Source organism: Durio zibethinus, chromosome 14 (genome assembly GCF_047325235.1).
Source record: "Durio zibethinus cultivar Kanyao isolate XHJ-2024 chromosome 14, ASM4732523v1, whole genome shotgun sequence".
Taxonomy (NCBI): domain Eukaryota; kingdom Viridiplantae; phylum Streptophyta; class Magnoliopsida; order Malvales; family Malvaceae; genus Durio; species Durio zibethinus.
The window spans coordinates 21695929-21768017 of NC_143175.1; the positions used below are offsets into that span (position 1 = coordinate 21695929).

The 72089-nt window shown below is 30.7% G+C and overlaps 6 protein-coding genes and 1 long non-coding RNA gene across 13 annotated transcripts; 3 read left to right on the top strand and 4 right to left on the bottom strand.

The window, feature by feature from the left end:
* The first annotated feature begins 15175 nt into the window (after positions 1-15175).
* On the top strand, positions 15176-18864 carry LOC111295574 (leucine-rich repeat receptor-like tyrosine-protein kinase PXC3). Its single transcript, XM_022889111.2, has 2 exons — positions 15176-18014; positions 18142-18864. Exons 1-2 carry the CDS (start codon positions 15674-15676, stop codon positions 18465-18467), a joined length of 2667 nt encoding a protein of 888 aa, XP_022744846.2. The 5' UTR covers positions 15176-15673; the 3' UTR covers positions 18468-18864.
* Positions 18865-20018: 1154 nt separating this feature from the next.
* On the bottom strand, positions 20019-22833 carry LOC111294408 (uncharacterized). 2 transcript variants are annotated; one of them, XM_022887702.2, is made up of 3 exons: positions 22683-22833; positions 20583-20683; positions 20019-20498 (listed from the first exon to the last, which is right to left on the bottom strand). In XM_022887702.2, exons 2-3 carry the CDS (start codon positions 20674-20676, stop codon positions 20350-20352), a joined length of 243 nt encoding a protein of 80 aa, XP_022743437.1. In that variant the 5' UTR covers positions 20677-20683; positions 22683-22833; the 3' UTR covers positions 20019-20349. The 2 variants fall into 2 exon arrangements, with proteins under 2 accessions (XP_022743437.1, XP_022743436.2); XM_022887701.2 differs by having other exon boundaries at positions 22679-22745.
* A 901-nt stretch (positions 22834-23734) lies between these two features.
* Positions 23735-25710, top strand: LOC111295643 (uncharacterized). Its single transcript, XM_022889222.2, has one exon. It carries the CDS (start codon positions 25204-25206, stop codon positions 25528-25530), a length of 327 nt encoding a protein of 108 aa, XP_022744957.2. The 5' UTR covers positions 23735-25203; the 3' UTR covers positions 25531-25710.
* Positions 25711-26288: 578 nt separating this feature from the next.
* On the bottom strand, positions 26289-33422 carry LOC111293564 (putative cellulose synthase A catalytic subunit 8 [UDP-forming]). The gene is made up of 14 exons (XM_022886302.2): positions 33240-33422; positions 32496-32688; positions 32183-32403; positions 32009-32084; positions 31715-31916; positions 30740-31006; positions 30305-30650; positions 30081-30218; positions 29591-29716; positions 29298-29510; positions 28908-29172; positions 28195-28397; positions 27421-27771; positions 26289-27081 (listed from the first exon to the last, which is right to left on the bottom strand). The coding sequence occupies exons 1-14, from the start codon at positions 33261-33263 to the stop codon at positions 26497-26499; spliced, it is 3210 nt and encodes a 1069-aa protein (XP_022742037.2). The 5' UTR covers positions 33264-33422; the 3' UTR covers positions 26289-26496.
* A 2864-nt stretch (positions 33423-36286) lies between these two features.
* Positions 36287-37094, top strand: LOC149515127 (uncharacterized). The gene is made up of 2 exons (XR_016327702.1): positions 36287-36422; positions 36505-37094. It is a non-coding gene; the product is annotated as an uncharacterized LOC149515127 (long non-coding RNA).
* LOC111293565 (polygalacturonase-like) lies at positions 36588-40221 on the bottom strand. 3 transcript variants are annotated; one of them, XM_089743806.1, is made up of 9 exons: positions 39765-40221; positions 39242-39373; positions 38996-39163; positions 38878-38898; positions 37752-37959; positions 37571-37652; positions 37326-37434; positions 37107-37223; positions 36588-37003 (listed from the first exon to the last, which is right to left on the bottom strand). In XM_089743806.1, the coding sequence occupies exons 1-9, from the start codon at positions 40086-40088 to the stop codon at positions 36797-36799; spliced, it is 1368 nt and encodes a 455-aa protein (XP_089599932.1). In that variant the 5' UTR covers positions 40089-40221; the 3' UTR covers positions 36588-36796. The 3 variants fall into 3 exon arrangements, with proteins under 3 accessions (XP_089599932.1, XP_022742038.2, XP_089599931.1); XM_022886303.2 differs by having other exon boundaries at positions 36588-37018; XM_089743805.1 differs by having other exon boundaries at positions 36588-37018; positions 37107-37219; positions 37322-37434.
* A 16801-nt stretch (positions 40222-57022) lies between these two features.
* On the bottom strand, positions 57023-64955 carry LOC111293659 (putative galactinol--sucrose galactosyltransferase 2). Of its 4 annotated transcripts, none has more exons than XM_089743808.1 (16): positions 64740-64955; positions 64344-64505; positions 63413-63481; positions 63018-63231; positions 62045-62280; positions 61644-61734; positions 61376-61424; positions 61140-61231; positions 60926-61033; positions 59854-59976; positions 58711-59263; positions 58413-58480; positions 58184-58318; positions 57891-58108; positions 57650-57738; positions 57023-57565 (listed from the first exon to the last, which is right to left on the bottom strand). In XM_089743808.1, exons 4-16 carry the CDS (start codon positions 63206-63208, stop codon positions 57203-57205), a joined length of 2316 nt encoding a protein of 771 aa, XP_089599934.1. In that variant the 5' UTR covers positions 63209-63231; positions 63413-63481; positions 64344-64505; positions 64740-64955; the 3' UTR covers positions 57023-57202. The 4 variants fall into 4 exon arrangements, with proteins under 4 accessions (XP_089599934.1, XP_089599933.1, XP_089599935.1 ...); XM_089743807.1 differs by having other exon boundaries at positions 63413-63603; XM_089743809.1 differs by lacking the exon at positions 63413-63481.
* Positions 64956-72089: the final 7134 nt, after the last annotated feature.

Genomic DNA, 72089 nt, shown 5'->3' on the forward strand with positions numbered 1-72089 from the left:
TTATAAGATGAGACAAATCATCTCTATCCATCTTAACTAATATTAATGCTCCACCTAAGAAAGCTCGTTTCACGACATATGGCCATTCTCAATTTAGAGTCCACTTTTCTTTATTATCGTGCTGACTTGGAAGAATTCTTTTCAAGATCAACTCTCCTTCTCAGAAGCAATGAAGTCGAACCTTTTTATAATAAGCCTTCATCATTCTTCTTTGATATAGTTGACCATGGCACAATGCTATCAATCTCTTTTTTTCAATGAGATTTAACTGTTCATAGCGCTCTCAAATCCATTCAGCCTCTTTCAGTTCAATTTTCTTTAGAACCCTTAAGGATGAGATTTTCACTTTCACTAGTAATACAGCTTGCATCCTATAAACCAAAGAAAATGACGTTACTCTAGTAGAGGTACGCATTGATGTTCGATAAGCATGTAACGCAAATGGTAACTTCTCATGCCAATCTTTATAGGTTTCGATCATCTTTTTAAAAATTCTTTTTATATTCTTATTCGTCGCCTTAATTGCCCCATTCATTTTTTAACGGTATAGTGCTAAATTATGATGCTTGATCTTATATTAGGCACATATTTAATGCATCATCTTACTATTTAGATTTTTGGTATTATCTGAAATAATTTTTTTAAAAAATTCATATCTGTAAATGATCTCTCTTTTTATGAACTTACAGACCACAGATCGTGTTACATTTCTAAATAATGCAGCCTCTACCTATTTCATGAAGTAATCTATCATCACGAAAATGAACCTATGCTCATTAGAAGTCTTTGGGGTAATAGGACCAATAACATCTATGCCCAACATAGAGAATGGCCAGGATGGTATCAAAACATGTAAAGTAGACGACGAAGCATGAATCTTATCAACATAGATCTGGCACTTATGACATTTTCGAGCATAGTAAATACAATCACTCTTCATTGTCAACCAATAGTGCCTTGCTCTCATGATTTGGCTTACCATCATATGTCCATTGGCATGTGCCTCATATATCCCATCATGTATTTCTTCTATAATTTTTTTTGCCTCAACCTTATTTACACATCTCAACAATACTTGATCATGATTTTTTTTGTACAAAATATCTTCATCCAAGAAGAAACTCATAGCTAGTCTTCGGATAACCCTTTTATCATTTTTAGTTACTTGGATAGGGTATTGTTAATTCTTAATGTATTGTAAAATATCATAATACCAAGGTTTTCCATCATTTTCCTTTTTTACATTAGAGCAGTGAGCTGACATATCTTTGACATCTAGCCGGATGGGTTAAATGTCAGCACTATCATTGATTCAAACCATTGTTGCAAAAGTAGCCAAGGATCAGCAATCAAATTCTTTTCACAAGACAAATGATCAAATTGAATATCTTCAAACTACTTGATCAACTCTATGATAAATTTGTAATATAGAATGAGTTTCAAATCTCTCGTCTCTCACTCTTTCTTCAACTAATATATGACTAGAGCTGAGTTTTCAAATACTTTTAATACTTTAACTTTTCTGTATATAGCAGCTTACAAACCCATGACACATGCCTCATATTCAGTAATGTTATTTGTGCAATTAAAATTCAACCTGGCTGTTATAGGATAATATTGTTCTTCTGGAGAAATCAAAATTACGCCAATTTCATGTCCCAAGGCATTGGTAGCTCTATCAAAATACATTTTTCAATGGTTCTCTTGATGCCCTTCCTTTTCCAGTTGGGAAACAATCATCAAATCTTCATCAAGGAATTTTAATCTCATTGGCTCATAATCTTAAATAGCACGGTCTACAAAAAACTTGACTATGGCACTCCTTTTTATTAACTTCTGGCTTACATATATGATATCATACTCTGAGAGCATTACTTACCATCTAGCAATTATTTCAGACAAAAAAAGCTTCTCAAAGATGTCTTTAATTGGCTCTAATTTTACTATAAGTCAAGTGGTATGATAGAGCATGTATTGCCTAAGTCTTTTGATAGTCTATGCTAATGCACAACATATTTTCTCCAAAGGAAAATATTTGGACTCGTATTCTGTAAATTTTTTACTCAAATAGTAAATAGCTCTTTCTTTTCTGCTAGACTCATCTTGCTCCCCTAACACACATCCCATCAAATTCTCGTACACCTCAGATATAAAATTAAGAGTCTCTCTAGCACAGACGGCACCAACACTGAAAGATTTTGACAAGTATTGCTTAATTTTATCAAAAGTCATTTAACACTCCTCATTCCATTCTCTAAGATTATCCTTACGAAAAAGCCTAAATATGGGATCACACTTGTAGGTAAGCTGAGAGATGAATCAAGAAATGTAGTTTAATCTACCCAAAAAATGTCAAACTGCTTTAGGTGTGCTTAGAGGTGAAAAATTTTGAATGGCCTATATTTTGTCTAGAACGATTTTAATCCCTCTTTCACTGACCACAAAGCCTAGCTATTTCCTTAACCTTGCACCAAATGTCCACTTAGCTGAGTTCAACTTGAGTTGAAATTTTTTTCAACCTCTCAAATAGCTTTCTGAGGTTGGTGACATGATCTTCACCTTATCGAGATTTTACAATCATATCATCTACATACACTTTAATCTTTTTATGCATCATGTCATGAAAGAGCGCCATCATAGCTCTTTGGTATGTTGTCCCAGCATTCTTTAAACCAAAAGGCATGACTTTATAGCAAAAGGCTCCCCACATAGTTATGAAAATGGTTTTCTCCATGTCATTTTCAGCCATCTTTATTTGGTTATACCCTGAAAACCCGTCCATAAAAGAGAACATTAAATGTTTAGTCGTGTTGTCCACCAGTGTGTCGATATGAGGCAAAGAAACGTTATCATTTAGGCTAGCCTTATTCAAATCACAATAATCTAGTACATTTGTACTTTTTTATCTTTCTTAGAAACTGGTACACTGTTAGCTAACCATTCTGGATATTTGGCTACTTGTAAGAAACCTTCATCAAACTACTTGTATACTAATATTTGCCACATCACCATTATTGATAAAAGAAATCTCCATTTGAAACTTTATTTAATAAAATTTCAAAACTACATCCTAATAAAGTCAAAGTAATATTCTAAAGTCCTAAACATCATCTTTTATTTATAATGTTTCTTTATAAATTTTCTAGCTTGTTGGTAATGGTTTTTTGCCTCATCTAGGAAATCAAGCAATTGTCGCCTATAAGCTCCCACTGGTTGCACCACCGTCTTTAAATTTTCTACTTTTTTTTTCATTTTTGACACTTTATCTGCAGCATAGCATAGCTAATCGAACAAATGCCTTAGATGCTTTTGTTTTTTCATGCACATGTATTTCCATAGCTCACTCTATTTAGCTTGTTTCCTGTATTCATCTAACAAGGCTTTTACTTATGCTGTGCGTTGATCCACTATTTCTTGTAGCATCCAACTATGTCTATGTGCCCTAGTAGTAGCCTTTTGTTCTTCCTCTACCATTATTTTTAGTAATTCATTTTTCTTTTAAGAGTTAGGCAAGCTCGGGTGTAACTGACGAATGTGTCATGTCTAGATTATTGAATAAAGCTCTCTACTGATCTTTTTGCTCTATGAGGCTTTGGATTTTTAATTCTTGAAGCCTTAAACTATCTTTCATTTCTAACTTCAATCACTTATTTTCATGTTACAGCTCATCTTTCTCGACTTTGAATTTCCTTTTAGCTGTCTTTATCTTAAGCAAGAGATCTTGAAAAATTAGCTTTAGGGAATGACCTATTTATTCACTAGGAAGTACAATGTCTTTACCCCTTCTTGCACGCCACACACTATATTCTAGGGTGATGTTATAAGTAAACCTCCCTTGGTTAACCGTAATGGTTTGTTTCCATGCCTTTTTAATCTTTTCAATCATTTCATATGCCTCTTTATCAGTGAAAGAGAATTCCCACTGGTTAAATCCATAGGTTTCTAAAATGAATTATTCACATCCAGATTGTCTTCTCACCAAAGTTGGGGTGTAAGTAACAGCACCCCATAGGCCTAATAGAAACACCCACGGTTGATTTCCACAATTGTATAACACTATGTCATAATGCATCTAAGGTGTTCTTGAAACTATCCCTTGACTATCAAGAGCTCGAAAGTAGGAAACCCATTCTTCTTTTGACTTTGTTTGAGGCCATGTGTTGTAACAAAACTCCTTGGTTAGGACACTAGAGTGAAGGTATGGTTTGCAGAATTGACTTTGTTCACACCCAATTTGACTCTTCATCCATACATAGAGCAATTTTAAGCACTCATTAAACTGCCTTTTACCATTTCTGTTACAAAAGTTTAGAGAACAAATGGTTTCTGCCAAAATGGTTGGTGCTGCATTGACCTGGTATGCTAACTGATCAACGAAGTCTATCACTGCAACATCGGCATACCCGATTACTTTTGAAAAAATCACCAATCCATATAAAGTTATTGCCATAGCCACTAACCCCTGATCATCATTCAGATGCCCCTGGATGAGGTCTCGTAAAAAACTTGATGAGATAACCTTACTGTCACCTTTTGTCTTGACACATGCATCAACTTGAGGTAAACTAAGTCGAAATATTTGCACTAACATTTTATGATAGCCTACCTTATTCGACCAATAGATCTTGTCTAGGTTTGGCAAATCGAAGTGAAGTAGGACCATATATTCTCTAATTATGGACACCATGTTTACTTTATTGAAGATGAAACATCTATAAGAAAGATCCCAAAGCTGAATGATGCCTCTCATCAGATTATTGTCCACATCCACTTGAAGCAGTGAAGCTATGTCCCATATCTATTCTTAAATGCCTCCTACGTTGTTCTACTTATGCATCCCTAGACACTACTTAGGTTGGCTAGATCATTTTGTTGAAGATCGAGATGAACCCTTTCAGGCAATAAGGAGATAAAACCTTCAGGCAAGCAATTTTCTTATTTTCTTTGACTTTCTTCTGACTTGATTTTCAATTGATGAGCAAACTTATAATGGACTAATGTAGATTTTGGTTGCATTTGGCTTTCTATGGATGTAAGTGTGAGATCTGATTTATCAATAACTGATACGTGTCAAATATTTCCTATATGAGAATGATGCAAATGATAATGTTAAAACATGATCGTGAAAATGATGCATAGAATGAAATGATATGATAATGTTAAAACCTAAGCATAAAAGTGATGCATAGAATGAAATGATATGGAAATGATGCAGATGCACAAAACCAAACAAACGAAATGGTTAGATAAGCAATATACAAGCCGTTCCTTCTTGTGTCCTTATTTTGGGTGATATTTATTGATGAGTAGAAAGGGCTCTATCCTAAGGTTGGCCTCTTAGGACTGAACTATATGCAGGGTTAGGAGATTTTGACCACTAAAGGTTCCCAAATTGTTCTTTACATCATAGTCTATCATAGACTAATAAGGCAGTCCAATCATCACCCATCACTGGCTATAAATAGAAAGAATTCAATTTAAATGAGAGTATTTCGCTAGCCATTACGAAAATTATCATCTCACGAGAGTATATGTACTTTACTCCCTCCTAAGAGGAACGAAGCTGGGATATATAGCTCATGTAATGTAAATGCATGTGATAGTATATGTGAAAGAACATATAATTATCAGCCTCATAAATCAAACAAGAAACAAAAAAGAAAAATGTTAGTGAACAAATAATTACAATTTTAAACCATTAGACCAAATAATTGGATAAATTTAAAAGTTTATAGCTTGATTCTTTGTGGCTTTCCCTAGTGGAGTCACCAAACTGTTATAACATATAGATCTGTAAATCTATAGCTAGACTTAACAAATGAATGAAGTCGCCACTAATCTTTTTTACTTTATGTGTGATTGGCCACCTAAGGAATCTATCTTTTTAAGAAACTCTTAAGCGTAACTAACGATCCCTAACAGAATAGGTTCAGGTCTACTAACCAAAACAAGATTCGAGAGTTCGGTTACATAGGAAAAAAATTATAGCACCCCTACATGGGATGGTACCATATTATTTTAAATTTATCATAAGGTCTTGGTTCTAATGGTTTTAAAATTTAATGTTTAAATATTAAAAATAATTCTTAAGACTCTCCATCAATCTTGTAGAATTGTTAAAAATATTTTCTCACCTCAAGAGTATTCAGGAATTCCATTTGATTTCTTAAAAAGAGTTCGTCGTCAGAAGGATTTTTTGTTATTTTGTCAAAAATATATCTAATTATTTCACAATTTGGGCCAAATTAAAATTATTTTCTTATTTTGAATCTTTAACTATTTAGAAATTCTCTTTATTTATTATTATTTTTTTGAATTTCTAAATTTTTCACCATTTGGATCAATTTAAAAATTCTTTTTCTTTTTTCTTCTTCTTTTTTTTAGAGGGGGAAGAAAATAATATAACAATTATTTTTTATTAAAATCTCATTTAAGTTCTTTCATCATTTGAGACAACTTTAAAGGAATTTCTCATATAGAGATTTTTTAAAAAATTTACCATTTAAACTTGTTAAGAATCATATCATTGGATAATTGTCAAATATTTTCAACCACAATTTTTTATTTTTTTTATTTTTATGTTTTGAAAATAAATATTAATTATTGTTATTAGAACTTTATCTAAATTATTTTATCATTTGGAACAAATTTAAACAAAATTTCTCACTTAAGAATTTTATAGAAATTTACCATTTAAAATTTTTATAAATTTCATCATTGGATAATTAATATTTAATCTCAAATTTTATTATTTTTTTATTTCATTTTTATTAAACTAAATCATGCAAAAATACTAAAAACAACCTAAACCATAAATAAAAGAAAAAAATTAAAAAAAATACCAAAATAACGAAATGGCTCAGCTGGGGGGTTCGACGCGGCTCGACTACAGGCACAGGAAATGGTCGGCAGGCACGGCTCAAGGATGTGGCTCGACTCGGCTCAGTAGCGAGATTCGGCTTAGACACGAGTCAATAGACCAGGTTGCGATCGAGTTAGGTCACCTACTGACAAAACGCGCGGATCTTGGATTTTTTTAAACGAAAAACAACATCGTTTTGGGGTGATATAAAAGGCAAAAGCTTTCATTTTTTTTCAGATGTCTTTCTTCTTTCTCTCTCTCTTCCCCTCTTTTCTCTCCTCATCTCTTTAAAAACTCAAGATTTCGATTAAAGCTTCACCGAAAACTGAGAAAAACACATTGGAAACTAAAAAATTACGTCAAAAAATTCAAGTTTCACCAAAAAAATCGTCAAAATCTGAAATTTTTCTAGAAATTCTTCAAAAAAAATCACCAAAAATTTTGAAAAAATTCCTAAAAATCCTAAAACCACTTCTGCTCTTCTAAACACCTTTTTTTTGCTTTTGTTTTTTTGTTTTTCACGTATGTATTTTTTATGTGTTCAAGCATGTATTTATAAGCATTGATCAAAAGAGTTTTTGATCAATACTAATTCATTCTTTGACTGAGATTCAGGATTATCAATCCTTGAGTCCAATTCCAATCCTACCAACCCTCAAATTCACAGCAAAACTTTTTCTCTTTTTTTTTTTTTCATTATCTTCTAAAATAAGAAGATAAATAATTAAAATAAAATTCAGAATAATATAATAAGAAATAAACCAAATAAAAAATTGGGTCAATTTGCCTCCTTGGTTCAAGCCCAATTGATCTTGGCTTAGACCAAATTAGGTATCTATAAATATAATAATATTATTTTTTTAATATGAATATTTTTAATAATTTTTTATTATTTTTTAGTTTAGAAAATATAATTTTATATTTTATTTATTAAGGTATTTATATTACTATTATAATAATAAATATAAATAAAAAGATTTTTGTTATGATTTAATAACATATACTTTCAATATAAAATATAAATATTTTAATAGCATAATAATTTAATAATAAATATTACTATCTTAATATTAATAAAAATATTAATTTAAGAATAGTAATATTATTTTAAATATTTTTAAATATTAATATAAAAATAATAAATAGTTTTATTTTAAATATTTTTATATTAATATAATATTTTAATATTTTAATATTAAATATTATTATTAAAATGTAATTTTTCTTAAATATTAATAATTTTAATAATAAATAAATTTAATGTACTTTAATAATAAATAATTTTAATATACTTTAATAATAAATATTTTTTAATATTTTAATAATTATATTACTATTATTTGAAAAAAAATTTTCAAAAAATAATCAAATAACAGAAAATATTTTTTATTAATTTATACAAATAATAATTATTTTTTATTTTTTAAAAAATAAATTTTAAAAATCAATTTCAACAAAACAGAGTCTAATCTTAAAATTGATACTCTTCTTTTTTGTTTCATCTTTTAAATGGGCTTATGATGATACAATAACAACGCCCTTGCGGCTTTCAACTCAATGAATATTAGAGCTCAACTTGTTTAGTTTAGATCAAGCTTAAATAAAAATTATGTCCTGTAATAAATTCAATTGAGTTTGAATCATTCATAGTTGATTGCCTCTTTCGCGCGTTTATAATCCTAATAGAAACACTCGAGCCTACGCAACTGATTCGCATAAATTCCGGTAGCAGAGCAGTACATTTGTTCTCTACAGTATTAAAATTTATATATTCGTTTCATTTTTATATAAAAATTATATATTATAATTTTTATAAATATAAATATATGTTTTAAATTTTATTAAATTTATTTATAATTATTATTAAAATTTTAATTTATATTTTTATATTTTATTTATATTACTATATTATATTTTTAATTTTTAATTTTATTATTTTCAAATAAAATTAAAGCATACCTTCTCAACTCCCAAAAACAAACAAATTAGTAAGAAAGAAAAAGTAAAAGTAAAATTCAACACTACTATTCATTCATGATTCATGTCGTTGATTGCTCGGAGGCTTACCTTGAAAGCAAAGTGCTGAAAGCAGCAAGCAAGTACGAATAGAATATAGTAATAAACATTTTGTATAATTAATAATTTATTGCTTAAAAAGAAATTTTTTTTCTTGATTAAAAGCTTTGCTTAGTTGGAGACATCCCCTTTACAAGCGGGCATTTCAAAGGGCCTTTGTTTCATGAGTAGTCAAATATAATAGAAACGATGCCATCATTACTCTCTATTGATTCTTCTTGACTTTATAGCTACTCTAATAATCACACCATTATACCAAAAAAATAATTTTTATCTTGTCATAAATCTTGCCAAATTTTTTTAATTTAAAAAAATATTAAAGTTTAGATTTTTTAACAAAAAATTAGGATACATTCTCTCCAATCATAAATCATATCCATTTCAAATTTAATTAAATAAATAATAATCGTGAACTATGATTTCACTCAATCATATGATTTACATGTGTGATGGAAGGATTATCATTGTGTTATTAATGTCATTTTTATAAAAAGCAAACCTAAATTAAAGAAACTTTTTTCATCTTAAATTTATCAAAATGTATTAATCTTGAAGTTAGTAGTCCAGAGATTAAAAAAAAAAAAAAGAGAAAAAATTGGTAAAGCTAATTTATTGTTAAAGAAAATCATTGAACTAGTTAATTATGGTGTGGTAGCACCATGGCATTGCCCCTACATAATTGCATTCCACGTGTTAATTAAAAACCCCTTGAATCATGCACAATTTCCGGCCGAAAATGTGTTTTATGATTACTTAATTTTGATAAATCTTGTGATTATGTGGAAAAGTAAGTAAAAAAGGAACTCATAAAGTTACTAATAATCATAGTTATGCATTTGAAAATTGGTATTAAATTGCAACGGATGGCTCTTTGTTTTCACATTTGAACTAATATTTAGATAGTTATTGAACACATCTCAATAAATAGAGGAAAAAGATTTCAAGGAGTATATGATGTTGTCTTTGGCTTTGCTAGACTTGTGGAATAAGATTTTTTTAGAAATAATTTTTAATGTTTGTGACATTCTTTTCTCTACGTAATAATATATCTATGATCTTTATATTAGGTGGTGGGTCAACTTGTTGTCAAATAGACAAAATCATGTCCCTGCTTGTCTAGAGATGCCACAACTAAGAACCCATTTTTGGGAATACGAAACAATTCATCTAGGCTTTACTTTTTAAAATTTATTTTGGGAGGAGAAGGGGAAGAGGGTTTCAAGCTCTAGGAGACATTAGCTCATCAATAATTCACAAAGCAACAAACAAGGAGCCAAGTGGAGTATTGAATTTCATTGTATATTTTAGTGTGGTGAATTTAATTATATTATCAATTAAATTTAAATATTAATTTTATTTAAAATTATTTAATATTATTTTTTGCAAATTTTTTTAATCATAATTATAATATTTTTTTAATTATTATAATTTTATTATTAATTTTAATTTTATCAAAATCAATATTATCACTCGTTCGAATAAACACTTTGACTGAAAACAGCTTCCAAGCAAGCTACCTATCTACCTATTGCTATTAATTTGACTGTTTTTGTAGTGGTTTTAATATTCTAGACATCTATAACTATTAATATTAAACATGATTTTTTTTAACTAGTGAAAGGGGGTAGGTTTTGAGCAATGGGATGAATATGGTTCTGCTTATTGGTTCAATCTTCGTTGAGAATTAAGTTTTTAATGTTGTCAGTCACGTATTGATCTGTGTGGCATTTTCTTTTGACTAAATGCAACTCAAAACTGTAATATCGAGTTTTGGAATTTTGGATAAAGTTTTTGGATTTAATGTGAAAATGATGAAATCAATGGAGAGAATAGCTAAAACTTAACTCAATTCTATTTTACTTAATTTGTTAAATGAAAAATAAAATTAAAAATTTTTTCAAATAAAAAAAATTAAAGTTAAAAGAATAAAAAAAAATCATGAAGTAACCACTAATACCACTTTGAATTTGATTGGACTAAGATCTCCATTAATCTTATTTATGTTTCCTATACAAACAATAGAATAAATCATTTAGCAATACACTAAAAATAATTTTTATTGCATTGTGATATTATTTTATAATTATATTTTTAAAATATAATTATAATATAATGAGAATTTGTTTTATTTCGCCGTTAAATATACTTTACTTTCTTTTAAAATAAAATAAAACTTAAAAGCTGTTAAATGAAGTGGCTTAAGTTGCAAATCCCACTATTCCTCAGCACCAAATCCAGTCACTAATAAATAAATTTGTGTGTGCATGTTTTTTTTTTTTTTTTTGGTTTCCTTTGGTAATTAAATAGAAAATAAACCACTCATGATCACAATTTTGATTAAGAATGTAAATGATATATTAATATTCATAAGTTATTTTAGTTTCATTTGAATAAAATTTAATTCGATTCGATTATTATCGAATTAAATTTGAACTCAAGTAATTTGATTTATCAATTGAATCGAGTTCGAGTATTTTTATATTTGATTTAAGTAACTCAAGAGCGTAATTGAATTTTTATATTTTAATATCTTTTTATTATTTTAATTAATAAAATATTTTGAACTCAAACTTAAATTTAAATATAAATAATCAATTTTTTATCAAATATAATAATTAAATTTATTTTATATATTAATTAAATAAATTTAAGTAATTAAATTTTTATTTTAAATAAATTTAAATTAAAAAATTAAATTTAATTCAAATTTTAAAATTTAAAATTTAAACTTCAAATGATATTGAAACTTGAGTTTAATATTATAACAATTCGAACGCTTTCGAACACGATGGATTTTTTCTTTATATTTGACTATGATTGGTTTTAGTGAACAAATGTGTTAGAAAAACATACTGTTAAATGCTAACATAGGAATGTTTAATTAATGGAGAGGGTGGGTGATTGAAAGAGCAATTAAAGGACAAAGTGTGCTTTCCCAAAGGTGCTTTGAAAATATTAGAAACACCAGACATAAAATATTGTACTAATAGCTTTTATAGAGTTACAGGACTAAGAGATTTAAAATTTTAACTACCAGTTTTGGACAAGTGGGTTGTCCAACCTTTTTAGTTTGACAGCCCTGTCATCTTCACATCATTTTCTCACAGCACAATTTATACAGCAATTTACTTGAAAGTAGAAATTCTATGAAATTTTTCTCATAAAAAAAAAGGCTGAGTTCTTCTCTACCGAACGACAATTGATGAGCTTACAGATAAGCAAGGGAGACAGATTTAGACTAATAAACAGTAGATTTGGTCCGATGTCTATAATAAAATGAAACCAACATGTCTGTAATCATTTCATGTTACTTTGGTGATTAGGACCCTTTTTAGGCCCTTCAACGACACAAACCAATGCTCAGAAAAAGCAGATCCCAGAAGTTCTGTAACAATCTTTGCATTTTTTACACATTTTGCCGTTGTGATTTTAATCAGGGCAATCTAAGCAGAAATTTCCATTTTTCTTAACTTAAAAGAGAATATTTTAGCTGTTAAAATTTGATAATCCAATTTAAAATATCGAGTTTAAATCTTGAAATACAATAGATAACACTAGTCGTACATACCGAAAGTGTCTGTTAAAATTAATTCAAAAAAATTTTCCCCAAATTAACTATAGTTCTTTTTTTTTTTTAAGTGAAAGTTGAGCCCTAATTTATGATATAATAGGTCTTGACAGAAAATTTAAACGTAATATAATGTCCACTTGGAGTTACGCATATCATAAGAGAATATGTAATGGACTATTTATGAAGTGGGGAATCTTAGGTTATGTACAATTTTTTTTATATAATTAAAGTTGTTAGAATTTAAATTATGATAATTAAAATTAAAAATATAATATTTTATTAGTAAATTATGTAATTGTTAATTTATGTACAACTTTGTTTCTTTTTAAATGAATAATAATTTTTTAAAACCTTTTGGTTTTAACTTGTTCAATTATTTTATTAATAAAAATTATTTTTATTTAATTTTATATTATCTTTAAAATATTAATATAAAATATTTTATATTTTAATTATATTAAAAAAAATAAAATAAATAAAATATAAAATAAGTTAATGGAGGTCAAATTTACAGTATGAACTTGATATTTAAAAAATCTTTTTTATTTTTCACTTTTTGTTTGCTTATAAAATTTTTTGTTATAAAGTATATATAATAAAATAACAAAAAATCAAACTCATCACATTTTGTTGAAAATAATGTTAAAAGAAAGCAATACCAATTCAAATATTATAAATTTATAATTCTATAATAAATATTTATTATACTTATTATAATTCTAATTTCTAATTGTTTTCTTTTTTTGTTACTTGTTAATTAGTTTTTTTTATAAACGGTTATTTTTAAATTGTTACTTAATTAATCTTATTTTAAAAAATCATTTAATTGTTTTATTTGTAACATCCATATATATTAAAGGGACGTTTAGTTCAGATAAATCTATGTATTTTTTCTTAGAATTTTATTAGTGGGTATTTGAATTTAACGTTTTGTTCAAGCTAATTCGGTTTCAGGAAAAAATGACAAATTATCAATAGTACCAAAAATCTCATAATTAAAAACTCACATCTTATTGTGGTATTCTATGATTCTAGAGAAAAAAGTTATATTATTTCTAAATTTGACTTAATTAAAAAAATTATAAAATAATTATTACCATTTTAAAAAGTATGTTTAGAAGTTACTATAAGTCAGTTGTAGGTTTTTATTATTAAAAAAATTATTTTATATTGTAATTAATAACGTTTGACATAAAAAACATCTCAAATAATCTTGTTCAAATCTTTTTGGATATTATTTAAGGCATTTTCTAGTTAGAAATGCTTTAAGTAATCTGTTTATTTTTTTATTATTAAGGTATTTTTTGCTAGAAAATATCTTAAATAATCTTATTTAATAGTATTATTCAATTTTTTATAAAAAATTATTTAAGACGTTTTCTAACCAAAAGCAATTTAAATAATCCCTAAAAAAATTGATCACCATTATTTAAAATGTTTTTGACTAGAAAATATCTTAAATAATCTAAAAAAAATTTATAAATAATATCAAAAAATAAACGTTAGAGAGAAAAGTCAAACATATATCTTTATGGTTAATAACCATATACTCTAACGAATTAATTACTCTATTTTTTATATTTTATTTTTTAAATCTTATAAGTAATGAAATTGATTATTTAAAGTATTTTTTTATCAAAAACACCTTAAATAATTTGAAAAGTATTATTTAAAGTGTTTTTGATAAAAAAATATCTTAAATAATTCTTTTAAAAACATTAAAAAAATAAAATGAAAGATTGAACCTATAACTTTATAATTAAAAGTCATATGCTCTAATTAGCTGAACTATTATAATTTTTTAATATTTTATCTCTTAAATCTTATAAGTAATGAAAATGATTATTTAAGATATTTTTAGTCATAAATATCTTAAATAATCTCTTTTAAAAAATATTAGAGATTATTAAAGGTATTTTTGATAAAAAAATACCTTAAATAATCTTTTTATATTTTTTAAATATCATTTATTTAAGACATTTTTTATTAAAAATACTTTAAATAATTTTTAAAAAAAAATTAAAGAGATTATTTAAGGTGTTTTCCAATAAAAAAACACCTTAAATAATTTTTAATATTTTTTTATTGATGATATTTCATAAATAAAAATAACAATCAAATAAAATATGTCTTTATTTATTATTAATGGCATTGTTTGTTGTTTGAGTATTTATTATTAATTAAAAATTAATAAAAAATTTTTATTATATATATATATCAAAGAAATTATGATAATTATTTAAAAATTAATATATGTGTATTTTTTTAACTAAATAAGTAAATTTAAATATAAAATAATTTTAAAATAAAAGTTTTTTGAATTATTTTAAAGATGACCTTTTCAAGATTCCGTGACCAAATATTCAATTTACTTTTTTTCTGTCGTTCAAATTCACAATTGTGATGCTTCCGTAAAAAGAAGAAAAAAAATTATTACTTGCCCTAATAAATATCCTTGACAGTATCATGTCATGTCCCCTGACACTTTTCAGCTTTCAGTCTCCCACACTCAGAGAGACAGAGTTTGATGCATTGCAGCCTTCAATCACTCGTCGCTGCCCATTTCTCATGAAAAAGAGGGTTTCGTGACAAAGAATTCTTTTCTTTTTCAGACCCACAAATCTCTCTCCAAAAACACCTGTCCCCAAACATTGTACATCGTCTGCCCTGTTGCTGCTCTCCATTCCCTTCACTTTGCTTTTGCCATGTTATGTTTCTGAAAAAAAAAAAAAACCTGATCATCATCTTTGATCTAAGCAGCATGCCCTGCAACACTTCGTCTCCTCTTTCACCGCATGTTCTATGATACTAACTCTTAACTCTTTTGTTTCTTTTTTCTTGTTTTTGCTTTCTCTCTCACTGAAATCATTCTCGGGATTCCTTCCTTTTCCTCAAACTATGGTGTTGCTTGCTTCTTCACTGCTAAGTTCTGACAATATCTCTAATGGGATATCTTGTGAAGGTTTGTCCTTCTTTGGGTTTTCAATCTCTGGGTATTCTCCATTTTTTGTAAACTGTGATGCTTAGATCAATAACAAAGTTGCTGTCTTCAGCTCCAATAAAGGAATCATTGAAAAGTAAAGTGGGATTTAATCAGGAAGTGATGTTATTGAGTTTTCGTATTAAAGAAGAGTTGGCTGTGAAATAAAAGATAAGCCCAAATAATGGCATTTTTGTACTTGTCATTTTTGCTAGTTGGGTTTCTATCAAAATCATTTCTTGTGGATGCTCAGCTCAATGACCAAGCTACATTGTTAGCCATTAACAAAGAGCTGGGAGGTGTAGCAGGTTGGGGTGACAACAAAACAGGCTACTGCAACTGGGAAGGCATTCGTTGTGGCTTGAACCATTCCTTTGTTGAAAGACTTGATCTTTCTAGGCGTATGCTTAGAGGTAATGTTACTCTAATCTCTAATCTTAAATCATTGAAGCAGCTTGACCTTTCTTATAATAACTTCAATGGACCAATTCCTTCAGCTTTTGGGAATTTATCTGAGCTTGAATATCTGGATTTGTCATTGAACAAGTTTGAAAGTTCTATTCCAGTGGAGTTGGGTGGTCTTAGAAGCCTTAGATCATTAAACTTGTCAAACAACTTACTTGTAGGAGAGATACCTCAAGAATTTCAGGGGCTAGAAAAGTTGCAGGATTTTCAGATTTCTAGCAATAGATTGAGTGGTTCTATTCCACGTTGGCTGGGCCATTTGACCAATTTGAGAGTTTTCACAGCCTATGAGAACCAATTAGGTGGTAAGATTCCTGATAATCTAGGCTTGGTTTCTGAACTTAAATTGCTGAACCTTCATTCAAACCAGTTAGATGGGCCAATACCGAAGAGTATCTTTTCCATGGGGAAGCTGGAAGTTTTGGTTCTCACCCAGAACGGACTCACTGGTGATCTTCCTGAAGCAATTGGTAATTGCAGAGGCCTTTCTAGCATTCGAATTGGGAATAACAAACTTGTTGGTGTCATTCCCAGGACAATTGGAAACGTTAGTAGCCTCACATACTTTGAAGCTGATAGTAACAATCTATCAGGTGAAATTGTTTCGGAGTTTGCTCAGTGTACTAATCTTACACTCCTTAATTTGGCCTATAATGGATTTACTGGAATAATTCCTCCCGAGATGGGACAACTTATGAATCTTCAAGAGTTGATACTTTCTGGAAACAGTCTGTTTGGAGATATTCCAAGATCCATTCTTGGGTGCAAGAATCTTAACAAGCTTGATTTAAGCAACAATAGATTTAATGGTACTATACCAAATGAAATTTGCAATATGACAAGAATGCAGTACTTGCTCTTGGGTGAGAATTCAATCAAAGGGGAAATACCTCATGAGATTGGAAACTGTGTGAAACTGCTTGAATTGCAAATTGGCAGCAACTATTTGACTGGAAGTATCCCTCCGGAGATTGGTCATATTCGTAACTTGCAGATAGCTTTAAATTTGAGCTTCAATCATCTTCATGGTCAATTGCCCTCAGAATTAGGGAAACTAGACAAGTTGGTTTCTCTGGATGTCTCCAGTAACCAGCTTACTGGTAATATTCCACCAGCGTTTAAGGGCATGTTGAGCTTGATAGAGGTCAATTTCTCAAATAATCTGCTCGCTGGGCCAATACCCACATATGTGCCATTCCAGAAGAGTCCAAATTCAAGCTTTCAAGGGAACAAAAGGCTCTGTGGGGAGCCATTGAGCTTCTTATGTTCAAACTCTATCGCTTCTGACCAGGCAAACTACCACCATAGGGTTTCTTACAGGATTATAGTAGCTGTTATTGGTTCAGGACTTGCGGTTTTTGTATCAGTCTCTGTAGTGGTTCTGCTCTTTATGGTGAGGGAGAGGCAAGAAAAGGCAGCAAAAACTATAGGCATTGTAGATGAACGAACCAGTAGCCTACCAACAATAATAGCAGGGAATGTGTTTGTCGAGAATCTCAGGCAGGCTGTGGATCTCGATGCTGTAATCAAAGCCACTTTAAAGGATTCAAATAAAATCAACAATGGGACTTTCAGCACCATTTACAAGGCAGTCATGCCTTCTGGATTGGTTTTGTCAGTGAAGAGACTGAAGTCAATGGACAGAACCATAATTCTTCATCAAAACAAGATGATTAGGGAGCTTGAACGACTAAGCAAGCTCTATCATGAAAATCTTTTACGACCTATTGGTTTTGTCATCTATGAAGATGTTGCTCTTCTGTTGCATCAATATTTGCCCAATGGCACACTAGCTCAACTTCTTCATGAGTCCTCAAAGCAGTCAGAATATCAGCCTGACTGGCCCACAAGACTATCAATTGCCATTGGAGTAGCAGAAGGATTGGCTTTCCTTCATCATGTGGCAGTTATCCATCTTGATATCTCTTCGGTTAATGTACTTTTAGATGCAGACTTTAAGCCATTGGTTGGGGAGATAGAAATATCAAAACTCTTAGATCCATCCAAAGGTACTGCAAGTATCAGTGCTGTTGCTGGCTCCTTTGGCTATATCCCCCCAGGTAATTAACATTACTCACCATATTATATGGTTTAAGATTTACCTAATCTGTTGATGTTCTTCCTTGTCACCATATTGCTTAATCCTTTTAATTTTTATTTATTTGGTTTTCTCTGGCTTTCATCCAGAATATGCATATACAATGCAAGTCACTGCACCAGGAAATGTCTATAGCTACGGGGTTGTGTTGCTTGAGATCCTCACCACCCGATTTCCAGTTGATGAGGATTTTGGTGAAGGAGTAGACTTGGTGAAATGGGTTCATGGTGCACCAGCGAGAGGGGAAACGCCTGAGCAGATACTTGATGCAAGGCTTAGCACTGTTTCCTTTGGTTGGAGGAGAGAAATGCTTGCAGCTTTGAAGGTGGCTTTACTCTGCACCGACAACACACCTGCCAAACGACCAAAGATGAAGAAGGTATTGGAAATGCTTCAAGAAATAAGGCAAAATTGATCGACAATTATTAAATGAGATCTTTGCTTTCTGAACCATTTAGCAAGGTTCTGTTGGATGCGAAATCTTTATGGGGGCTTGAATTTTTATGTTCAACTCCATTTTGAGAAATTGTTTTAAAAACTGTAGTGGGAGTCAGTGAGGTAAGTGTTCTTGGATCAAAGCTCTGCTTGGTTTGGGTAGGCATCTTTAAGGGTAAAAACACTTTGTAATCTAAGTCTGAAGCAGACAGGATCCTTGGTTATTGCGAGGGGCTCAATCAAAAAGAAGGTAGAGTTAAATTGCATAAGATGCCTACAAATGTAATATCAAAGCTTTTTCTTTCCAAACTTGTGTTAGATATGGTTATATGGTTTTCTTCTTTAATGAATTTTCGTTGGTATACTAAAATATCAAATCTAATTCCTCATTAACATCTCCTATCACGTCTATTATGGTTTTCTCCCATCTTTAGTATGCAATGCATGCCGAACTGTTCTTTTCGGCATATTGAATATTGCATTGCGCAAAATTTTGATTGCTTTTCTCCGCCGGATCAGATGAGAAATGGAAAATGGGAAACGCATATTTAGGTCGGATTATGGTGGCCCAGGATATGATCTTTTTCAATTTCCTTTCGCAAAACCTCACATCTGCATCTGTGCTATTTGCGCATCGTAAATATCATTTGTAATATTCAAATGGTAAGTGGCAATTTAATCAGCTGATGCCCATGAAAGTCAATGTGAAGTTCAACAAACCAATTCATCAAATATCATATAAATAGTAAATGACAATAAACAGGTCAGCTGTCCGATTGTCCAGGTTACTATGAAGCAAAGAGGGTCGATACTCATCTTTCCAACAAAATCGATCTGTGTCCATGAGGGGTATCAGACTAATCACAAGAAAAAGGAAGGAATTTGAAGCATACAGTGCAACTGCAGTAGATCGTGCACGAGGAAAAAGACGGGTGCCGAGAAACAGAAAACAAAGTATGCAATGCCAGAATTAAGTTTGACTCCTCTACTAATGTCCCGGAGCTAGCTCGCCGAAGTTCAAAAGCAACAGTGTTATTTGTTGGTTTGTTTTAGAATCAAAGATAACTGTTGTACTGTTGATGCACTGATCAACGGGCATTGTCTTCCCGGACTTCAATCACAAAAGTTGAACTTGAGAAGCCATACCGACCAACCTTGGAAAGCTATAAACATAATACCATAATTAATATGTTGGGCCTTCAGCATCTTGACCCAGTGACCGAGAACATTGAGGAGGGCATGTGAACGTGATTCTAACCCGCCAAAAAAAAAAAGTTTGTTGGTGCATACATATATAATATATTATATTCAGATAATTTCAGCTTAATTTATTGTTGTTAATTTTACTACCAATATTTTACTACCAATCAGAAATTTCATTTTCTTAGTTCCTTGATAATTATTAACTAGTACTCATATTCCAGGATCTCTCAGGGTTCTTTTTTCACTCTTAATTTTTTACTTCTTATACTATCACACTTGTATCTTTTTTATTATATATATATATATATATATATATATATATATATGATACATGAGAATAATGAGCCCTTCACTATTGGCTAGCAATTCACATCATACGTAAAATTTATCAGGTGTCAATACTTGATGAATCCTGGAATATACAAAAGAGCAGTTTGGTATTGCTTCACAAAAATTCATTGAGATCTAGTAAGAGTGATATCATCCTCTAACACTCCTTTGGCCAAATTGAGTTTGGAATGAAAAAAAGGAACAAAAACAGTTTTCTGAACTAAGAATGACTCTGAATGCAAAGCCAGACTAAATAAAGTCTAGCACCACAATTTTTTCACAGGGAATAGCAATTCAAACTGAAACCAAAAGAAGCAAAAGTAAGGTCTTCAAGATTCAGGACCAGGCTTAACAACGAAATTCTGGCGGCTGATGGGATTCATCACCACCGGTGGACCAGCAGTGCGGGGCCAAGCCTGAAATTTCTTGTCAGTTTCTTCCCACCATTCCTTGTTTGAAACAGTGTGAGGTGTAGTCCCTGAGTTGAAGAGGAGAGACAGCAGTTATTAAACCTCTGCAATAGTCAATAACAAAAGCTTCAAAAAGTACAACAGCAACTTACCTCCAAAAATCTTCTTTTCGGCAACAAGCTGATCAGACACATAAGCAATAGCAAATGATCCCAAAATAGAAACAATTATGTACTTCGCTGCCATTTTCAAGCTGCAATAGTAAGACAAGAAGCCTTGGTCATGACAAAAATGAGATAAAAATTCCATGTGACAATAATGAATTTCAAAGCACCAGTTTGAAAGAACAATTAGGTGGGCAGGCAACCAGGCAGAGAACCAGAATACGAGCAGAATTTGTATGTAACAGCACTATTGTCAAAAAAAGAAAGTGAAAAAGAAAAAGCACTTACTAATCACAAAATTAGGAAAGAAACCAGATAATATATTCTTGGCCTATGTATTTCTCCATATATGGAAAAATAAAAGTGCAGAAATTCTAATGACCTACCATAATACATGTACATGCCTAGCACGGTACTAAAGGCCTCAAGTGGTACAGTTTAGTTCTCTCTCGTACAGGATAAAAAATAATGAATTAGATTCATATTCTAAGACTTACCACATGTGCAACATAGCACCTCAAAATGACACGTGTCAAATAAGTGGCAATTTAAAACATTATTCAGGATTTCAGAATTTTATTTATGTTCCAATAGTATATATTGTCTCAGAGTTACCATTCTACTCTATACCCCTCTTCTCTGTTTTTCTTTTTTGTTTTTTCCTTTTCAATCAATAACTACCCTATTCTAACATAATGTGAAAGAAAATCCTCTCCAGTATCTGCTAAAAGGCTATTACAAAGAACTTCAGAATAATCACCATAAAGAGTTGTTAAGAAAAGGGACTATAAGTATTAGGTACCCTATTCTATAGTCTTAATTTACTACCTTCAGAATTAAATTTAAGTGGTAGCTAACGATTGACTAGCTTAGCCAAGTTTTATGCACACAACTGACGATAAAAGGTTTTAACCAGCCCAAGAACTTATGAAAAATAACTTATCACAACATAACTTACCAACAAACAAAACCATTAGGATAACCTCTAAAGAATGGAAGACTAGGTCTATCTTATCCATACTGAATATAATCTTCTATTACTAATTCCACATACCATATTTGAAGGCTATTGCAACTAACCTATAAGCCTAACTTATGAAACAGAAAACACAAATTCGGAAAGGGTTCTATGTTATAAGGTAAACTACAAATCCTCCAATCCAATTCTGGTTAACTTCAGCAATTTGTTTTCTCACAAAAAAAAAAAAAAAACCCATTAATATGAATCCTTGCAAATATAGTTGTGTTACCCCGTCAAGAAGCAGACTAACAGCAGCCTCTAGTAGTGTTCAGAAGGCATTATAGGGTTAGTTGTAAAGGCACACGCCCCATGATGATAGGCTTGGTTGGGAGCTTGAGTAAGCATTTGTTAGTTCTATTTGAGTCATAGTTTTACAAGTCTTCAAGTTAAAGTTCTAGGGTCTTACTTTATTTTCTGTTTTATAATGTATTAGTTCTCATTTGCTGGAAATTGAAAAACTATAATGTTTTCACTTAGATAGTTTCCTAGTTTAAGTCAAAACATACATGGAAGCCCTTATCCAACTAGAGTGTTACCTATTACCGGACTGGGATCGTTTAAGAACTTATTACGAAAGAATTTCCAGCATAATTGCTCTCTAAATTGTGTGATCCAATCAATTCTAGCCGTGCAACTGGCTCCTACTTACCGACCTCCTGTTTTATCAGGAAAATTCAATTCCCTCTGTTTCCTCATGAATAAAAAACCTTAAGAACTGCCCATAAAACCCTAATTTCCTAGCCAATCCTAAAACATCCCATTTCTGCTTCCCTTTTTTTCTAAGGGAAACCAAAACAAGAAACCAAAAAAAACCCATCTTTCAAAATGAAATCTTGGACATAACAACAATAAAATTCAACCCATGAAACTATTACTCTTCAGATCTTATCCAATCCAATCTTAATCAAATCCATGCAAACCCAAATGATAAAAAGCAAAACATTTATGCCAAATCAATAAATAAAACAAACAAGCAACCATTTTTATTTTTTAATAATAAACTAAAAATTGAATTAACTGGCCCAAAAAAGGTTTTATAACCGTTAAGATGATCGGGTCGTACCTACCTGGCTTGCCGGGTCTCTGGTTAAGAAGAAGAAAAAAGCTCGAAGCCAAGGGACAGAAGCTGCCTGTAATAGGAAAATCCGGTGAGCAATTGTTTTGTAAACGGAGGTGTTTTTTTTTTTTTTTGAATAGCCATTTACATCTGACGGCCACATTCTTTTTCTTTCAATCCGACGGTTCAAGATGGCTGTAATATAATTTAGATAAAAATACTTTTTGGAAGACCACTATTATTTAAGTGAATTAATTTTTCTTTTGAAAATTTGAATTAAGAATTTTTTTAATACAATTACCATTACAATAATCTATTACATTCAATATAATAAATTGGGTCCCTAAACTTTAAGCCACATATAATTTTTAAAAGTTTAAATTGTTACATGAAACTAATAAATCGAATGTTGAAAAATCATTGGACCGGAACTTGTGTTCTGAAAAGCGGGTTGGCATTTAATTTAAAGGTAAAAAATGGATGCAATTCAAGATGATACAATCACTTCTCCAGTAGTATGCTCTTCACAATTTGCAGCCAAACCTTTTTAAGCTTTCGAAGTGCCACCATGATCCCTCTCGACATGCTCTACGAGGGCATTCAGAAAGCTTGTAGCCCACTTAGATTAGATGAAGATGTTGCAGGAGCTCGGTTGCGTTTTGATTCTTCTTTTCTACACTTGCTGCAGTCAAGTAGTTTAACAGGCAGAGCTGCAATGCATGAGCAATATAGTTCTCAAATTATTATCTTAGCAAACAAATGATCATAATTGCTTATAATTGAAAATTAATACATTCGATTCTGAACCAATGGTAGTGAGACTTATTGCCGGTTTTGGTCAATCTATAGCCAGTAGAATGTATAATTCTCAATGTACATTAGATGCAGTTTCTTTTTTTTATTTTTTTAATGAAAGTGGCAAATTTTAAGTTCGTTTGGATATATATATATATATATATATATATATATATTTTCACACAGGGTCCATAGGAAACAAACAGGGACATTCCCCGATATAAATCTAAAGTATAAAACTGCAATGGCTCCAATAAAAACAACATATCAAAGCTAACCTGGGAAATCTTAAAGGACCCAATTTCATTTACCAAAGAATCTTCTTTTTCTTTTCTAGGAAAAAGGAGGAAGAAATCAAATGCAATAAAGTCAAGCTAAACCAAGCTCCAACAGATTGGATAAAAAGGCGAAGGAAGGGAGCAATCGATGAGGGGAGCAGCCAGGTGGCAACGATCGCAAGTGAAAGGCAAGATGTCAAAATCTGTTTACAATCTTCAACGCTGCAATGCTTTCGAAGATCTGGGAATTTGTTTAGCATTCTTGAACTGCAACTGAGACAGCTAAGAGTATTTATTGTGATGGCGAAATATGGTATTTTGTTTCTAAAAATTTATTCTCCAGGGTGATCCATTATTGATGTTTTCTTTTATGTAAAACATGCATGTATAGGCAAATCGCAATCACTATTTCCAAATCTCTCTCTCCCACTCTGTCGGCTGCCATTAACACATGGTGTGCTCAGGCCTCAAGTGCTTGCCGTTTGAAGGGTCACTAAAATAAGGTCACATCGGTCTAGTCACTGTTTTAGCTGATTCATGCCTGTCAATATCTTCTGCAAATTGACAAAAAACCAGCTGGTCAGGGCCTCAGGGGCAGGGGGAGACTGGAGAGAGACTATGATAGCCACATAGGGAACAATATCGTCAAGTTCTTACTTCTACAAGAGACAAAATACATTTCATCTGGGAAGTCACGTTAATTGACATTAACATGTGATATTAATACGGACTAATTGGTAAAAGAAAATTAAACGATATTTTTCTTGGGTGGAATACAAGGTCCGGATAAATTCAAGACACCACTGACATGGTTTGAAGTGCCCTTCTAACTTTTTTTTTTAGCTTAATTATTTACTTTTAGCAGGCAATCCTGTTTTACACCTCAAAAACCTCCCCAATTTAAATAGAATATGCAAAGTAGATAAAGTAATCAAAAGCTGGATGACAAATAATCACACCGAACCAAAGAAGATCCAATGTAACCCAAACTAAGGCTGGAACTCTGGAATCATATTTCTGTTTTTCCCACCCTTGAAAATTAGTGCTTTCTCTTTCACCCACCAAAGGAAAGTGCTCCCCCTCCTCCTCTCCATATTGTTTAACCCAATGCATCATGCACACTTGAAGTTCCACTGCCTTCTTCCCCCATCCCAGTTTCCTTTCGCACATTTCATATCCTAAACCTTGATAGAATGCTCCTTTGCTGTCTTAGTTTCATATTCTGCTCACTTTTTCACTCTTCTTTTACTCTCAAGTCTCAATACCCAACTCTCTGTCCTTGATTTTCCACTACTCACTTGTCTGCAGGCTTTTTCTTTGTAGTGCTTGTGTAATGCCAAATCAAATATTATAGTTGCTCGGACTCTCTCTCTCTTTTGCATTTTTTTCGATTCGGTCCTATTCCATTATACAGTATCAAAATAAAAACAGAAGTTTATGAGCATCTAGTTCAATTTCATGGTCATAGGAGCTAAGGAAGCAAAGTTACAGGATCAATTTGTAACAGTAGTTGAGGCACCAACTACAGTGGGGGAACCAAATCACTATTCACTTCGATCAATCGAAACTCTGATTGTAGCGCTGGCTGTGATCACTATCATAGGTTTTACTGCAGGGATCATTGCTCGGCTATTTGGTGGAAGGCATTTTGGTGGAAATGGGGAGAATGACATAGAAGGATGGATAGAAAAGAAGTGTAGAAGTTGCATTGAAGGTGGAATCCCTGCTGCAGCTCCACCTCGCCCAGAAGAATCAAAGCCAGCAACAGAAGAGAAAAAGAAATGAAGATGCGCACGTATATGAAATGCTTTGATGCAAATTTAAGCGATTATTGATTAGTTCAAATCGTATGTCGTGGAGATACTGTAGTGGGAACATTATAACAGCTCATTAACTGATGATTATGCTACAGCTCTGAATGTTCAAGAGATTTATCTTCATCCTTTCAAAAAAAAAAAAAGACTTTTCTTCTCTCTTCACTCTTCCATTTTATCTTTTATTAACTTTGGTTCAAAACCTGATAATCAGTTTTCATTTCATTTTTATAGGCTTTCACAATTCATCATTTCATAAAGGAATGCAATCGTCATTCAACCTGACCTATGGCCCTAGTTTTTTTCTCTGGGGTTGGCAAAAAAAAAACCTGTTATTATCGGAATATTTCGTGGTTAATTTCCATTTATATAGTTTGCAATCTACATTAAGTGCATCAGGACCTGAAAGTGAGGAATACGATGCTTTAAGCCACCTCTGGTCTAGGAAAGAAATCAAATTGTTCAACCAACTTAGACATAATAGGTTCTAACATTCACTTTAATACTTTTAGCAGGAATTTTGTCACAATAGATTAGATTCATCCAATGTTTCAATAAAAGAAGCACAGTAACCTCGGAAAAAAAGATAGAGAAAGTTTGACAGGCACTTGTTTGAAAGTTTTCTTGACTTCTTTAATAGCTAAAAACTTCAGATATCCAAAATTTTAGGGAAGAAGATGAAAGTGTAAACCTCAATGTCATTTCATCCAAAATGAGCAGAAAGAGCAGTTGAAAAAAAATGTCACAACCATTTTCTTATTCATATAACTGTGGTAATGGAAAATTGACTAGTCTCAAAATAACAATGATTCCAATTCAAGCATAACAAGGCTCAAAACAATTACCTTCCATCTTTTGCTATTTAAGGATATCTGGAAAAACTTTCACACTTTCTCCGAAGTGTTATTATCTTTCTTTCTCTGAACTGCTTGTTCCTCTAGCAGTTGATTCCGCACTGTTGCACATCGGGGCCAGTCACTTGAGTGGTAAATGGATCAATCCGAACCCATAGAAGGGAGAAGATAGAAGCAAGGAGAATCGCCCACACAACAACAATTGTAGGCATCCGATTCTGCCGTCCCATCAGACCCTTAAGGAATGGATACAGATGAATAATCACCCAAAAAGCAAAAAAAAGTTTGCCAAAGAGAGGACCCCAAGATTGATAGCCACTGTTGATAGCATAGGAGACTCCAGCAACCACTCCAACAAGATTAATTATCAGGAGAGTGGTTGGAGGAATAAGTAGGGTAGTCCACTTGAACATATAGAGTTCAGCAAAATCCCCGTCTTCATCAGATGCTTTGGAAGTGACAGTAAAATTGGTATCAATGCCAGCAAGGACTTTGAGAAGACCTTGGAACACAGCAAACAGGTGGGCTGATACACCTCCAATAACCCAAAACTGTTCATTTCTCCACCATTCATCAATCCCTACCCCACTCCACCTCATCTCCAATATACCAGTGGCGAAGATTGAAAGAAAGAGAGATATGAACCATATACTTGCAATGTTACTGATCTGCAATTATGAGAAGTCACAAATTTAACCTCAGCTGGTGTCCTATCAGAACTTTAGCTGTAAATTGAAATCATTGAATAAACTTATTTTCCTCCCTTAGGCAGAATCATGAAAAACTCTTTAATCATTCATAAATGTGGTGACAACAATTGGAGATCTTGTGATATGTTCTTTAACAAGAACAAGTTCATCTAGACATATGGCCTAGCAAAATGACACATCATATGGCTATAATGTATTATTCAATTAGAGTTTTGAAAGTGTTAAGTGATATGTAAGTGCTAGCATCGAGGAGGAATCAAATTTTTTCCATAAGGCTGAAATTGATATTGTACTTACCTGAGGAATAATAAACTTCCCAGTGAGCAGGCAGACTGCAGGCAACGTGCAGTAGGCAAGAAGTGGAATGGCCGTAACTGGGTAAATTGTGGTGTTGATATAAGCAAATCTCTCAAGCCATTTCAACCTTCCACCATACCCATACCATATGGGGCAATGGCGACTGAATAGAATTTCGACCGAACCTAAAGCCCATCGAAGCACCTGATTCAAACGATCTGAAAGGTTAATAGGAGCAGATCCTTTAAAGGCAGGGCGTTGTGGCATGCAATAAATTGATCTCCAACCACGAGCATGCATCTTGAATCCTGTAAGGATATCCTCTGTAACTGAACCATAGATCCATCCTATCTGCAAAATATAAGTTTAACTGAATAAGCCACATGAAGATTGAATAAAATTGATGAAACAATGTCAAGAATTCAAGAAAACTGCTATATCTATCATTCAACTTAAAGCCTTAAACAAGGGAAGCAAAAAAGAAAGGCAATACTAGCCTCCCATCCCCAAAAGATTTAATTTACTTTGTTACTTTCAAGGAAATAAGCTCAATGCAAATGAAGGACGTTATCCTTGAAAAACTGTATCCTTATGCTCAAAAAAAAGAAAAAAAGTTTAGACAAGTATTGTGGAAAGGTCTAATTCTTATTTTCCCAGCATAGCTACTAGCTCAAATGTTTTCAGTCTGTATGTGCCAATGGATTAATCTAGGTTCTCAAACAGCAATAAAGGAAACTAACAAAGAGGTGACATAAAAGGGAAATGGACCCATACCTCACTTCCCCAATCTGTCTTGTCCTCGTATCCACAGCTAATGACATGAATAGCTTCTTTAAGGAGGGATTCTGTAGTTGCAGACTGTGGAACCCCACCATTTTCCATAAGTGTTGAAGCAACGAAAACTGCTGATTGACCAAACCTTTTTTCTAGGGTCACCTGTGACATAAGCAGTGAATTCTCATCATTGAATCCAGCACCTACATACAAAATGCAAAGAATTATCAGCATCACACCTTCAAAAATGTGTTTCAAAAGTAAAACCACGTCATAGTTGCATTATTTGTGACATTGGTGATAATAGTTCAATAGCATAGACGAACAGTCCACATAAAAAACACATGGGGCATTTATAGTAGAGGTACTCGATAAGAATTAACTTGTCACTTTCTCAGGAAATTCTTCAAAAAATAGACATTAACCAAATCATTCATGCATTTGTAGAATCTGTAATCCATCAGAAATAGTTTGCATATTTCCGCTTAAGCACAAACATGACTGAGTACATGTGAAGTCAGGATGGAATAACATAACCCTCATTGAGACAAAAAATAAAATAAAATGTTGAACAACTCCAAGATGCAAAACAACTTGATGCCAATTAAAACATCAAAACATGTAAATTTTATAGTTAAAAAAGTGTTTGATTCATTCATCCTAAACAAGTAGAGTGAATGTTGAAAGACAAATATCAAAGATCAAAATTATACCTTCTACCCCTTCTTCTATATCTTCTAGATTATATATTGGCACAGTAGAATTCACATGCTTTCCTGATTTCTTCTTATTAGAGTTCTTACTACTTGTCTTAGAACTCTTCTTTCGTGATCCACCAAAGCATGAAGAAAGCAGTCCTGGTTTTTTATGCTTAGGCTTGAGAGGAGGCTCATATCCGTACAGGGCTGTTCTGTTGAAGACACACCCCGTACCCACATATACAGGGCCTTGAATTCCATCTAAGCCTCTTAAATTTATCTATAATTCATTAAAAATTAAAAGAAAATAGGAAAATTAAATTAACATTTCTGTAACTAAGATGGGATAAAAAATGAAAAATTGAGAGGTAAAAATTTTATGGCATAGACAGCAACAGAGCTTACATCGAAGAATACAGTGTTACGATTGGCATAACGATCATTTTTATCTATCCCATCAAATCTTTGGGGAAACTGAACATAACAAACTGACTTTCCAAGATTGGGATCCATCAAGAAACACATAGATTCTCTCAATGCCCTGCTGTTGTTTACGTAATGATCACAATCAAGATTCAACAAGAATGGTCCATTGGTGAGAACTGCCGAAACACGAACCTGATATTGATATGCAGATTGTTAAGCTGCTTACATGCCAAAACACAAGAATCTCTAAGTCTAAATTACTGACTACTTACAAGTGCATTCATAGCACCAGCCTTCTTGTGATGCTGAAATCCAGGGCGTTTCTCACGAGATACATAGACTAATCGTGGAAGCTCATTACCATCAGAATCAAGTCCTCCACTATGACCTAAGAAAACCTGCCAGTTACGAAGTAAGAATTAGACATGAACTTCAAACCAATAAGAGAAGCCAATACCAGTCTTTGTGATGTCATGAAAATCATAATTTGCAGATCATGAAGAATAAAATTAAAAACAGAGAGATAAATGTAACAGTAAATGTTGAGTAAGAATAACTTAGCTTTCGATTTATCAGATTCAGTAATTTAGCATATAATACATGCATTCAAAACTATCTTAACATCTTGATATTTTTATGGGGCTCAAAAGAAAATTCTCATTTCTCAGAACTAATTGCTATAGATAAATAATCTGAACCAAGCATCATTAAGAAGGCACTTCCTGCTGATGAACAAAATAAGCCAGTTCTAATTGAACAAACCTGGATCATTCCTGGATGATCCCTGGTGTTATTTCCAGGCCAAGGAGTGCCATCTTGCATGATCCATCCTTCATCAGGAACTTTCTGTGCTTTTGCAACAAGTCCATTAATACGAACTTTAAACTCTTCGTATTCTCTCTGCAACAAAAGTATAGTTTTTGTGAAAAACAGTGTAAATATCTATTATTTTATTAGCATAATTAAATGAAAGTAGAATTTTTTACCTTCATAGCTCTGCGTTCCTTGACAAAATCTGGTTGAACCTTATCTTTTAGGTAGTCAACCTTTAGCGCAAAGTACCATTCTGGAGCTCGTGGTTCAATGTTGTATTTCTTGCAGAAAGGAACCCATTTTCTGGCAAATTCTGATGTTTCAGACAGAGCTTCAAATGTTAACATAGCAGCTCCATCGTCTGAAACATAGCATGAAACTTTGTCGACTGGGTAGTCAACTGCAAGAATGGATAGGACTGTATTGGCTGTGACAAGTGGAGGTTCCTTCAACGGATCAACTGTACTGACAAAAATGTCAACAGCAGCCAACTGGGATGGCTCTCCTTCTCGGTCATATCTGTGGATTATCCAGAAATTGGAAATCAAAATACATTAGGACTTCAAACAGTTTTGCATCATTCAAGATCTCAGAAGTGGAGTAACTACCTTAAAGCTAGCCTGTCAAGATATGTCTCACGGTTCACAGGAATCCATTTAGGGAACTGATCCAATATCCATGATATTGCAAACCATATCTCACAAATCACAGATATCAACCACAAAGCATAGGCATTGCGAACTGGATTTGTTATACGATAGTGCAGGAAAATGCTGAGAATAATGAGCCGCAAAACAATGACCATTCTATAAGGGTTGATTTTAGAGGAAGGAATTGAGACTTTTCTTGATAGAGGTTGGCGGGCTTCATCATTTCTGCATTACAGATATATATATATATATATATATATATATAGAAGATTAACAAAAAAAAAGTATATAAAATATAAGTATTAACTATAAAATATAAGTATTAACTATTATTTTGTAAACTATAAAACTATGCCCTAAATCAGAAGATAGGGATAAAGTCAGCAGAATTTCTACCCTTACACTCCCAAAGTGGCAGTGTTAATTGGAAAAAATGCACCATAAAACATCATTGATTACCAAGATAGCAGAAGGCCAGCAAGCTGTCTGGTGAAACACGAGTTAATTATAGCACCACTTATAATGTCCCTATTTCTTTGTGAAAGACCACCAATATGTTTACCACAAGATACTGCATAACTTAATCTGTTTATACATATATACAGTTTATCTTGATGGGGACTATAAGAAGAGACCAATGTGTTTTGAAGAATACTTATACACAGCATCTTGATTTGTATATTTGTCAAGTTGAATTATAAACTACCCATTACTTTCTTGTTTCTATTTCCGTCAACTAGAAGAAAGAAGTTCATTGACTACATGCACATGTAGAGAGAAGAAGGAACTGGAGAACAAAAAGCGGAAAGAGAGAGAAAAGAAAGTGTAAATTCAGATGAAGTAAAAAGATAGAATGCTGCTCAGCAGCTGATAGAGATATTCTCACATTGAATGAACAGGAATATATTACAGTGAAGCAAGTGAGACACTTACAATATAGAATCATCCATAACTACATCAGTGCTGGCATCAAAATCTCCACCTCCCCTGCCTTCTGAAGGTGCATTACTAACACTCATCGGAACTGCATTCTTCTCTGGCTTTATCTTCCAACCATCTATCCTCTCTTTCCAGGCTACATTGCCAAACCCTGATGACCCAAACTCTCTCACTGGATCAACCAACTTAATGCTGCCTGAAAAAAAAACCTCATCACTTCATTGTAGCATCCAACAACAAAACCAAAACAAAATTGGTGCCTTCATCATAAAGGGATTAGATCCATACTCTTTCCCCTGATCCCACTTTCAGGAGATGCCATTGAGATTCTTGCAGGAGATGCAGCAGACAGCTCCCCAGAAACCTGGAACTCAAAAGCAAGAGGAGTTATAGTCAATTTTACTCTCAGAGTTCAGAAAAACAAGAGAAGCAAGAAACAGTGTGAATAATTCCTCAACCTACCGAACTGCCATTGGTGAGAAAAGGAATATGGTTAAGAGGAACTTCTTTGTCGTAGTTGGGGGGTGACATGTCCTCCCCTCGGCTATAATTTGTACCCCAACTCAGTGTTCTCTCTGCCTTCTTATGCTTCTCACCTCGTGTCCCTGATGTAAGATTTGAATTGTTTGCTACATTATTGGCAACAGCATCTTCCACTTCTTCCCCACCAATCGCAGGGCTTCCTAAAGGTAAAGAAGAACAAATATACGTCACTTGTCTGATATTTGTTACTAGTCGAACAGAATAAGACAGATGAAAGTTAAGCTGATTTAACCTTTATGCCTCTTGTACTTGGTCTTGCATTGAGGACAAGACTGGGTACCATCTTTTCTCTCATATTCGTAACATGGACGGCAAACAGGAAATGCACAAACATGGCAAGCAACAAAGGGCTCACCATCAGCAGTCAGACCAACATTATCACTGCAGATCTGGCAAACTTGCCCCCTGATTTTACCGGATTTCGCCTTCAAGCAATAAAACTAAAATTTAGATATGTTTTTTTAGGGAAAAAAAGAGAACAAAATGTAGTTATAAAGAGTCATTTCCAAAGACAGCAACATAATTCCCAGATGTAGAAATCAAGAAAGAAGAGTGGGCCACTTCTACTTTAATGGCATTTGGGAACATATGATCCCATTATTAATTAACTTCTACTTATAAATGAACATTGTAAAACACTTTATAGAACAACTAAGAATCAAACGAGTGTAATGAAGCTAAAAACAAGATCCAGATTCCAGAACCTAACAAACGAATAATAAAACTAAATCCATCGAAGGAATGTAAAAGAGTTCAAACAAGTAGAACCCATTTGGAACTTTCAGATAACTAGCCAAAGGCAAGGCAGATTCTTAACAATGGGTCGAATATGAAACAATTCAAAAACGAAATTTATTTCCTTTTCCTCACCTCACCTCCAGGGATCCAAACAACAATAAAATTTTGGATACAAAGATAACCAAAAAAAAAAAAGTAGCAAAATCAAAGAAAGGAATTTAGAATGTTCTCAACTGACCACTGAATCTGCAGCTGAATCCATTTGGTTTCCAAAACCAATTTCTGAGAAAACCCGATTCAAATGCAACCCTCCAGATCAAAAAACAACCCTAACGACTAAAACTTTATTGAAATAAAATTCAACCCAAAATCAAAAATAAAAAAATAGCCTTGAAAAAAAAAAGTGAGACAAATGGTGTCTGAAACACCCCAACTCCTCTCCCCCTATAATAAGAAGCTGTATAAAAAAAAAAAAAAAGCAAATGGGGTAAATCAAACCGACACAAACAGAGTCAGACACGGCAAAACTGTTAAAGGACCCATACTCCCTAACTTAACATTAACTTTTAGTACACTTGTGCTTTTTTTTTCTTTTTCTTTCCAATTAAAGAAGAAGCTGCAACAGTGCAATGGGTAACAAACACTTCAAGTTGAAGCGCTAACATCGGAGATTTTTTTTTAATCGTTTTTATGCCAGATTGTACCCCGGTCATGGGGGGTCCTACTAAAAGTAAAAAGTGGGGGGTTGTGGAGTGACGTGTGCCGTATCATTGTGATGGTGAAATGGATCTATCCCATGAGCCATTCTCATTTTGTCAGCCTGGTTGGTTCGTTCGTTGCTGTCCTTTTCTTCGCTGCTGTGGGCCTGTGGCCGACACGATCCAGACAAATGTTTTTACAACCTTTTTCCTTACTTTGACGCTACCATGGCTTATTGCTATTAAGAAAAAAATAGCAATTTAATGATTAAGATAGAAAAATAGCATATATTGTAACGTATCTAATAATTTTTTTTTCTTGCCCCCTTATTTGATAAACGTGATCTTCTCAACATGTAGACATAGTATCGAGTTTATGATTTTACAGCAAGAATTAGCCGATTTTTACCCTAAATAAATAAATAAATAAAAACCACATGTAATTATGTAGCTTAAAATCATATGTTAAAAAAACAGCGATCCAACGTTGTTACTATTGGTGTTGCTTAGTCATGGCTATTAGGAAGGAAGGTAGCTTCTCTCCAATAAATTTTGGATCAACCATTAAAAATGGAAGCCATGATATATATGAAATGAACTTACATAAAATATTGATTTAATAGTGATTAATTAATGATTATGGTGGTTGTGTTAGTAATATTTAATAGTCCCAAAATCGCTTGAGAAGATCCCCCATTCTTTTCAAGTAACCAGTCATTATAATTCTGATTCTCCATGCTATTAGATTGGGACATTATTGTGAATGGTTTAAATGGGCAATTATTATTCATTATTCATTAATATCATAACAGAATAATTAAGTATTTAAAGCTTCAAATAGGGTATCAAATAGGTTGGATAGCCATACGAATTCGATATCATATGGACCATATTTAACAAATTCTATTATTAAAATTATAAGTTTGATTATGTATGTGTCAAGTACGACTTATATGTTTGTGCCATATTAGGCTAGAAATTTTGGGTTCATTAGGTTAACATAGTATAATCCATTAAGAGTTAGTGTCCGCATATAACATATGGGTTGATATTAGGGGTGTAATCGATCAAATTTAAATTAATACAGTATTAAGTTCGAGTTCGAGCTCGACTCTAAATTTGAGACTTGAAATTTGACTTAAATTTTATTTTTTTAATTCAAATTCAATTCAAAATAAAAATTAAGCTATTAAATCTCTCTTAATTAAACTCGATTAACATGTAAAAATGAGCTTAATTATTATATTCGATAAAAATTTAATTATTTGTACTTGAACTCAAATTCAAGTTTGAAATATTTTATCAATTAAAATAATTAAAATATATTAAAATATAAAAACTCAATTAGACTCGCGAGCTAATCAAATCGAATATAAGAATGTTCAAACTCAGCTCGATTGATAAGTTAAGCTATTTGAACTCGAACTTGACTCGATAATAATCGAGTCAAATTTGAGTTTTATTCGAATCAATTCTGAGTAACTTACGAGTACTGATATATCATTTACACCTTTAACTAATACAATATGATACACAAACACTAATATATCGTATTGTGCTAGTCCATAAATTTTATAAATGAGTTTAATCTATTGGTTTTTAGTTATATTTTATGTTACTCTTATTATATAATGGACATTCTTTTGCTCTTTTGATATTTTATGTTAACCGTTTATAAAAATTAAATTGTATCAATAAATTTACTTATAAGATATTTAAACTATTAGTAGATAAAATTATAATTTTTTTTTATTTTGATTTATTATTTTCTAAAAAAAATAGGAAATATATAGTACTTAAAATTGATTATGAAAAAACCAATAATAAGATAAGAAATAAAAATAATAATATAATATTCATTTTTTTAAAATTTAAATATGTAATATTAGTATTTGTTAATTAACTTAATTTCCATATATTATTTTAGTGGATGCTTTCAACTTTTATTATTTTGTTGAACCATATGAATTATGTGCCTTGCATATTAATTTTATACATTAGTTTTTAAAGATAATTAAAAACAAAAAAAAATCGAAAAAAGATAAAAATATAAGAAACTATTAATGGATAATGCTTGACATGATACAACACTAAAAATAATATCGTGCTAGGTATAATATGACCCATAAAAATTATGAATCATATGTCATATTAAGTCATATTCTTAATTTTTATAAATCAAATCAACACGATTAATTAACACATGAATTAATTTTTTAATAAATTATCAATCCACTCATTTGACACCTCTACTTCAAATTTGGATGCAAAATCACATTAATGCTTATGGCCTGCTCGTACACGTAATCAATCCCATGCCTGCAATTACTTTTTCTATCTTCATTTTGCGTGATGTGTCTAAACTTGACCATATAATCAAGGTTATAACAAGTTAGGGGCACTACTAGCTAGGCTAGATTTCTTCTTTCATGTTGCAATTGATCGCATAATTATTGCTTCCATGGCAACACGCATCTACAATCTTATCTAATCTTAGTTTTTGGATTAAGTTTAAGTAATTTGATACTTAAAAGACTTGGAATTCAATCTTTGTCAACAGATGAAGGTACTTATCAAAGAAGTATTAATTGTGTAAGGAAAAGAACTTCACACTTGCTTTTTCCTAGCAGTACTTGAAATTTCAAAGTAGCAGTACATTGTAAAGTCGTACAATTATTTGTCTGCTTTCAGCAGTTTTCTAATGGACTGTCGGTAAATCCAACGTAAGTCCTCAAAACCTTCATTATTTTTTTATTTGATTTATTATGAACACAGAGGTTAATCATCTATGAAGAATATTTGCAGTCTTTATGACAGGAATCAATGGGAAAACTGAGAATTTTGTGCGTTCAAATAGGAGTTTCACCCAGTAAAGTGTAAAAGCAAACTTCAACCACTGCAACAATATAGGGATTTACTTTTATTCATAAGGCAACCGGATAATCAGATTTTACAACAATGCTTCTGCGGTATATCCTACATCAAATTAACAAATTTACAGAGTCAGCCTAGCATTTGTAAAGAGAAGCAATCTCTGTAAACTTGAGAGTCCTCCAAGCACCTGAAAGGCCAATCTCCTAATTGATAACCATTCCTCTCAAGGACAAGGACATTCTGGGAAAACATTATCCATTTCACTCAATTTAACATTGTTGCAGATTGCTTTGACATTTTCTCCTTGTTTCTGTAAGTTAACACTTTGTAGCACAATCTCTTTGCAAGGATGTCTCTTACTGCAATCAAATTTTATTGCCACTGCGGAAGCACTAGTCCCTTCGATGTTCTTGTACACAACATTTTCCACCTGAACAGCAGATTTCTGTACAAATTAAATGAATCGAATCCTTCTACATTAGAATCAACTCTTTTGCAGAAATAAACGAACAGTTATTATACTTTTTGGTCACCTGTTTTTTGCATGGTTTCTCTTGATCACAGTAGTTTTGATCTATGATGATGGGGTTGGTCACGTTATACATTTTAATGTTTTGAAATGTGATGTTGCTTGCACTTCCTGACCCTCCCTGGTGATCATTAATTATAGAAAATTGAATGTTAATGCCATCTGAATAATTAAAGGATCCTGAATGTACATCATAGATATTATTTGAAAGAGCTGCACTTGCCTGCCATGTCTTGATCCTGACTCCATTTGTGGTTCCAGAAAGCTTAGCTCCATCGACAATTACACCTGAAACATAAGCCTTTGAATTTCCAGATCCCAAGCTCCCAATACTGAGTTCCATCATCACAAACGGATATATGTAAGTAAATAAATAGAAAAAAAAAATTGAAAATCATGGGGTCCATTTTTTTTTTGATGTATCGGTTGAGGTTAAGAAAAGAAAGGTTAGGAGTTTGAGCTGAAGACCTGATTCCATGACCAGGGCCACAAGTTATGTCCATGGCTTGCACATTTTGGGATCCACTTACAATTGAGATACAATCATCACCTTAAACAAAAATATTAAGTTAGATTACGGTAGGAAAAAGGAAATTAAAAATTGGTTAAAATTTTGAGTGTGATTTGGTTAATGAATGACATAGCATACCTGTTCCAATGACAGAGTTCGTGATCTGGATGTTTTCAGTATGTGTGACATGAATCCCATCAGTGTTGGGACTTTTCTCTGGGGCTGTTACTGTCAGATTAGAAGCTTGAACATTGGTGCATTTTTCAAAGGAAACATGAATTTGTTGTGCATCTATGATGTTCAAGTTTTGCACTGTCAAGTTTTTGCTCTTGTACAAGGTGAGAGCCTGAAAAACAATTCTCCAAAAGACTAGTAACAAAATATATTTTTGTTTCTGGCAGTCTTTGGGTTGAAAAAGTTTGGCAAAAGTCCAAGCCCATGTTAAACCTAGTCTAACTCAAACTTGATGTTCTGATGGGTGGAAAATTTTCGGCCCAGCCTAAAATATTTCTGGCACATGCTCCATATGCTAAAAATTACAATTTTGATTAACAAAAGATCTACAATGAAAGCTTAAGCAATTGCATCCTTTTGTTCCAATCTTGCACTCAAACCTAAGCAAAACTCTACCTCATAGTGCCATAAATTATGTTTTTTTTAATGAACAAAAGATTGTTTTTTAATATGATAAAAAGTATTTTCAAATTTCATTTGAATCTAATTTTCAATTCAAACAATTTTCACAAAAATTGCATATTGATAAAAAAAAATAAATTTCTACTCTTTCCAGTCTCTTGTGAATAGCTATATAATAATTCATATTACTCGAATGAGTTGAAGTAACAAATATTTATTACTAATAATTGTTGAACAATCAAATTGTCGAATACTTTAAAATTTCTCTAATGTAATGATTTTTTAAAGAGTTTGACATATAAATTATCGTAGCAAATAGTAAAGATGCAAATATATAACATTTTTACCTTTATTTTTTTTTGAAAATAGATATTAAGTAATCATGATAATCTTTCTAATTTTCTCTCTTATTACTAGTTTTAATGAACATGGTGCAAAAAGTAATTTTACAAGATCTAAATAAGACACTAATATATGTATTTTCTTAGGAAATCAAATTGAATTCTGTTCTGAATCTTAATTTCAAAAGTTATTTTAGAGAGAAAATGAGTAAAAATAGTTTATAAAACGATAATAAAAAAATGGGAAAAAAAACCGAAATTCTTATAGTGTTAAAATTTTAACCTACCGTTGGTGCATGTGTGCATGGCTGCAAAACAATGAAAGAAACAAAAATAGTCAGAATTTGATTAAAGAACAGCAATAAAAATATGGAACAAATAAAATCAACATATATAGGAACTTACCAGATCTTTGTTGATTTTGCAAGAGTTCTGCCACCATATATCGCCATTACCATTAATATTTCCGCCACCTTCAATTATCAAATTGTCAACGCTATCAAAGACGAGCCAGTATCTGCTTTCTTCCTCGTAGTCTGACATATCATCAGATGCTTCTATGGTTCCATATATCTGAAATAATTAGTTCTTCAGATGATCGATTGTTATCTTATTGATCAGGTTCAGGTTTAATGGGGTTTTCAGGCTCACCTCGATTGTAAGATTAGATTCGCAGGGACCTGAAAATCTAATAGGTCTAAGAAAATAGCTGTTTCCTTCAGGCACCTCAAGAACAACTGCACCCTCTAACGAACAAGCTTCCTCCCAAGCCATCTCAAATGCCTAATTAGTATCAGAACAATGAACATAACCATTCGAATATGAACATAATGTTCATCGAAACGTCGCGTGTAAAATTTCATCCATATTTTTATACGTATTATAATAACGTATTGACGAATGGATAAATTTAAAATAAATTAAAAAGATTGTAGGTGAAAAAAAATAAGTCTTTTAAGTAATGACCAAAAATAAATTATTACAAAAAAGTGACGTACTAATGATATAATTTATTCTAGATATTAGAAACAAATCAAGCGGTAGATCTAGTATATATAACTATAATTATGAAAATCCTCAAATTGCCGTGAATGTATAAATTAAGCAACGATGATAATGACTCATAAAAACTGCAAAAAAAGCATCAAAATTTAAATTTTATGTATGATCTAACCTCTGTGTCATCAGTAGTTCCATCACCAGTTGCTCCAAAATCATTTACATTAATAATTGTTTTAGTTGAAGTTGATGTGATGATATCCACTTCATTACCTAACCCCTGCTGGCTAAGAACATCAGTCATTGGGCACATCAAATCCTTAAGCATGCCATCTTCAATGGTGCTGAAATATGAAGGATATGCTTGTGGATCATAACCATCAGCTACTACTTCTTCAATGTAATTATAAGAAGGTGGGTCCTTTTTCAAAGAGTTGTAACGTGTGAAAAAAGAGAAAATAGTTAAAAAATATACTACTTGTCTAATATTTAGAGCCATTGTTTCTTGTTTTGTAAGAGAAACGAAAACGAGAAAAATACTAGTCTCAAAGCTAGTATGGTTTTAATCTGTTTAATGAGGAGATTCTATATTTATAGAGAAAAAAAAGAGAAAAAGAGAGAGATTGCTTGGTGTCTTTGGCCAAGACTCTGGAGGTATGGTCTGTCTAGGATATGACTTATGAAAGATTGAGAGTAAATATAAATCTCTTGGTGATCATTTATAAACTCTGATTTTTGCTCCAATATCCAGGACTGCTCAAAGAAATTTAAGAATATCCATCTATATATATATATATATATATATATATATATATATATATACTATTAAAAAAATTCTCACACTTGAAATATAACTATATATAAAAGAATTGTTCAGACTAATGCCTCATGAATTAATTTATAAAATTGTTTATATATATTTTGATAAAGAAATGAGTTTGTTTTGTGAAACTAGTTTTTCAAGAACTTACGTATAATCACTTTTGGCTTTTATTTCAAGAGAAAATGATGATATATAATGATGATGATTGAGATTGCAAAAACCAAATAATTCTTGTTGGTTTGCCCTAAAAGGAAGGGAAGAAAGAAGAAGAAGAAGAGAAGGCATAATCTTTTTTAAATATTTTTTAGTCACCCAAAATATAGTTTTCCACAACATTAACTTGTCGTCGTGGATTTACATAGACTAAGGCAACCTTCCTTTTTATTATTTATTTATTTATTCTTATTCTTTTATATAGTTTCAGATTTTTTTGTCCTAAAATTTTCATGACTTTATCTAGGCAAAATGCATGGACCCAAGTATATAATGATTCCACTCTTTTTTGTCACCCCATCCCCTTATTCACCTTTTGGAGACTTCATGCATGTAATTTTTGTCAGTTTGGGTTTCCTTTATTTCACTTTTTGGATTTTTTTAACTGAACAAAAAATTCTCTTGATCATGAGAATATACAAAAGAGAATAGCACCCCTATTTAGTGTGTGTCTATATATATATATATATATATATATATATATATATGCAATTTCCTTGCAATAATATATATGATTGAAACTTGAATATATAATTAGGTTTTATACTGCTAAATTTTTGCAAATGTTCCAAAAGGTTAGGAATTTTAAAAAATTTAAATCCTAAAAATGAAAGGTTAGAGAATCTTGAAACATATCTATTATTTATTTCATCTTGAAATTTTTATTCTTATTACAAGAAGAGGGGAAACCAAGATTAATTGAAACTCCAAATTATAGCATCGTACAAACTTTGATACTATATATAATCATTAAATCTAAAACCTAATAATTACACATGTAAGTTTCAAAAACATTCATGCTTTATATATACACACACACATATACATGTATATATATGTATACATGTATACACATGTATATATATGTATATGTAAATACATGTATATATATATGTAAATATATATACATATATATACATATATATATATATATACAAACTTTGATACTACATATAATTATTAAATCTAAAACCTAATATATATATATATATAAATGTATTTATATACATGTATATGGATGTGTATGTTTATACATGTATATGTATGCATATGTTTATACATATATATACATATACATGTCTACATGTATATGTATATACATGTATATATGTATATGTAAATACATGTATATATATATGTAAATACACATATATATATGTATATGTAAATACATATATATATATGTAAATACATATATATATATATGTAAATACATATATATATATATGTAAATATATATACATATATATATATGTACAAACTTTGATACTATATATAATCATTAAATCTAAAACCTAATATATATATACATGTATATATTCATGTACATGTATATATACATATATATATGCATGTATAAGTTTATACATATAAATACATATACATGTCTATATGTATATGTATGTATATATGTATACATGTCTATATGTATATGTATGTATATATATACATGTTTATATACATACATATACATATATATATCTATACATATACATGTATTTACATATACATATATGTATATATATGTATATGTACATATATATTGTAGACACCTCAATCTATCTGAGGTTCTATTTGGGTTAATTTTGTTAATAAAAAATTAAAAATAAAAAAAATAAAAAATGAGAAAATAAGAGTTTGAGTTTAAGTTGAATTTGGGGTTTAAAGCTGAAGTTTAAAAGAAATAGAGATTTCTATCCGAATTAGAATTCTTTGAATTAGAACCCTATAAATATAGACCATAATTGAAAGATCAGATAACAAATCAGAGATAGAAAAGCAGATAGAAAAATACACACAAGAAGGTAGAAAAAGTATACGGCAAAATGCAAGAAGATCAGCAAAATAAAAAAAAAATTTAAAGATTTTTTTTTCGAAAAAATCTAGAAAATTCTCTGTTCCGATGACTTTTTCTAGTTTTCGGTGAATTTTTTGGCAGGTTTTGAATTTTCCTATAGGTTTTTTAGAATTCGGTTGAAAATTTCGGTGAAGTTTGAATTTTTTTATGAACTTTTGATGAACCAATCCAGATTTCGACGAGATTTTTCATAATTTGATGAAGATTCAACCAGAGTTCTTTAGGTCTAGAGAGAGAGGGAAAGAAAAAGGAAGAAGAGAGAGAAAGAATAGAGAAAATCTAAAGATAAAGAGATTTTTAGCCTATTTATACCTTACCAAAACGATAATATTTTTCCCTTAAGCACCCCTTAAGATCTGCGCGTTTTCATTGGGTAATCTGACCCAAGTGTTAACCCATTTTGCCAACCCACATCTCAACCAAACCCTTCAGTTGAGCAAAACTAAACTGAGCCTTTGAGCCGCATCTCTGAGTCACTATTTATGTCTACAGCTGAGCTTTTTAGCCGTTGAGTAGAGCCATTTTTAGTATTTTTTATTTTTGTTTTTGTTTATTTATTTATTTTTAGTATTTTTGCATGATTAAATTTTAGAAAAAATAAAAAATATATAAAACAAAATAAAAATTTTTTAGAATAAATACTAATTATCCAATGATGAAATTTTTAAAAATTTCAAATGGTAAATTTCTATAAATTTTCTAGGTGAGAAATTTTTTCTATATTTTTCCCAAATTGTGAAATTATTTAGATAAATTTTCAATAACAATAATTAATATTTATTTTCAAACAAAAAAAGAGAAAAAATAATAATAAGTAAAATAAAAAATTTTTGGTTAAAAATATTTGACAACTATCCAATGATGAGATTCTTAAAAATTTTAAATGATAAATTTTTAAGAAATTTTTATGTGAGAAATTTTTTTAAATTTGTCCCTAACAATGAAAGAATTTAAATGAAATTTTAATAAAAAAATAGTTTTTATATTATTTTCTTTCCAAAGAGAAATAAAAAATTTTTAAATAGACCCAAATGGTGAAAAATTTAGAAATTTAAAAATTAAAAAAAAATTTAAATAGGTCAAATGGTGAAAATTTTAGAAATTAAAAAAAAATATTTCTAATTTAGCCCAAATGGTGGGATAATTAGATATATTTTCAACAAAAACCAAAAATAAAAAAAATAATCAAACTTTTTCTGACAATATAGCATCTTCAAGAAAACAAATGAGATTCTTAAATAATATTAAGATGAGAAAATATTTTTAAGAAATCTACCAGATTGATGAAAAATCTTTAAAATAATTTTCGATATTAATAAAAACCATTAGAATCAAGACTTTAGGATAATTTAAAATAAAGTGGTACCATCATTTAAATGGGCATATGGAGGTGCTATAACATTTTCCATATGTTACCAAACTTCTTAACCCTATTTTGATTAGTATACTAGAATTATTCTTTTAGAGACCCTTAATCAAGCTCAAGAGCTCCTTAAAAGGATAGATTCATTAGGTAACCAATCACACCTAATTAAAAAAATTGGTGGTGACTCTTTAAGATAAGTATAGCTATAGATTTTCAGATTTATATGTTATGACAATTTGACAACTCCACTGGGGAGCAATAGAGAGTCAAGCCATAAATTTTAAATTTATCCTATCCTTTAGTCTAATGGTTTTAAAATGTAATAGTTTTGTTATTTGTTTACTAACTTTTTTTTGTCTCTTATTTGATTTATGGGATTGAAAATTCTATGTTCATTCACATACTATCACATGCATTTGCATTACATAAGCTCTATACTCAAGCTTCGTCCCTCTTAATAGGGAGTAAAGTACCTACACTCTTATGAGATGATAATCTCCGTAATTGTTAGCAAAATACTTCTACTAAAATTGAATCTTTTTGTTGCTAGCCTGTGATGGGTGAGCATTAGAATGCCTTAGTAGTCTGTGATGGACCATGATGTAAGAAACAATTTGAGAACTTTTAGTGGTCAAAATCACTTAACCTAGCATATAATCTACACTTAAGAGGTTAAACTTAAGATAGAGCTATTCTTATCCGTTGATAGATGTACCTTAAAATTAGGATACAAGAAGGAACAGTTTGTGATCTAACCATTTTGTTTGTTTGGCTTTGTGCATTTGCATCATTTCAATATCATCTTATGCATCATTTTCATACTCATGTTTTAACATTTTCATTTGTATCATTCTTATATAAGGAATATTTGCCACATATTAGATTTCATTCACGAAAATGTACATTTCATTCATGTATTGACATACCAAACATAAAGCCTATCATTTCTAAGAATAATACAATTGTGGTACTTAAAGTTCAAGGATAGCTTCATCAAGTAAAAACCCCACACAATCAACCCATCAATATAATATAAGAGCTCAAGCTAGACAAATGAAACAAAAAAATTTTAATAATCTCGAGAAGATAGAAAAAGCTCAATAAAAGCTTAAAGGGGAGTTGAGTAAGATTCTGAATGCTTTGAACAAGTTAAACAAGAGAAAGGGTATAAAAAAGTACTAGTCAGCAAAATCATCTATCATAAAATGTGGCTGACATGATGTACCTTTCTAGTTTAAGCTACATCAAGCCCAATCCACACAAGATCTACCATCACAATAATTCACATATCCTACAGGGTATACATGTCCCGGAATGCCATCAACTTCAAATCTAAGGCAATACTAGAGTTATGTAAATTCTATCTTTATTAAAAAGGTAGTAGAACCAATATCAATCACCAACTTGGATGATTTAGAAGAGAAAGAGAAGCTAAAGCCTAAGGAGAAAGAAAGTTTAGAAGGTTCAAAAGCTAAACAGAAGATTAACTTATTAGAAAAAAAGCTATCGACCATAGAGGGCATTAGTTTTTATGGTTCTGTAGATATTGTTGGGCTCTGTTTAGTCTTAGATGCTGTTATTTCTCCAAAGTTTAAGGTATTAAAGTTTAAAAAGTGTGATGGTATAAAGTATTCAAAAACTCACATTACTATATACTATCGAAATATGATAGTTTATGCTAATAATGAAAAGTTATTGATGCATGTGTTTCAAAACAACTTTACTGGTTCTGCTGCTAGATGGTATGTCTAATTGGATAGGACTTGCATTTATTTTTGAAGTGATATGGCCTATGACTTCATTAGTTAATATTGGTATATTATAGATTTAGCTCCTAATTGTTTATTTTTACAAAATATGAAAAAAAAGGTAAATGAATCATTCAAAGAGTATGCCCAAAAGTAGAGAGATATAACTACTCAAATGTAGCCTTCTTTAACTGAAAAATAGGCCACAGTATTATTTGTCAGCATTTTAAAATCTTTTTTAGTATGAAAAGATGATAGAGAATACAATAAAAAATTTTACTGACATGGTGATCTCAAGCGAAATCATTAAAAATACCATTAAGAATGGCAAGTTGAAAGTAGGAAAAGTTTTCACTAAAAAAGTTTTAAAGAAAAAAGAGATTGAAGCTCAAGCTGTGACCTTTGATAGATAAGAATTTGGAGGTTATCAACCTTATCCACTATAAGCTTACTCTTTATATTACCCTGCAGTGAATAATACTTCACCCTATCCATATTAGCCTACTCTACAATCATCTTACTCACCATATCAACCCACTTTCAGACTTCAAACTACCATTCATCCTGTTAGTTCACAAGTGATTCATAAAACCAATGAACTACTCAAAAAAAGCTCGTATTTGATCAAATCTCTATGACTTATATGAAATTATACCGAGAGCTCTACAACAATTACTTGATTATCTTTAGTCATTTGAAGTAGCTTAACCCACTTTATTCCAAGTGATATGATCTTATAGCTAATTGTGACTACCATTATGGAAATCACTGGTCATTTTACATAAAATTGCACTTCTTTAAAGCATAAAATGTAATGATTAATCAAGGATAGAATGATAAACTTTGACATAGGAGGGATAACAACACCTAATGTTAGTGTCAATCAATTACCTAATCACGATGTTAATACTCTGAGTAAGGATCAAAAATGAGTTTGATCCATAAAGACTTAGTGTGCTTTAATGAATTAGGGGATCAAATGCCAATAAAAGCCCTTCTCCTAATCACATCGATGCATAATTTTAGGAATGATGTTAAGACTAACTAAAAATGACTTGTCATTTTGAGATTTCTTTTAAAGTAATGATAGGATTTCTTTTACATAATAGGATTTCATTTGTTATCATTTTAATAAAAGTCAAGTTGATGCATTTTATTATATTTTTTCTTTCATCCAAGCCATTATTCCATACTTTGTTGTTTGTCATATCTTTTCATTCTTATTCTTAAATTCATATGGTGAATATTTAGATAATGATAACAATAATTTAAAAAATTGATTTTGAAAACTCATTCAGATTGATAAAGTTCAATTTGAGGAGACTATTTGAGCAAAAGAAATAAACTATTGGCAAATGTGAAATCTATATGTCTTGAAGTTATATAATCTTTATAAAGATCCATGAGCTTATTTTTGTTTAATAGATGATTTTCAAAAAAAGAATTCACATTTGAGATGAAAAATGATCATCTTTCTTTTAACATTCGAAAAATCATTTAATGTTATACTTTTGAGCCTATTATGATTTATTTTTTTAAAGAACCCCAACCAAGGATCACTCTCTATATTGGGGACAAATTTTGAAAAGAACATGCTTGAAAAAAAAAAAAGAAAAAGATCGTAAAAGATCTCGAAAATAGAGACAAAGAAAAAAAATCCCTTTACAAAAAAAATAAAAAAAAAACCACAAATGAGTTAGGGTAAAGTAATGAGAATATTTTTGTGACGAATAAGATGAGTGAAAAAAATAGTGAAATAAAAAGGCAAAATACCAAGTTGTATCAAGTGATGAGAAATGATACTTTAGTTTTAAACCCTTTGAACATGTATTTTGAGTCTATTTTATAGATTTCTTTCATGATCCTTTACCATAACCTACATTACAACTTTTAAAAGTCCATTTTGATAAGATATGCTCAAATTAAATGATCATATGGTAGGCTAAGGTATGCTTATGATGGAATAATAGAATCATGCTATGTGTTTTAGAGATTGATATGTAGAAGATATCAATAATATATGGAAAAATGAAAACATGAAAAAAAAATGAAAAAGAAAAAAATATAAAAATATAAGATGAGAAAAAGAGAAAAAGATGAAAACTCAAATTGAAAACCCAAAAGGTCAATTTGGGTAGAAAGCATATGAGCTAAAAGTTGGATAAACACTTCAAATGGATAGAAGATCAAGATATCTTAAGATCCTTTAAAGTTGGGATAAAGTTCAATGAGCTCAAAATGATTTCGAAAGTTAATGGAATGAGTTTTTAAGAAAGAATTCTAGATTAATGTTAAAAATTATCTAAGTATTAATTGTTTGGACATTGTTACTCCATTCGTTCATCCTAATGACATGCTTTGAATTTGTTCCTTTGCCTATTTATTTTTGTAGCAAACTTACTTTTCATTGATTACCCTTCTTTCAATTCATCTTGTATTTTGTTATTCTTGCACCCCTAGAATAAATTAACAAAATACATGATTGCATTATATTTGTCATGATTTGAAATGATAATGAATGAATGATAATGTTCATAAAAGATTTCTATATTTTTTTGAAAAGAAATTCAGGGTGATAGGGGACAAAAAAAATGAAGAGATGGTAAAAACCTAAAAAGATAATTTGGAATGACATATGGTGTGACCAAGTGATGAATACAGTGGTGGATTAGTTGACATAACTTGTGGATTGTGATCAAATGATGAAAATAATATGGATCAATGGATGAAATTTGTTTTAAAATTGATAGTGTTGAAAAGCTTGTGAGTTGTGAGTAAATGATGAAAACAATGTGGATTAATGGACGAAATTTGTTTTGAAATTGCTATTGCTAAGAAGCTTATGAGTTGTGAGCAAATGATGTAAACAATGTGGATCAATGGATAAAATTTGTTTTGAAATTGTTAGTGCTAAAAAGCCTACGAGTTGTAATCAAATAATGGAAACAATGTAGATCAATAGATGAAATTTATTTTGAAATTGTTAGTGCTAAGAAGCCTGTGAGTTATGATCAAATGATGAAAATATTATGAATCAATTGACGAATTTTGTTCTAAAATTGCTAGTGCTGAGAAGCCTGTGAATTGTGATCTAAGTGATAAAAATAATAAAAATCAATTGACAGAACTTGTTCTAAAATTAGTAGTGCTGAAAAGCTAAAAAAGAAAAAAATGTGAGATGATGGGACTTGAAAACCATGTTACTACATTTAATTAGAATTTCATGACATTAACATTCGCATTACATGCATTGTGTTTGCATGGTTGTTTGGAGAATATTTAAGCTTTGGTTTGGCTATGCACTTGTATCATGCAATGAACATTTGAATCATAATTTAGAATATGGCATTTGTAGTATTGTGAGAATTTAGACTATTGCATTTGCATCATTAAGAAAGCATTTGTATCATTATCATGACAAAGTTTTGACTTTAATGAAAAATTAAGAATTTTCATGACAAGAGATTTTGAACTTTTGGAAGAAAGCTTGACATTTGCATAGCTTGGATTGTCTTTCTGAATGTTTAGTGTATAGCATGCATTGCATGTAAAAATGTCTAGTGCATGAAGCAAGGGTATTTTAAGATTCCCCATGGAGAAGATAAATATAAAAACTTTCGAATGAAAGAATTTTAACTTGTCATTTGAAAAAAGAATACCTCTGAAATAAGATTCTAATTCTTAGAAAATGATATTCTTAATATTAGGAATGATATGTAAGATCTTTGGGCATAATCTCTTAAAATTTTTTTAAACACAATCTATGAGTTTTTTGGACATGATTATCAAAGAACTTTTTTTACTTTTCAAAAGTCATTAAGCCTCAATTTAGAAGAGCTTTATTTATTTTTTAAAGTGTTGAACCTTTGTTTAGAGAAGCTTTATTCACTTTTCAAAGTCATTGAGCCTCTATTTAGAGGAGCCTTATTTTATTTTTCAAAGTTGTTGAGCATTTACTTAAAATATCTTTATTTATTTTTTATAATTATTAAGCCTTTGCTAAGAAGAGCTTTATTTATTGTCCAAAATTGTTGAACCTCTGCTTAAAAGAGTTTTATTTACTTTTCAAAAATCGTTGAACATTTGTTTAGAGGAGCTTTATTTATTTTTCAAAGTCGTTGAGCCTCTGTTTAAAGGAGCCTTATGTCATTTTTCAAAGTCGTTGAGCTTTATTTACTTTTCAAAAGTCGTTAAACCTTGTTTAGAAGAGCTTTATTTATTTTTCAAAGTTGTTGAGTCTTTATTTAGATGAGCTTTATTTATTTTTTAAAGTCATTGAGCCTATGTTTAGAGGACTTTTATTTTATTTTTCAAAGTTGTTGAGTCTCTGTTTAGAATAACCTTATTTATTTTTTCAAAGTCGTTAGCCTCTGCTTAGATAAGTCTTATTTATTTTTTAAAGTCGTTGAACCTTTGTTTAGAGGAGCCTTGCTTATTTTTCAAAGTCGTTAAGCTATTATTTAAAGAAACCTTATTTATTTTTTCAAAGTTGTTTAACCTCTGTTTAGAGGAGTTTTCATGAAGTCTAAGTATGCTTAAAAAAATAAAAATAAAAAAACAAAAAAAGTATGTTGATTCTTGATTGGGTTGTCTGCGTCTTTACACAATTTTTGTTTCACAAAAAATGTACAAAGAGAGGTGGCTGTGACTACCCAATATATTGGGGGTTTTACATGGGTTAATTTTATTAATAAAAATAAAAAAAATAAAAAAATAGGTGGTTGAGTCTAAATTGAATTTGGGGTTTGAAGTTGAAGCTTAAAAGAAATTAGAATTTCTATTCAGATTAGGGTTTTTTGGATTATAGCCTTATAAATATAGATCATAATCTAGAGATTAGACAACAAATTATAGACAGAAAAGATAAAGAAAAATACACATAAGAAGGCAGAAAAAGTATACGGTAGAATGCAAGAAGACCAGCAAAATCAAAAAAAAAATTTAAAGATTTTTTTCTAAAATATCTAAAAAATTCTCAAATTTTGGTGACTTTTTTCAGTTTTCGATGAATTTTTTGACAACGTTTGAATTTTTCAGCAGGTTTTCTAGAATCCAATTGAAATTTCGATAAAGTTTAAATTTTTCGACGAACTTCCGACAATCAACCCAGATTTTAACGAGATTTTTTAAAATCCGATGAAGATTCAATTGGAGTTCTTTGGGTTTAGAGAGCGAATGAGAGATAAAGGAAAAAGAGAGAGAGGGAGCAAAAGAAATTTGAAAGAAAAAAAAAAAGAGATTTTTGGCCTATTTATACCTTACCAAAATGATGTTGTTTTTGCCTTAAGCACCCTTCAAAATCCACGTATTTCTATTCGAGTAACTTGACCCAAGTGCTAATCCATTCTACCAACCCACATCCAAGCCAAACTCTTCAGCAGAGCCGAGCTAAGCCGTTTCTCTAAGCCGTTTTTTGTTTTTGCTGTCGAACCTTTTAGCCACTAAGCTTAACCATTATTAGTATTTTTTTTATTTTTGTTTTTGTTTATTTATTTATTAAGTATTTTGCATGATTAAATTTTTAAAAAATAAATAAAATAAAATAAAATATTTTTTAGAATAAATACTAATTATCTAATGATGAAATTTTTAAAAATTTCAAATGGTAAATTTCTATAAATTTTCTAGGTGAGAAATTTTTTCTATATTTGTCCCAAATTGTGAAATAATTTAGATAAAATTTCAATAAAAATAATTAATATTTATTTTCAAACAAAAAAGAGAAAAAATAATAATAAGTAAAATAAAAAAGTTTTGGTTAAAAATATTTGACAACTATCCAATGATGAAATTTTTAGAAATTTCAAATAACAAATTTCTAAGAAATTTCAAATGACAAATTTCTAAGAAATTTCAAATGGCAAATTTCTAAGAAATCTCTAGGTGATAAATTTTTTTTAAATTTGTCCCTAACAATAAAAGAATTTAAATGAAATTTCAATAAAAAAAATATTTTTTATATTATTTTCTTTCCAAAGAGAAATGAAAATTTTTTAAATAGATAAAATGGTGAAAAATTTAGAAATTAAAAAAATTCTAAATAGCTCAAATGGTGAAAAATTTAGAAGTTAAAAAGAGAAGATATTTCTAATTTGGCCTAAATTGTGGAATAATTAAATATATTTTCAATAAAAACCAAAAAAAAAAATCACACTTTTTCCGACAATGGATCCTTTTCAAGAAAATAAATGAAATTCTTGAATACTCTTGAAATGAGAAAATGCTTCTAAGAAATCTACCAAATTGATAGAGAATCTTAAAAATAATTTTCAATATTAATAAAAACCATTAGAATCCAGGCTTTAGAATAATTTAAAATAAAGTGGTACCATCCTTTGGATGAACATGTGGGGTTATTATAACCTTCCTCACATATAACCGAACTCTCAAACTTTGTTCTGATTAATAGATCAGAACCTATTTTTTTAAGGATATTTAGTCAAACTTAAGAGCTCCTTACAATGATAGATTCATTTAATGACCAATCACACTTAATTAAAAAATATTGATAGTGACTCCTTAAGATAAGTCTAACTATAGATTTTTGGATCTATATATTATAACAGATATGTATATATGTATACATATATATGTATATATGTATATGGTAGTAATTGGTATGAACTAGCTATATAATGGAAGATAACTCTCTTATATTTCTTAAACTCAACTCATAATTTTCAAAGTTTAAACCTAAGATTCTTAAATTGAAGTTAATTTCAAGTTCTAAATCATCCCATAAACCTTTGAACAACCTCAACCTTTTTATACAAATCATATTAAATGGCATGAACCACACGATTAAATATTTAATCTTGGCTCCACAATTCATTCCAAATTTATCCCCTTGCATAAATATTATGCATGAAATTAAAATTTACTCGAGAGATTATAAAAAAATATATATCATAAAACTATTCAAACATTTTGAGATATTTTCAGGCTCAAAGAGTCGGATTGGCATCTAACTTTAGGGCTTTAGGTCTAGTTAATTGATATTAATAATGAGCAGAAAATCTCAAATTTTGCGGTCATTAAACCACTTTAATTTTACTTGTATCCTCTGGAATTTCGTCAAATGCCAAAGCCAGCCGTGATCACTAAATGTAGCAAAGCAGTCAAGTTCTATATTAATTGGATTGCTAATATAAATAGCAAAACGAAAGGTGTCACTTGGGGATCGGTCAATGTTTGCCAGGCAACTCGAAAAGCATGCATCTTTGGTACACTTGAAAGGATCACAAGGTGTTGAGGTCATATTTTGTTGGAGTAACGGAGATGGTTTTGGGATAGATGAATGAATGTGGCAGCTGCTTGTCATTATGCATCATGAAGTGCAAGACTTTAAGACAATCCTAAAGAATTATTATTATGTTAACATTAATTTTCTTTCTTTCACCAAATGATTGTAGACTAAGAGAAGCAATCGATAAATAGGTTTTCAGTTATAACATTTGGAAAGCAAATCTGTTGGCTGACACATGTTTTCCGCAACTCTAAATCCATCATCAAGAATTAAGTTTTTTTTTTTTTTTAATTCTAAATTTATTTAGTTTATTTATATAATTATTTTTAAAATATAATATCCAACAAATCTGAATTTAAATACTAACATTTACAATCCCTTCTCTTATATATCTTCAAACAACAGCTTCATTTATTAAAAAATATACATATCTTTCTTACCGTGATGCTCCATCTTGTACAAAAAAAAAAGAAAAAAGAAAAGGTCTTATTTGATTATTTGGCCAATAGTTTTCAGGTTGAACAAGGTGGTTTGGTATACAAACGAAATTGATTAGAATAGATAACTGCCATATCATTTGTTTGGCGACTTCAATAACAAAGTCTAACAATTCAATGTTAATGGAACCTTATAATGTGTACAAATTCAAGTACAAAACAAAATTTGTAAAGATTTGATGGGCATCAAATTAATGGCAACAAGACCTGATTAGTATACCTAAGACATTTTCATGCATCAACTTCATTCAAAATTTTAGACGAATGTGATGAGAAACACAAAACATTTCTTTGCTTGTGTCTGGGTAGATTTGCAAAATAGTTCAAATTCTACAATGGTGCCCTTCAAATATATATATATATAAAAGAAAGGATCAACTTATACAAAAAAAGTTTTACACTTTTTATATTTTTTTCTAATAATTTATTTCAATAGATAAAAGGGATAAAATTAAACGTTTTTGTTTTATTTGTCTCTCTCATCTCTTAAATTTATTAAAATCAATGGTTAAAAAAAATAAAACTAAAAAATTTTACACCATAGAAGTTGATTCCTCTCCGTAAATAATATATATACTGAATTTGTCAATTTCTATTCATGTTTTTAATTTTCTTCAATTCTTTTTTATAATTACTTATGGCACTTAAAGAAAGGGAAAAATTATGATTTGAAATGAAAATACGAGTGGGAAATATCCTTCAAAAGCTTTCATGTTGCCTTTAAGCAACTGCATGGCACCTAGATGACCGGATACAATATCTTGCTTATGATAAAGCTAGGATATCATTTTATGCCACCATGCACTACAAATAATTTTTCTTTAAATGGTTTTGCAGATTCACTTGAGTGTGTTATTGAATAATTTAGTCTCTTCAAGTAGTTATGGGAATTACACATATCATTGAGCCTATAAAATTGTATGGTCATGGTCTATATTTATAGATTCATCGATCATCGAGTTCATATGTAGCTTCAAAAGTTGGCAATCAGCACATTACTCCTGTTGAAATGAAACCTGAAGGGTTCAAATCTATCCAAGAGTTATCAATGCTTTTACAATTCATTTAGAGCAAAATAAAAAAATAAAAAAGAAGATGTCAGTATTTTGTGTTCAGAAGCAACTTAGATTTAAACATTTACTTACTCTATCAAAATCCCTAATCAAGAAGAATTTAAGTTCATGTTTGATGGATAGAATTATTAATAAGATAAGATATTAATTATCTTATATCATATTTGATTTGTATTTAAAGAGAAAAATAAGAATTGTAAGAATAATTAATATCCCCTTAGTATAGGATTATTCAAAATTCTTCCCAAGTGAAGAGAATTATAATCTATAGGATTAAACTTATATGTCTACTTATATTTTTAAAAATTACATTAATAATTTAAATTATATAAATTTTGAGAAAAAATAATTTTGACAAATAAATAAATTATCTTATCATAATCATTACATATATCAAATACAAAATAGGATGACATTCTCTAATTTAATCTTATTTATAATATTATTTTATACTATTATATTTATAATCTTATATGCCAAATATAACCTAACTATACCAATTTCTCTTAGTTTTACTATCCAATTTAACATATTATTTAGGTACTAGTCAAGAATGCATGAACCAAAGTTTATAGACGAAAAATATGATAATTGAAATAATATCAAATTAAACTCGAGTTTAGTTTAATAATTAATTGGTTTATACAATCACTCATAAAATATGATCTTTAGTAGATTTAACATTAAAATTTTAACACTCACAATTCTTTTCTTATCTCCAAGACTGAAGCCAAAATACTATATATTCTTTTCGTTTTCTTTTATAAAGACATTCATGATCAAAATTTAATAAGTTACATTGCCAATTGGAACAAAGATGTTCTAAAGCTAATAATCAATGGAGTCTAATCATGCACATAGCCTTTAAAATTACAATAAATCACAAACCGTTTGAGGCACGAACATACTCTTTTTGAGAAGAATTGACATCTAAAAGGGGTGAAAAAGATTTTAAATTCTTAGCCACTCTTCAAGTAAAAAACTACATTACCACAATTCTTTTGAACTTTTTTCAAAGAATTATTGACAATATAGGTTATGAAACTCAAACAAAGAAGATAAGAAAATTGGGCTCTTCACCTAAAACGTGACCTTAAATGGGCCTTAATAAGCCCATAGAGCCTCCTTCCCATCTCCGCCGTCTCCTTCTCTAAGAAAATAGTTGGTTTTGGGACTCTTTCTCGCCATGGAGATATCAATCATGTTCGCCAAGTTTTCGTTCAAACTCCACACCCAAATATATTCTCCTGGAATTACCTTATTTGGGGTTATTATCTTATTGGAAGGCAATACAAAGTACCCACTTTTGTAAATAAAAAGTTGGTCAAAAAGGGGTACTCTTTTGCTAATGCTTTTACCCTGGCTTTTGTGGTTATGGCTTGCTTAAATATTCTTGCTTTCGAAGATGGCCAGCAGGTTCATGCCCTTGTTTTTCGATCTGGGTTTGGTTCGAACCAGTTTGTGCAAAATTTGAAGTAATTGGGCTCGCGAAGAAAGTATTCAATGAAATTCATGAGAAAAACTTGGTAGGATGGAATACAATGCTACGTTGGTATGCTATGATGCGATTGGTCAATGAGGCGTTTGGTGCGTTTCGGGAAATGCAAAAGTTTGGTGTTGTTCCTAATAAGGCTTCGATGCTAAGTGTGATTTCTGCATGGCAATGGTAGGTGGGTTAATCGTTCATGTGTATATTTAGAGGCACAATATCAATCTTGGAGTGTGATTTGGTGAAGCTCAGGAGGTTTAAACTTGTGTTGTCAGTAATGATTTGGTGAAGCAAATGACCAGTACCAGTAAAACAACACAGCGTAGTGGAGAATTGGAACTGGTGTTTCTATGCTCAAGCATCAAAAGTGTCAATTTCTTGAAATTTCCAAATCGTCCACATAATGTTCGAATTCGAAATCCTTTTTTAATTTAAATTTTCATAATAAACTTCAACTCTCAAACCAATTATAACATGTAGCAGTCCACAGCCAATCTATTTGAACTGAAATTCTTTCTCGTTTCACTTCTTGGGCCTGCATATATAAAGGTTACAGGATCTTACTACAGTTTGTTTTTTCATTTTTTGCCCAGAATGTGATTTTATGTGAAGAAAAATGTTTCAATGTGAATGAATATTTGTCAGTATCGTAAAGTTTCAGATGAAAATCAAACAATTTTGCAGGAGGTATATTTTGGATTACACAACTTTCCAACCTCATATACTGCAAATCAAATGAATGCTCAATAGGATTAAATGCACACAGTACAATAATTGAGACAGGCAATGGAGATGGTATGAGAAGGGGTCTGATATATACTCACTGAATCTCAGAAAGGGTTTACCTAGAAACTAATAATCATCTGTCAAAGTAATTTCGCACCCTCAGGAGCCCGATACTGTATGATAACAGAGGGAATGTTGGACCATATCTTCCCTCAAATTACAACCTCGTTTTCATTCTGAAGGACACAAAATGAAAGTCATTGCATAATATTTCGGTTGCTTGAAACTTAATTGGTTGGAAGCTCCAAAAGTATTTCGAGTTCCCTAAATTCGACAATTTGGGCAATAGAAGCCTATAATTCAGCTACTGAAATATGGACAAGAAACACAACGATTTTTTGAAAAATAGGCAACTTTATTAGAGAAAGTGGCCACAACACGGTACACCCCTAACGGCCTATTATATGTGAGGGCCTCTCTCACTCCCCATTTCCCCACATAATACACATCACTACGGCTATACAGTCATGAAATCCCCCCTCAGTCCCGTACAAATGATGACATTTGATGCTACTTAGACTTTAATTTCTATGGGCCATCGGTACATCTCCTGCTGTGGAACTGGCAGAGTAAGTGTCACCAATCCGTTCGCTAAGTCATAGTTGAAGTGAGTCTCAGCATTGCCCACAGTGCACTTCAATGGACGTTGAGAAGAGTAAGCACCAAACCTTCCACAACCCCTAACTTTAAGGGTGATTGTTGCAGTTGGACTCCGGTTGTCGCTGAGTGAAGTTGTCCACTCCGAGGAAACCTCACCATCAAAGAGCTCTGGCTTCTCATCAGATGTCATGTGTACTTCGAGCTGCTCCACAGCACCACTGCTATTGAACATGTCAAGCAGGCCTATTGGTGCAAATGAAATGTTTGCAGTAATCTCCTGCACCATAAGAAAGCATTCAATAAGCTACCATTGTCAAATTAACATAACAGCCAAGAAGGAAAGAAATTAAAAGAAACTAACCTTGACTGGACAGAAGTGGAATAGTTCATACTCAAGAACCTTAAGTGTTACTGGCACCGAAGCACCTTTAGGTAACCGTACAACCTCCCCTTAAATTCAAAAGGCATTTTTTAGCATGTTTAAAGTATGAATTCTTTGAGTAAATACATCACACATGCAAACATCCATATAAAACCAATTGGCACTCATCACCTTACAAAGTGCAAGGGTGCCAGAACATCTTGGCAGAGAAAATAACTACCTGATATATGAGCATAAACCACAGTCTCACCGTTCCAGTCTGCACCAGCAACCTGAGTGATTGAATCAACATCACTGGCACAAACAGAACCAGTAAGGGTACCAGGTGATACATCATGAATCCGGGTTTTCTTGGTGATCTTGCACCAACCAGCACCTTGGCAGTTAAAAACACCCACCACACCAGAGCATTTGTTCACATTCCATATCTTGAGCAAGCTGCAAAACAGAATTCTGTTGGTAAAGCTGCAAAATCACACAGGACGTGCAATAAGCAATGAGAAATAATGCTACCTAATCCCATCTCTAGCTGGATCAGCAAACAGACAGTCAAGAGTAGGCCTGCCAGGCAATTGGGTGCGGAGAACTGATCCATCAGGTAGGACCAGCTTCTTCAAGAGCTCAAAGTTGTGGTTGCCAGGCTTATCGCTGCATAAAACAACACAAATACAAAATGCATGTTAGAAAATTGTTACAACATTATGATCAGTAAAATTAAAAATCAACTTTATCATTACAATACCTGACATAGATAGCACATCCACCAATTGCACGAGCAGCAGCATGGTATTCTGCAGCTGGGTGTAAGCTCTGCAAACCATCAATTTTATGATTAGTGCCACATGTAACCCTCATTTTCAGCCTTTCTTTAGTGAATATATAATCATTGTATACAAGGTCATAATCTACCCCCCCCCCCTTCTTGGTAATTTAGTAAGACTATTGGTCAACCATCATTATATGTGAACAACGCTAATTAGAGCCGACTTTAAGAAAACTACAGATAGCTTAAGAAACATAAAACACTTATTTTGACTTACTTGGAACATATCCCAGTCAGGTTGCATAAATTCTCCAAGGAAAAGAGTGTTGTAAGCCACTGAGGAAATGTGGATAGTGTGAGAGGCAGGGTCCCTAGGATAAAAGTCATCAGAAGCTCTAACAACAGCAGTCTGCTTGGTGCTGTAGATTCCATCAGTGTTATGACACATACATGCTATGCATCCATTGTCAGGGAAGTTTCGGGCAATTGAGGCTTCAAGGGCCTGTATATAACTGCGGGTAAGAGATACTCTACCACCATGCCCAGCACCAAGGGTCTCAATAATGTTTTGCACGTCAACCTTCACTCCATCAACTCCACATGAAGCCAGATAGGCATGAAGCTCATTGTAGAAGTTGAAAACTTTCTTAGGATGCACCAAACCCAGGCCATGAAAAGCAAGGCTGTCCATAACTATGTCCGGCTGGTTGCCCAAGACACCTGGGGACTGAACAGGATATGCCAATGCTGTATCATAATGTTCCATACCAGCAGCTGCAGGTTTGACTCCACCCCAATAACCAGCCAAAGCATGCCAAACATATACATACCTATGCCCAAAGTAAACAAAATGTTAATTTTGATAGAAGTCAACATTATTTAAAGAGAAATTACAGAGAATGAACTACCAAAATTCAGATCTTCTAGATCACAAATAAGTATGACTTTTTTTACTTAAATTTATACTAGTAGCCAACATAAATACGCTGTTTTGATTCAAGATCATTATAGGAAGAATGACCAAGTGGCAGGGTTTAAAGTTTCATGCATATGATTCATAAGTGTGTATTCCAATGTTTGTAAAGTCTAATTTGTCCATTTTCTTTCAAGTCGAGAGTGTTAAAATGTGGATTTCCAAAGTGGATTCTTAAACAGGAAAATGAATCAACTTGTCAATGCAGTTCCCGCTCAGATCAAAACCAGCAGCAGCTGGTAACAAGAAGATCATCCATCCATGGTCGGCTAACAATAGGATCTAAAGAAATTGGTCAATTACTGATCATGCAACTGAACAAGCTAAATAATCATTGTAATAATCATGTATGGCATGTATGGCAGTCTTTTTGCTTTCATAAAAGAGTTCACAATAGAATGCACAACCACTGATAAACACAAAACCAGAATAACTTGGACCACTTACTTCACATTATGATACTGCTTGGCTTCTTGTACAACATGTTTTAGGCCCGAGATCTGTTCATTGTTTTGACCATTCCTTTGGAATTTTGAATTCTCTCTAATCCCTGTCAACCTACTCGCAAACCTGCAAGAAACATTGGACATCATAACTACATCCAAATTTTGTAATAATCAGTGTTAAATGTTCAAGATCTTCATCCAAAAAGAAAAAAGAAAAAAGAATCGACTGGACATAGAAGAAAACAAAAATGTGATACTAGAAGGAGACGAAACATGCCACTAGAGAGTTACTTCAACTCCATGTCATTCACATACATTGAAGCATTACAACTGAGCTAAAATTCAAGAGCAAGAGCTAAACTCTGACATAAACAAGGACCACACAGAAGTAAAAACAGAATATGACCAGGAATAGGGACCACCAAATGAGATTCACCAGACTATTATTATATCTAATATATATTGTCCTCCTCTCCAGTTCATATGATGAAAGAAAGCCGCCCCTGTACCTGGTTACTCCAACCTGCCATCAGCTTGTGGATGCATCACCTTAGAACTGCCTCTCATTACAAGATCTGTGTTCTACACCTGGGCTACAAAAATAATTCTAGACTACGGCTGCCAAAACTTCTTGATTTTCTACTTAGTCTACTTTTCCAAGTTCCCAGCTTACAAACCCTTAAAAATGATAGGTTGAGATTTTTTTTTTTTTTTTTTTTTTGCGACGAGTAGAAAATAATGTATCATATGAAACCTGATAAAAAAAATGAAGATATTAAATCTTCAAAATCTTCAGCATATTAATATATTGTTAAGGACCATCCATCCAGGCACAAACTTTTACCACCAAACAAGGTTTTGCATAAATACATAGGGTAATTGTCACAAAAAAAATCAAATATTTTCAGACAAAAGATGGCAGAAGATCTTTGGATGCTCCTCACACAAGACGCTTGTGAGCAATTAATGGCACATAATTTTTTGTCCAGCTGTGCTTGGGTGCATGTACATTTGCGAGCATATGTGTGTGTGTGTGTGTGTGTGTTTATGAGAGAGAGAGAGAGAGATCTTACTGTGCCCCTTCTTGTACAACACTATCACTCTCCTTGGGCTTAGTTTCAATCTGCTGCCAGCCATCATCTATGATCAAAAATCGAGGTGGAGTCCCTCCCTCAGATAGACTGCAATTAAAGACAAAATGAATTCATTGACAATCATCTTATTATCATCGCATTTTTTTCCATCTACAACTAATCACTAACTCACATTGCTATAAATGTCTATTACCTTTTGAGGCCTTCCTCAACACCCTCGGCAGTAACATCAGTGTAGAAAGCATCCCATGTGCACCAGCCAAACCAATCAAGAAATGAAGGCAACTATTCACAACCAATGTAATAATTTTAGAATAGATTTGTAAAGACAATATTAGCTTTGCCACAAACCAATTTAGAAGTATAAACCAACATGCTATAAAATAAAATAAAGGCAGGGGAGGTAAACATCGATGCAAGTAATTATACCTTCTTCTTCTCTCGGAGAAGGAAAGTTTGCATGTGTTTCTCCACCGCCCTGGTTCACAAAGCCAAAAACGATTAAAATGCTCATTAAGCAGTCATTTAAACCACAAGTAGCAAAATATATTTAGGAAATCTAATAAAAGTCTTGAGATGTGATTGTAATTTGTCCATAATTTCTAGAGAAAGGAAACAGGGACAATAACTTGTTTAAAAAGAAAAAAAATGACTACATGCTAGGAAAAAAATTGCATGAGGAAGCATATCTACTCACTTTACAGCCTGGTTGATAACTTCAAACGGATTGGTCCCAGCATGCATGTAGACAAGGTAAAGGCCTCGGTCTGTTTCAACAGTGTTATCTCCTGCAAAACCAAATCACACACCACAAAAACAAGTTGTTTCAGTTCATTCGAACTTGATCCTTTCTATCAATTTTCTTTGCAAAATGTTATATATGCCATTAATCTTGATTTATTGGCATAGCAGTCATTCATGGTTTCTCCGCACTATTTGTCACACAAATGACAACTCCACCTCATGATTGATGATTTTAAATGGTTTGCCACGTTCATTAATGGCCGCTAAGATAGGACTGAAGGTTTGCCTTATGCAATTGAATGATAGACGTAAATAGCAAATGCCAGATCCTTTTGAGTGCCATAAGCTACTCACCACTCTCAAGGCATATCTCAATCTCATTCTTGTCATTGCCTTGCAGAACAGCACGGAATTGGCCTTCAAGGAGTGGGAGGAAAATAGTGTAGATTGTTGGGGCACTAGGATCATCTTCTTCCTTGCTCTCTATGAGCATGAATTGAGTCTCCAAAGGGACATCTTTCCCACATGTTCCCATTCTCTGAGTCATCCACCATAGTTTGAATCGGAAACAGCACATAAATCGGAGACCTCTGTTACAGGAAAATAAGAACAAGTCATGACTTTGGCAACTAGTCCACACCATAATCATCTAAGAAATTACAGTTTTTGTAAGACTTAAGTATCAAAGTATATGTCAGCAAAACAAAAGTCCCGGCTGACTATTAGCAATAAGCACGAAAAGTTAGATTATCCAATGAACATGTACTTTTAAAAGTATTTAAAATATATTTAAGCATGAAGAACACTTATAAATATTCGAATCAACACTTTAAATAAAAGTTCTATAACTCTAGATTCCAAATTACTGCATATTCATATAATTCATTTCTTTCCAAGTTAACTAGGAAACAAATTGGACCAAATGAATCTTTATCTAAACATGCATACAGATGAAAAGAGTGAAATAAAGTAAAAGATTGACCATCACTAACATGAGAAGCTTTTTACTGTTAGTTATAAAAACTGAAATCATACATCTCTTTCATGACTACTAATTTTAGTTTATAGCTGAGTACCATATGTTAGCAAAAATTTTAATAAAAAAAAAATAGGAACAACTAATAGTAAAATGAAAATTCATTGATTTGCTAAATCTCAAATTCTCAATCCATAAACAATGCTATTGGTAAGAAATTTCAAACAATAATACAACACCAACTCATAAACATAATATTATTAGAAGACAAACATCGATTCCAATTAATAAAAGGCAGCTATAATGTCTAAATTGGAGGAAATAAAGTTTAAAAAAGGAGAAAGTGCTTACTCTAAAACACCTATAGGAAAGACATGAAGGCTTTTGCTATCAGAAGCAGTCGCACCAACAAAAGTACCAGTAACAAGCCCAACAACAGATCCTGGAGTCAAAATGATGTTGTCTGGCACTCCAGTGAGGATGGTCTTCCCATGAACCATAAGGTTCCCATCGTTGATAGAAATTCTTGGTGTGACAGTCATTGTTGATGATGTGCACCTGATAACTGTCAAACAACATAATAAACAGCATCAATAACATTGAATAGAACATACTAAAAAAAAAAAAAGAACAAGCTTAGAAACAGAGTTTCAATCAAACTAGGAACTATACTGGAAAAAAAATTTTAGGCCACCCATTTGCAGATTATATATATAAAAATGCGTGAGAGGCTCTAAAATTTTGACCTTTGGGTTTAAAATATCTTGGAAAGCTTAGGCTTTTATACGGGACACTTCCAGTGTCATGAGACTTCCCTGAAGTAAGAATCAACCCCAATTGCTTTACTGATGTTATCCTTAATATTCTCTCACATAACCGTTGAATGAGAATTGAATTTTGAACCCACCAAAAATTATTAAGAAATGAGAAAAAATATCTGAAAAAAAATGTGTGAATTGTTAAAAGTCATTTTTCGTTTGTTGAAACAGAGATAACCAGCACGTTGGGCTTATTTTTTCTTTTTATTTTTTTTTCTTGGGAGAAAATATTATATTCACGAAGAAATATCTAAAAGGAAAAAGAAAAGAATTATTAGAATTATTCTTTTTTTTAGAGAGTGTTTAGGCTTCGGTTCGTCGCTTTTTTTAATTCTCAGGAGAAAAAAATTGGGATTTTATTTTCCATTTTAGGATTTTTAGTGGAAGGAATATACCAACAACTTTTGGTAATTACCGTAGCTTTCAGGTGGTTAACTTGAAGATCATCAAAACCTATATATATATATATATATATATATATATATATAAAGAAATTTAAGAAATTATCGGAAAAAATAAAACAAAACAAAACTCGGGAAAAAAGGTGATGCCGCCGGTGGACCACAATGATTGGTTTCGGCTCCAAATAAAACTTTTTTTTTAGAAAAAAATTAAATTCTTCGCACTTTGAAAAAATGATTTTCTTTCTCTCTAAAAATGAAAATAAGAGAAAAAAGTGGGTGCTGAGAGTTACGGGGAAAAGAAAAAGTTTGGACTGATTCACGATAAAAGAAACTCCAACAAACTTAAAAATGTTCACGATTATTTCAAAGGAAGAAAAAAAAAAAAAAAAAAAAAACAATGAATTTTGAACTTTTTGCAAAATTTTATCCAAGTCTCTGTAAGAGTAAGACAGTACTCAATCGTTATAATCTGTCCCAATAAATGAGATTATATTGTTACTATGTTCTTCACCAACAGCCATTTGACGCAGATCTACACCAGTAATCACAGATTTGGCTTTAACTCCATGCTCCATAGGCATCTTGGCTCAATTTTCCTCCATGGAGCAAAGCAGAAGCTTAACAAATCCATCAAAATCCCAAAATTAAAAAATAAAAAGTAAAAAATCATCAGCTCAGAAAAACTTCAAATTACGTCTCAATTCATGATCTCCACTCCACGTAAAAAAAAATTCTCGGAAAACCATCAATCATGGAACCAGCAACAACTCAGGAAAAAGCAAAAACAATTTACTCAAAAAGAATTCACCGTAAACTACAACTTCAAAGTTCGCAGCCCCAAATAAACTCACCGGTAGCTAGCTAGGTCCTTAAGCCGCCGAGAGAAAGCCGAGAGAGAGAGAGAGAGAGAGAGAGAGAGAGAGAGAGAAAGAGACGAAGCCTAGAAAACGAAGGAAACACTCAGCAGAAGCGCACTCCAACAAAGGGCATGCCTCTCCTATAGAGGAGAAAGAATGCTAAACAGGTAGGAACGCACGCTTATGGCTCGTTTTTTCAGACAAGGCTGCGAGTAAGGGTGGCGCGGATGGTGGGTTTATATACCAATTTCCGGAGTTAATCATCGAGCAACTTCTATTTACTAGACCATTCCGGATGTTGCCACGTGAAATATTTTTAGCTGTATTTTATCAGGATTTTTTTTTCGTTTATTCAAAGTGTTATCCTTTTATAATGAGTTAAAAATACTTTTACTGTATTAATATTCAAAAACTATTTAATTTAATACTTAGAGAAATAAATATATAATTTATATTTTAAAATTTTAAATATATATAAATTACACTTTAAACTTTTGAATTATATATCATATTAATCTAAATTTTAATTTTATTAATTATATTAACTTATATATGTTATGTATGATAAATATTATCAATTTATGTATTTATTATACATATTATTAATATTTTTAATATAAATTAAAAATATATTTTTTAAATTTACTTGAATTGTAAAAATATTTGGAATAGATCAATTATTTGTTGTCACATTACATTTATATGAAAAATTTTATAAAATATTTAATATTTTTATTTATTAAATAAAATATATATAACAAAATTATATTTATTAAATACTATATAAGTATGTTAAGTTAATGTTATCAAAATTAAAATTAAAATTATGAATTATTTAAAAGTTTATGATATAAATATATTTTTTATTTTTTAAAATATCAATTTATTTATTTTTCAGAGTCTAAATGTTAAAAATGTAATTAACTCTTTTTGAATAATACTAATTAATTTGAGATACTTTGGATTTTTGGCGTTTTTATTAACTGTTGGCGAACTGAGCGGTTAATGAGTGACAGCTGGGTGTGAACTGTAAATTTAAAGAGCGGTTGAAATAAAAAATAAAATAAAATAATGAAATTAAAATGAAGAGCATTGTAATTTCGGTTGTGTCTGGATTATTTTTCCAAGTCGCCTCATTTCACACGGTTTTCAAGCCAGTGGAGGAGGCATAGAAGCGGTGGCAATTGTCATTGGCAAGAACAGTACCATCGCCTTAAGATACCCCAAGGGCAATTGTAAAGCTCTTCAAGTTAGCCGATGAATGTGTACAAATTAGAATATTAAATAAAACAAATCCCATATTCTTTCGCATAAACCTTAAACTATAATATTTATAAACATTTAATGATCAAGGAAAATTCAAAACGGGTTTTTGTATTTCTTAAACCTAAAAAACTCTGTCCATTCTTTTCCCTCAAATTTGCGTTAAATGTTTCAATCATAGCCATACAATTGGCATCGGCCTTTGTCACGATCTTACCAGTACGTTCATTTGTATTTGTTAAAAATAAAGTAAAAGAGTTTCCATCAGTTTATCTTATCTTTAAATGGATATAAACTATTAACTTGTTTGCTTGTTCCGAATAAAATACATGCCTATGAAAACTAAATTAATTAGTTTAATGCTTAACGTTTTCCTAAAAAAGCCCTAAGATATATAAGAATATTTTTGTAAAAAATAATGTCAAACATTTATTTTTCGATATAAAAATATCATAATTTAAAAATAAAAATTATAAATATTAAAATTTAAATATCATATATATTAAATAAAAAATAATTACATCCGTATTCATATTTCATGAATAAAAAAAAATTAAAAAAACAATGATTGACGTAGCCAAGTTGCAACACGGAACGGGGGGGATGGGACCATGAGATTAAAGCGTTGGCCGATTCTCAACACGTAAGAAGTTTACGTCAGATATGCGCCGAGATAATCGTTGCGTGCTCCTCTTCGCCACGTCAGCTGCAGATCTGTACAGAAAATTGAGTTGGACAGGTGGGTCCCATGCACCCCCCTCAGTTTATGGAGTAACCTCATTTTCGTTCCCTTTGCAGGTGAAGTTGTTTTGTTCTGATTAAAGTAGGCTTCAAGAATTAGAGTTTTAGTCTTAGTAATTAAAAGTATGTGGGGCCTAGACACGTCAGCTCTGACTCTGATTGCATCCGTAGCACGTTGTGGCTTACCATTCTTCACATCAAACTTGTCTTCCTTGTCATCTTCTTGTCATTCTCTCCACATCAAGCACCGTGTTTGGATTTGTCTTTGTGACATTCTTAACCATAGTTTGGATTCCACCACAGCTATTATGCGCGATCAGTTAAATTCATCGTATTATTAAATAAATTTAAATATTAATTTTAATAAATTTTATTAAATATAAATTTTGTATTAAAATTTTTTAATCATAATTATGATAATTATTTTTTTTATTTCATCAAAATTAATTTTATTATTTATGCAAATAAAGCGTTAATAAATATAGTTTCAATAATTTTGTTCTCTTTTCTTACTGGGGTTCAAATCTTTTATCATTAATATTAAAATATATATACTAAAATATTAATTATTAGTTTTTATTAAATAAGAGATATAAAATGAAAATGATAAAATTTTTAATTTTTAATTTACATATTTTTTACATATTATTTTAATCATTAAATAAAAAAATTAAAGATAAATTTTAACTATTAGTTGTATTATTATTAATTATTTCATTAGTTTTAAAATATTTTTTATGTATTAATTTTTTTGAAATTTAAAAAAATTAATTTTAATGTATTTAATATTAAATTTTAAAAAAATTATAAAATTAAAATTTTATCATTTTAATGTTAAAAAGTAAAAAAAATCATATAAATTATTTTTAAAATATAAAAAATAAGAATTTTATATGCTAAAAAAATAATATGTAATTTTAAAATATTCTAAAAAATATATTTAAAAAAATGAGGTCGAAAAAGCATTAGAAAGAGAAAACATGACCAGTATTGTCTCAATCATTAGCAAGTTGATATTTATTTATTTTCCATCATGTCTTTTTGGCCATTAGTTAATTAATTAATATATTACAGATATATGTTGTCATCCTATTGACACTTTGACTTTGATAGACAACTTAACTATTATTTCCATTTGATTTGATCAACTCAATGACTCCCCTTCCCAAAATCCAACTTCAATCTCCCACACCCTCTTATTCCAACAAAAAATCTCCCACCCACTTTTTTTTGGGATATGCTTGCATTAATGTTTTGAATTTAAAGACAAAAATAATGGCAGCAATATATATGTAAATAATATAAATTTTAAAGGCAAAATTTTTTTTGGATTATACACATTAGCATTTCCTTTTTTTTTTTTTTCATAATTTACCCCTTTTTGTATTTTATGTTTTTTATTTGATCTCATGAAAATGTGACTTTTGTAACATTAATATTGAAATTTTAAAATATGATATGATTATACTATAAGCCCTTTTGATGATGATATTTGTGGTTACAAAAATTATATATTATTTGTTTTATAGATCCTTTTAGCAATATTTTTCGAAACCTTTGACTTAATTGGTTTAATTATAACCTAAGATAATATTCTCTTGGCCACCATCATTATCCTCACATTTATCATATATTTGTATTTAAATTTACAACCTTCATTTTATACCTCATTTAGTATTATTATTGAAAATAGTTTTTCATTTAAAAGTTACTTTTAATCCAACCGAAATACTAAATAATAAAAAAAAATTTGATTTTTAACTCAGATTAAAAGTTTCTCAAAATATGTTTTTGCACTGAAAAAATATATTTAGGATAAAAGTCTAATTTTTATTAATTTAAGCATATATTTTTAGATATTTCTATCATTCACAATACTTTTTACAATAATATCAAATACTTAAAGTTTTTAATTACATTTTTCACTATACTTTTTAAACATTCCTTTTTCAATTAAAATTTCTTTAATCATAACAATAATACTAAATTAACCTTTAAAAAAGTCCATAGAATCACCAAGGTTTCAAGTTCCGCCACTCAAGTTGGGCAATTAAATATAATTTTTAAAACTCAAGCTCAGCCCAAACATATTATTATATTAATAAATAATATATTTTTATTTTAATTTAAAAATAAAAATATATTAAAAATATTAAAAATTAATGTAAAAAATTTTAATAATAAACTTAAACTATAAAATGACAGACCAAACTCGATCACAAACTTAAATTTTCAAAATATGAAGGGTACGTACCTAATTTGACCCATATTAACACTTCTATTTTATATGTATGATTGGTTCACAGCGTCTAAGATTACATAAAATAATGTTCTTTGATGGCATGAAGTCAATCGTTTTTAATTTAAAATGTTTGTAAAATCCAACAGCTGAGATGTTCCATTTGTATAATAAGCTATGAAGTTTATGAAAGAAAAAACAAAATAAAAGAAGCCACGTTGTGAATGACCTGTCACATGAATATTAAGATGAGTCGTGATTGTGTACGTCACTTACATCCCACTGAATACCCATAATTATTACTTCTATAATAATAATTTAGCAGTCATTAAGCCGACCAAATGCAGCTTTGAGGTCATTAATTAATTAATAATACTATGAACCGAATATGTTACAACATTAATTAATTCATGTATAGTTGATGTGCATATCCTTATCATTGACAAGTAATGAGTTTCTTCTTTCCCCTTTTTTTTTTTTTAATTCAAAATTTCATACCCACTTTAAGTGTAAATTTAAGCTCACGTTCTTGGATCATCAGCAATGAAATGTACTTTTTAACTTAAAATTTATAGATTTTGTTTTCAATACATCTTAATTATGTTTTAAGGAATAAAAATTCATTATCTTATTCGTTGCAATAGTTCAATATCATGGACAATCGATACTAAATGATTTTAATTATAACTTTTATTTTATTTAAGAATCGAATTTTAAATGAGAGAAATGAATATACAAAAAGGATATCAACTCACGTTACGTAACTCAAAATTATATGAAAATAATTGAGATAACATAAGAATTAATCAATAATTCACAACTCTAATTAACATGAAATGCTTTTTGATTAGTTGATTGATGTCATCTTCACCTCAATAATTGCTAATTTTTTATTGATTATTTTGGACTTGAATTGTTAGGATGAGAATATAATTTTTCATAAATTTATTAAATTTAAGGTAAATAAAAATTTTAAATTAATCCAAAAAAATGTAAAGAATAAATTTTAAAAATTCTTTTTACAACCCCCCTCCCCAAAGAAAAAAAGAAAATTGCTCATCTTAAGCAAAAGCACAAATTTGTTCTAGCTTGCATTGTTGCATTTGCATAACAAAAGTTACTTATTATAAACAAAATCGTTGGGTATACTATGACTATCCATGTTTAACCTATTAGTTATTATTATTTTAACATGAATATCTCATTATTTTATTTTATAAAATAATATTTCATAAATTTAAATTTAAATATTTATTTATATATTATAATAAAATTTTAAAATGTTTCGATTGAGATGTCACGTATACACCTCTTAATTGTCATAAAAGTTTACATAAAATAGCAAACTTTAACCTTTGGTAGAAATCGAAAACCCAACAAAATTAAAGCAAAATCAAACTCACTTTTCAATGGATGACCAAAGTCGGTGGATATCACACAATGATTTGTGATTATAATAGCTATTTAAAAGTATAATCTTGGTGTTTAGACCAAAGTTTTATAATTTAATTACAATTTTCTCTGTATTATTTCTTGGTTGTGTCATTGTCAAATGTTGTATATATTCTAGCTCAGAAAAAGACTAGTCAAGGGGGCCATTTGAAACCAGGTAATGACGCTTGGTTTAAGCAAACTTCGGATTGATGGTGGAATTTTGACTACTTTTTATGAAGCTAAGTTTGATTTGGGCACCTTAACCAAATTGCAATGCCTTGATTAAAATATATTAATTGGGTCCTGTTAATCCCTGTTTAGAATATTCTTTTTCTGTTTAAGGTAGAGGAATTGTTGGACCAAATATTTTAAGTTTTTCCATGGAAAACTAATTATTAAGGAATTAAATGGGAGTACTCAATGGAAAATTAAAATGATATCACTCTCTCTCTCTAGATAATTATATATCAATCTTGACATATGAGTGGGTAAAAACTTCCTAAACCAATTTATCTAATTTTTGCCACCATCAACAAAATTTCACTAGCAATTTTGTAGTTTTACCATGTGTCCCTCAATTGGGTATATATGGTAATTTTACAATATCTTTAATGGTAATTTCTTTATTAATAGTTATAATGACTAATGACTTATTATTCCTAGATAGAGATAAGTGATGAAGTTTGAACTTTCACTTTTTTTTCTTTAATTTTTTTATCTTTAGATCAATAAGTTGAAGATTATTTTAATATTTCTTATGAGGATCATAATATACTTTAATATTAAAGCTGCATAATATAATTTCTCTTGAATAAGCACTACTAAATATTTATTTTCTTATTAATTTAACAGTAAAACAATTGTACTATTAATGCAAATAGGGCATTTTTTAATACCACGTGGTAACCAAGAAAAAAAAATCAAGCATGTAAATAGAAATGCATTAATTAATTATTAATTATTAATTATTAATTAGCCAATCGGAAAATCGTATCTCGCAATCGGGTACTACCGTAGTAGTCCACGTCAGTGGTGATTCCTAGTCAGCGTTTGATGTACCGCCCCTCTCAGATTTTGACACGTCTTGAGCTGATTCATTTTCCATTTTTAATGGAGATGGTGATCTTGTTCGTTTAGTGGCGAGCACATGCTGAATTTTCTGTCCTTTTTATGTGGCCGGTAGGGTCCATTACCTTTATCACCCTTCTCTAAATGACACGTGGTTGGTGAAGAGGAAAGGTTGCACAGATTTGGATACTACACCTGCTTTTTCTTTTCAAAAAATTTCTTCTTGTACTAGCGCTAGTAATTTTCACAGTTAAATCACTAATATTTTTTTTTTGTGGAGAATACAGATGGATGAGAGTATCTATGTTACACCATTTCTGTTTTTTTTTTTTATAATTGTTATTAAATTTTTTAGTTTTTAATTGATTAATTAGATAATTTTTATAAAAAATCAATAAAAGTAAGAATGATGAAATAATTATTATTTGATTGGTTTTGATTTATACCAATTCAATACAAGTATTTTTTTTTAAATTGAGATCATATTAGAAAAATAATAAAAAAAAAAAACAAGATCTGAGTTAAAGATGGTTTTTAAATGTTTTATCTTGTTTCAGTGTCAACGTAAAATCTTTTTTTTATTATTTTTTTGGTTTTTT

Coding starts and splice junctions, on each gene's coding strand:
- LOC111295574 (XM_022889111.2), top strand. CDS start 15,674: ATGGCATTTTTGTACTTGTCATTTTTGCTAGTTGGGTTTCTATCAAAA. Junction 18,015..18,141: donor CTTTGGCTATATCCCCCCAG/GTAATTAACATT, acceptor GCTTTCATCCAG/AATATGCATATACAATGCAA.
- LOC111294408 (XM_022887702.2), bottom strand. CDS start 20,676: ATGGCAGCGAAGTACATAATTGTTTCTATTTTGGGATCATTTGCTATT. Junction 20,499..20,582: donor CGAAAAGAAGATTTTTGGAG/GTAAGTTGCTGT, acceptor TCTTCAACTCAG/GGACTACACCTCACACTGTT.
- LOC111295643 (XM_022889222.2), top strand. CDS start 25,204: ATGGTCATAGGAGCTAAGGAAGCAAAGTTACAGGATCAATTTGTAACA.
- LOC111293564 (XM_022886302.2), bottom strand. CDS start 33,263: ATGGATTCAGCTGCAGATTCAGTG. Junction 32,404..32,495: donor CAAGTACAAGAGGCATAAAG/GTTAAATCAGCT, acceptor CTTTACCTTTAG/GAAGCCCTGCGATTGGTGGG. Junction 30,219..30,304: donor AGGAACGCAGAGCTATGAAG/GTAAAAAATTCT, acceptor CTTTTGTTGCAG/AGAGAATACGAAGAGTTTAA.
- LOC111293565 (XM_022886303.2), bottom strand. CDS start 40,088: ATGGCTCTAAATATTAGACAAGTAGTATATTTTTTAACTATTTTCTCT. Junction 37,653..37,751: donor GAACTCTGTCATTGGAACAG/GTATGCTATGTC, acceptor TTTTTGTTTAAG/GTGATGATTGTATCTCAATT. Junction 37,435..37,570: donor GGCCCTGGTCATGGAATCAG/GTCTTCAGCTCA, acceptor GATGGAACTCAG/TATTGGGAGCTTGGGATCTG.
- LOC111293659 (XM_022886503.2), bottom strand. CDS start 63,208: ATGACTGTCACACCAAGAATTTCTATCAACGATGGGAACCTTATGGTT. Junction 61,425..61,643: donor GTTATCAACCAGGCTGTAAA/GTGAGTAGATAT, acceptor TTTGTGAACCAG/GGCGGTGGAGAAACACATGC. Junction 58,481..58,710: donor CTGACTGGGATATGTTCCAA/GTAAGTCAAAAT, acceptor GATGGTTTGCAG/AGCTTACACCCAGCTGCAGA.